Source organism: Microcaecilia unicolor, chromosome 1, assembly GCF_901765095.1.
Source record: "Microcaecilia unicolor chromosome 1, aMicUni1.1, whole genome shotgun sequence".
NCBI lineage: Eukaryota > Metazoa > Chordata > Amphibia > Gymnophiona > Siphonopidae > Microcaecilia > Microcaecilia unicolor.
Genome location: NC_044031.1, coordinates 694,316,923 through 694,389,011, shown reverse-complemented (window position 1 = coordinate 694,389,011; position 72,089 = coordinate 694,316,923). Strand labels below are relative to the sequence as shown.

The 72,089-nt window shown below is 44.0% G+C and overlaps 1 protein-coding gene across 3 annotated transcripts; it reads right to left on the bottom strand.

The window, feature by feature from the left end:
- Positions 1–26,173: 26,173 nt before the first annotated feature.
- On the bottom strand, positions 26,174–61,584 carry GTF2A2 (general transcription factor IIA subunit 2). 3 transcript variants are annotated; one of them, XM_030188460.1, is made up of 5 exons: positions 61,289–61,584; positions 47,840–47,985; positions 44,657–44,761; positions 30,745–30,871; positions 26,174–26,679 (listed from the first exon to the last, which is right to left on the bottom strand). In XM_030188460.1, exons 2-5 carry the CDS (start codon positions 47,909–47,911, stop codon positions 26,654–26,656), a joined length of 330 nt encoding a protein of 109 aa, XP_030044320.1. In that variant the 5' UTR covers positions 47,912–47,985; positions 61,289–61,584; the 3' UTR covers positions 26,174–26,653. The 3 variants fall into 3 exon arrangements, with proteins under 3 accessions (XP_030044320.1, XP_030044317.1, XP_030044323.1); XM_030188457.1 differs by having other exon boundaries at positions 47,840–48,009; positions 61,289–61,583; XM_030188463.1 differs by lacking the exon at positions 61,289–61,584 and adding an exon at positions 61,048–61,153.
- Between the last annotated feature and the right edge of the window lie 10,505 nt (positions 61,585–72,089).

The following is a 72,089-nucleotide window of genomic DNA, read 5'->3' as shown; positions in this document are numbered from 1 at the left end:
ATCACGAAGCAGAACCTGGCATCCAACCGGAAAACCTTCCTCACCAACGAAAAAAGGAAAAGCACATCAATCTAAACAAAACAACAAAACCAAATGCATCACAACTTGAAAACTCCCCGTTCCTTGTTTGATTCTTAATACAGTGCTCATTTCTGCATATATCTGTAGGAGAGCGAGACAGAATGGAACAAGAAACACACAGTAAAGAACTACTCACTACAGAAAGCCAGGGAGAGATCCTGGATTCATCTGCTGCACCTAAAGGAAAGAAAATGATCAGATAAGACAATTTTACCTTCCTTAGCACAGGCAGCACATGAATCCAATGAATCCATGAACTGGTGGGATGTAACAAAGCAGCCCGGAAGAGAACCCGTTGCCCCCCCCCCCCCCCCCCCCCGAGCCAAAACCGCTGCCCCAAAGGAAGAATCAGATCTGGCAGCCACATCTACCATGTAATGATTAAAAATATATATATAACAAGGCCCAAGTAGCAGTCCGACATCTCATCCAGGGGCAGAATAGAAGTCTCCACCCACGAAGTTGATTTTGACCTAGTCGAATGGGCTCTCAAAACCTCTGGAGCTGCCCAACCACACAACAGGTACACTGAGGAAATGACTTCCTTGAGTCATCGAGCAATCATCGATTTAGAAGCCGCCTCACCACGGCGAGAACCCAAAAAAAGCACAGATGATCTGTTTGTTGAAAGTCATTAGACATCCACAGATAGCGAAAAAGGACCCTTATAACACATCCAAAAAATGCAGTTTCTGGAAATCAGAGGGATAATCCTCCTCCTGAAAGGAAGAAAAACGGGCCGATTAAGGTGAAAAGCCGAAATGACCTTCGGCAAAAAGGAAGGCACAGGCCATAAGGTCACTCCTGCTTCCGAAAACTGAAAGGATCACGACATGCGAGAGCTTGTATCTCTGAGACCTTCCAAGCCAATGTCATGGCCACCAAAAATACCGCTTTCAAAGTAAGGTCTTTATCCGAAGCCTTAGACTAAGGCTCAAAAGAAAGACCATGCAAGGCCCTGAGAACTAAATTAAGGTTCCAGGATGAACAGGACCGATGCAAAGGAGGATAGAGATGAAGCGCCCCTTGTAAGAACTGCACTACATCCGGGTGAGCAGCCAGAGAAGAGCCGGCTACCCTGCCCCGAAAACATGCGAGAGTCACATCCCGGACTTGCAGTGAATTGTACACCAACCCTTTCTGCAAGCCATCCTGTAAAATGACTAAAAGTTGAGCAATTGACGCCTGAGAGGGAGACCATGCGTGAACTTCACACACAAAGATGCTCCAAACCCGAGCATAGGCCGTCGAAGTAGACCGCTTGGGAACCTGCAATAAGGTAGTAATGACTACCTTTGAATAGCCCTTCTTCCTCATATGTGCCCTCTCAAGAGCCAGGTGTAAGACCAAAGGGATCCTCTATCTGCAACGGTCCCTGAAGAAGGCTGGGAAGATTCAGGGGTCGAAAGGCCAGAAGTCGTACCAGGTCTACATAACACAGGCACCAGGGCCAATCTGGAGCCACCAGAGTGACCCACCCTGGGTGTTGGCCGATGCAGAGCAGTACCCGTCCAAACAAGGGCCCATGGAGAAGACACACAGAGAAAAGCGTCCATTGGCCAAGGCTGAAAAGCATCTAGACCTGCGGACGCAGGCTCCTTTGGTCTGAAGAATACGGGCACCTTGGCATTCGTCAGTGTTGCCACAAAGTTCATCGATGGAGTGCCCCATTTTTGACAAGTCAGCCGAAACACCTGCACAGACAATTTTCATTCTGTTGGCTCTAGGGAATGACGACTGAGGAAATCTGCCTGCACATTGGATCGTCCTGAAGTGTGTGCTGTTGAAAGGCAAACAAGATGAGCCTCCACCCACCGAAGTAGGCGATCTGCTTTGATCACCAGAGCCGGAATGAGTGCCGCCCTGCCGATTGATATACGCTACTGCCATCATGTTGTTCGAAAACACATGAACCTCTCTGCACAATAACAGGGTCTGAAATGCCTGCAGGGTGTTCAGAACTGCCTGATGTTCCAGGTGATTGATTGGCCAAGCTGCTTCCTTCGTCGATCTAAGTCCTTGAGCGTGTAACGGTGAAGGCAATGAGCTCCCCAACCGGAGAGATTGGCATCAGGCACTATGACATGCCCTTCCACAAGTGGGGACCGTGAAGCCACCAGGTCATACTGCAACACACCTGGGGAAGCCACGGCAGCCTCGGTCGATAATCCTGAGAGACAGGGGACCATCTTTGGAGAAGAGAAGATTGAAGCAGCCGAATGTGAGCCTTGGCCCATGGAACTACTTCCAGGGTCACTGCCATGGATCCCAAAACCAGAACGTTGTCCTAGACCCGGGGACTCAACGACTGGAGCAGACTGGAAATCTGAGATCGGAGTTTGAGAATCTGCTCTTCTGGAAGAAAGACCCGTCCAAGCTTCATATTGAAGAGTGCTCCCAGTTAATCCAACTGTTGAAAGAGAACCAGATCAATTAGATCCAAGATGGCTTCTGAAGCAGACGTGCGCTGCAGTAGCTCCTGAACTCTATAGGTATCCCAAAGTCTGGAGCTTCCTATGAACCAGTAATGGGAAAAAGGAAGGGAAAATCTATCGTGCTCACCTCCTCGAGTCAAACAGAATCTTTCACCATGTGGCAGGCTACCTTGGATGCGATGGTGATACGAGTGCCAGGACCCCTAGAGAGTGCCTCGATGAAACCTGTTGACGACCTGGAACATAGTATAGAGGGAGTAACGCTGAGTCATCCCTTGACTGCAGCTCCCCCGAGACCTGGAAGTGAAATAGTGGTGCCGGACGCGCAGCAACCAGGAGCACCCGGAGGTGGACAAGCCCTGGTAACTGCAGTAGGAGGCCCCGTAGCCACTTCCTCTCCTGTCAGAACATCTGACATGGGAAGACAGGGTTTGTGCTCCCTGCCCTCACCATCGTTAAAGCAGGATTTTCCCTCCAGAGCCTTCGATGGACATTTAAGACCAGCTGTAGTTACCCTAGAAAGTTTGTGGGACGCGATTCAGGGCTTGAATTCTATCCTGTAACAGATTTCAACCTCTACCCGAGGAGAAATGGCGGAGATTAAACTATGTGAAGATCCCCACAAAGGCTCACACTTCCTGTGTAAAATCTCGTGGCGCTCCTACCTGGACAGTAGTGCCTCGATATCACTAATATGTCAAATGTATCTAAGTATACAGATATATAATATAATGTGGAGAAAAAGTCTCAGAGTCGCCGCCCCGCCAGTCCACTTCCGCGGGCTATAAGGCAAGAACTCGGCATGCCATCATGTGGCTTCAAAAAACTCCACATATAAGCAATATCTATCTTAAATGCATATTCTTCTACTATCTACTTAGTGTGCCACCATCCATTCTACCTATGTACTGTATTTCCTAGATTCAATATCTCTCAATTGTTTCTTTACTTGGCAGAATTAGTATCTTCAAAAATGAATGCAATTATCTCAAAAAACAAACAGAGGGGGGCCGCCCCCAAAGCACTTAGCTTAATATGATCGCCAAAGTGTCCATCTACTCACAGCCCCTCTCTCTGGTTACCCTACAGGGAGCCCCCATTTCGCGGTTGCTGTGTCAGGGGTATTTTCCAAAAAGTTCTTGTTCCAAACTAGCATTCACTGCCATCCATCGGATACTTCCAAAAACATTAATCTGATAAGGCTCCCCTAATCACAGACGCCATTTAAATGTTCTTTAAGCTCCTCCCATCCACTTCCTTTACTTCGAATTGCATCTCTTCCTCCCCGCATGTGTAGATTCCATCATTTCCTTTTGTCATCCTGTAATGCCAATGCACAGCTCCAAACTTCAAAAGAACGCCGACCATTCCACTCGCACATTTAATCCATCTGGTTCAACAGTCCTGAAAAAGAAGATTCATTTCTGTTCTCTCTGACGTAATGTTCTACTTAAATCACCACGTCTCATTGAGGGTTGGATCTGCTCTAACACCATACACAACAGGTCCTGAAATTGATGTTGACATCTTTCATTGTGGATCACCATCGGGGCCTCATGTTTACCCAATTTCATGCAGGACCGATGTTCAATAAGTCTGACTTTCAGACTTCTAGTTGTTTGCCCTATATATAGTAATCCACAAGGGCATTGGATCACATTTATTACTGCAGTAGATTCGCAAGTAGTAGTTGCTTTCAAAATGCATTTCCACCCTGTTTTGGGTTGGATAAACACACTTCCTTCTATCATGATCTGACATACCGAACAATGTCCACATTTCGAATGTTTACCCAGTTCTGTCCAGGGGTTTTTGGGGTCCACACATCGTTAACACTTAACTGGTCCCCCAGATTACACCACCTTTGATATGAAAATAAGATGTTAGATTGCCTAAACACGGGGTGCCTTCTGAGACTTTTTCTCCACATTATATTATACTAGCCGTTAAGCCCATTAAAATGGGCAAGATTTCCAGCTACCCTCCTCGCCGCCGCTCCCTCCCCCCTCCATGCCGGGCCCCCTGCACTGACCTGACAGTGCCTGTCACCTCCGTGTGAAAGGGCTGCTGCTGCCTGCAGCACTTCCACATGAAGGTGAGAGGTGCTGTCAGGTCACTGCAGGGGGCCCAATGCGGAAGGGGGCGGGAGCGGCGGCGTGGATGGGGGGAGGGTGGAGGTTGGTGCACGCGATGTTCGTTTCCAGGCTCCAGCGGCAGCGTCCGACTCCGACCGTTTCCCTCTCTGTTCTGCCCTCTCACGTCATCACGTCTTGACGCGAGGGCGGGACAGAGAGGGAAGTCTCTACTGCGCATTTGCAGGTGAGGCGGTCACTTGCCATTTATATGTTTGATATCTGTATACTTAGATACATTTGACATATTAGTGATATCGAGGCACTACTGTCCAGGTGGGAGCGCCACGAGATTTTACACAGGAAGTGTGAGCCTGTGTGGGGATCTTCACAAAATTGTAGATTTATTGAGCCAGAGTGTACTAACTTTCATTAGGAGATTAAACTATCCCAGGAACAGTTTGCCGGTAGGCTCGGGACTCATGATACCAAATTCGAGGTACTTGAAAACGAAGTACAATCTTTTAAGAACTTCTCATTCATAGTCTCAAAAGACAAAACTTTTCAGACTAGGAAAATGGAGTATTTAGAAAATCAAATTAGAAGAAATAACTTAAGAATACTAAACTTTCCTAAGTCACCATTAATCCATCTAATAGAAATGTTTAAGTATCTAACGGATGTTTTACTTATTCCTTCTGAGAATTTTCCGCCTATAACAAAGATATAATATATATCAGGTATTACAGATTTGAGAACTTCTTTGCAACATGACTTGAACCTAACTGAATTCCTGGAGAATTCAGTGGAAATAATAACAAAGAACCACTATGCTGGTAACATTTGCTCTTGAGCTTGACCGTAATAACATATTGTAAAGTGGATCCTCTTTTCTCCTGGGGTTGCAGCTCTTCTCAAACAAAAACCAGAAAAACAAACACACTCTTGTATGGTCTCTCCCGTCCCCTGGGGAGAGTAGCAGTAAGAAGAAAAAAAAACACAGCTCAGTCCAGCTTGGCTTTCAAAACACAGTTCAATTTTAGCCAAGCTTCAAAACACAGCTCAGTCCAGCTAGGCTTTCAAGAACATAGTTCAGTTCTAGCCAAGCTTTCAAAAAAACACAGCTTAGTTTAGCCAGGCTTTCAAAACATAGTTCAGTTCTAGCCAAGCTTTCAAAACACAGTTCAGTTCTAGCCAAGCTTTCAAAAAAACACAGCTTAGTTTAGCCAGGCTTTCAAAACATAGTTCAGTTCTAGCCAAGCTTTCAAAAAAACACAGCTTAGTTTAGCCAAGCTTTCAAAACATAGTTCAGTTCTAGCCAAGCTTTCAAAAACACAGCTCAGTTTAGCCAGGCTTTCAAAACACAGTTCAGTTCTAGCCAAGCTTTCAAAAAAACACAGCTTAGTTTAGCCAGGCTTTCAAAACATAGTTCAGTTCTAGCCAAGCTTTCAAAAAAACACAGCTTAGTTTAGCCAGGCTTTCAAAACATAGTTCAGTTCTAGCCAAGCTTTCAAAAACACAGCTCAGTTTAGCCAGGCTTTCAAAACACCGTTCAGTTCTAGCCAAGCTTTCAAAAACACAGCTCAGTTTAGCCAGGCTTTCAAAAACACAGTTCAGTTCTAGCCAGGCTTTCAAAACACACAATAATGGCTTTGCGCGGGCTCAAAGCCTAGGGTCCCACCCTCTTGGTCAGTCATACTCCTACCTGACCTCCTCCCGCTTGACCCGGCTTGGCCCCGCTACTTCCTTGGCTTTCGCTGAGCCAGAGCTGAAAAGTCCATCGGCTCTTCCAGGGTGTTCTCCGGTTCAGTCAACTCCATAGGGCAAGGCTCACTCTCTGCCTCTCTCTCCTCAGGAGCCCAATCCATATTCTCTTCACCCCGCCCTTCTCCCAACTGCTCACCCTTTCTTTCATTAAAGCTCTTTGGTGGCTCTTCTTTCTCCACCCACCTGTTCCACCACCTCTTCCACCAGGTTGGAGAATCAGCCTTATTCCTTCCCCTGCGGCCCTCCTCTGGAGACTCCTGGGAATGCACATAGTTTCTCTTATCCCCGGTCTCCCTTGGGGCATGCTGGGAGTTGTAGTTCTTTATTTCTAGTTTTTTCCTGGGGAATGCCTGCCTATACCGGGGGTATTCTGGCCTAACCCAGGGTTCCTTTGGGGCCTTTCCTACATACTCTTTACATACCCCCCCCCTTAAACTTCCACCCCCGCATTCTTTTTCCTCCTCCTCCTCCACCCGGGACAGGTCATCAACATTTCCTAAACATCGCCCGGGACGATGCTCCACCGCATATTGGAAAGGCTGCAATGCTAAGTACCATCGCATTAGTCTCCCATTATTATTCTTCATTACATTCAACCATTTCAGGGGAGCATGGTCCGTTACCAACTTAAATTTTCTCCCTTCTAAATAGACACTACACTCCTGCACTGCCCATCGTATGGCTAAACACTCCTTTTCTATGGTGGAGTAATGTTCCTCATGAGGCAGGAGCTTCCGGCTTAAATAAAGCACCGGGTGTTCCTCCCCTTCATGCTCTTGGGACAGCACTGCGCCTAATGTGCGGTTTCACTACTTATGTTTCCCCTTTTACTAGGATCCCTTTATTTCCCCCAATCTAGGCCCCGCTTACCGGAACCTCAGACGGGTCTGCGCCTTTCTCAGCGTTGGCCCCTCCGTCGGGCTTTTCTGTCTGGCTCGTCTTGGCCTCCTCGAGCGACAGGTCCGCGAAGTGATCCCACTTCTGACACCAATTGTAAAGTGGATCCTCTTTTCTCTTGGGGTTGCAGCTCTTCTCAAACAAAAACCAGAAAAACAAACACACTCTTGTATGGTCTCTCCCGGTCCCCTGGGGAGAGTAGCAGTAAGAAGAAAAAAAAAACACAGCTCAGTCCAGCTTGGCTTTCAAAACACAGTTCAATTTTAGCCAAGCTTCAAAACACAGCTCAGTCCAGCTAGGCTTTCAAGAACATAGTTCAGTTCTAGCCAAGCTTTCAAAAACACAGCTCAGTTTAGCCAGGCTTTCAAAACACAGTTCAGTTCTAGCCAAGCTTTCAAAAAAAACACAGCTTAGTTTAGCCAGGCTTTCAAAACATAGTTCAGTTCTAGCCAAGCTTTCAAAAACACAGCTCAGTTTAGCCAGGCTTTCAAAACATAGTTCAGTTCTAGCCAAGCTTTCAAAAACACAGCTCAGTTTAGCCAGGCTTTCAAAACACAGTTCAGTTCTAGCCAAGCTTTCAAAAAAAACACAGCTTAGTTTAGCCAGGCTTTCAAAACACCGTTCAGTTCTAGCCAAGCTTTCAAAGACACAGCTCAGTTTAGCCAGGCTTTCAAAAACACAGTTCAGTTCTAGCCAGGCTTTCAAAACACACAATAATGGCTTTGCGCGGGCTCAAAGCCTAGGGTCCCACCCTCTTGGTCAGTCATACTCCTACCTGACCTCCTCCCTAGGGTTACCATATGGCTCCAGAAAAAGGAGGACGGATTGAGCCAGCCGGGTTTTACTTCCATTGCTTTCAATGGAAGTAATTGAGCCAGCCGGGTTTTACTTCCATTGCTTTCAATGGAAAGCAATAGAAGTAAAACCCGGCTGGCTCAATCCGTCCTCCTTTTTCTGGAGCCATATGGTAACCCTACTCCTCCCGCTTGACCCGGCTTGGCCCCGCTACTTCCTTGGCTTTCGCTGAGCCAGAGCTGAAAAGTCCATCGGCTCTTCCAGGGTGTTCTCTGGTTCAGTCAACTCCATAGGGCAAGGCTCACTCTCTGCCTCTCTCTCCTCAGGAGCCCAATCCATATTCTCTTCACCCCGCCCTTCTCCCAGCTGCTCACCCTTTCTTTCATTAAAGCTCTTTGGTGGCTCTTCTTTCTCCACCCACCTGTTCCACCACCTCTTCCACCAGGTTGGAGAATCAGCCTTATTCCTTCCCCTGCGGCCCTTCTCTGGAGACTCCTGGGAATGCACATAGTTTCTCTTATCCCCGGTCTCCCTTGGGGCATGCTGGGAGTTGTAGTTCTTTATTTCTAGTTTTTTCCTGGGGAATGCCTGCCTATACCGGGGGTATTCTGGCCTAACCCAGGGTTCCTTTGGGGCCTTTCCTACATACTCTTTACAATATTTAAATTGTATTTCCGCCATATAAATGACAATTTCTTAGTATCAAAGATTCAAGTGTTTCCTGACCTAGCTAGGGATACGCAGAAAAGAAGAAAGGAATTTCTGCAGTTGAAACCAAGAATGCTTAGATTAGGTGGTTCTTTTTTGCTTAAGTATCCCTGTAGGTGTGTGATATCATTTAATTCTTCAAATTATATATTCTTCGATCCTGGGAAACTACTTGAATTTATTTTTAGTAAAGAGTAGAATTGAAAACCCTGAGTATAATACTATGCATCAGCTGCACTCATAATGGAAGCCTTCTGCTTCTTTTTTTTTTTCCTTCCTCTTTGGATAAATACTTTCTTTGTTCTTGGATCATTTTGTGGACTTAATATTGAAATAGTTTTCTTTAGTGACATTGTAAAATATTATTATACCTCAGAATTTCTATATGTTTATGTTTAACCATGAATGTAAAATGAAAAATGCATAAATAAACAATCTAAAAAAAGAAAGAGAACCAGATGACATTTGGGCAGGTTGAGAACCCAACCCAGAGACTGCAGCAGAACAATGGAATGGTCGGTAGCCCTGTGACACTCTTGTGCCGAGTCCGCCCAAATTAGCCAGTCGTCCAGATAGGGATGGACTCAGATTCCTCCCTTCCACAGAAACACTGTGATTACTACAATTACCTTGGCAGTAGCCAGGCCAAAGGGCATTGTCCAAAACTGTAAATGATGACCCAGAATGGCAAAACGCAGAAAATTCTGATGAGGACAAATGGGGATGTGGAGATATGCCTCCTTGAGAGATCCAACGCCATGAGGAATTCTCCTGGTTGCACCACTGCCACAACAGACCATAATGTTTCCATGCGAAAACGGTGGACTCTCAAAAATTAAGTGACCTTGAAGAGATGGAGAATGGGCTGAAAGGAACCTTATTTGCAAGGCACAATGAAATAAATGGAATAACGTCCCGTCCACTCCTCGAGAGGTGGCATAGGAACCACCGCCCAGACATCCAACAGGGAGCAGAGTGTGATGTTGACAGCCACCTGCTTGGAGGAGGAGCAGTAGCTGGACTCCAAAAACACATCTCCTATGGGCAAGGCACATTCATAACTTGTAATGATTCCCATGAATGGGATGTGGCTATACTGGGCTGTAACCCTTTTAGGAAGGATAGAGAGGGCCGAAGAGGTGGAAGAGTGGCGCTGTATGTGAGAGACAATATCAGAGCGGCTGAAATGCGGGGAACCTGGGTAAAGGAAGAAGCTTTATTGATCGTCCTGGAAACAGAAAATGGAACCTGTATCCACACGGGGGTTATCTACAGACCTCCGGCACAAACAGAGAAGCTAGACAAGGATCTGATAGAAGATATTCAAAAGATTGGTATGAAAGGGAAGGTGCTACTGTTGGGGGATTTCAACTTGTCTGATGTGGATTGTAACGTCCCGTCTGCAGAATCGGAAAGAAGTAGGGGAGATTGTGGATGCCTATCAAAGTGCCTTGCTCAGACAAATGGTGACGGAACCCACAAGGGAAAGGTCGATGCTGGATCTATGAATGAAGTGTTTCCAATATCTGGGTGGGTGCCCACCTATGTAATAGTGATCATCACAACATATGGTTTGATATAAGGGCAAAGGTGGAGTGCAGATGCACAAAACTCAATGTACTGGATTTCAGACGTACTGATTTTGATAAAATGGGGGAATACCTGGAGGAGCTGTTGGCATGAGAACGTGTAGGAGAAGTGGAAAATCAGTGGTCAAAGCTAAAGGCTGCTATAAAAATGGCAAGTGGAGGAGTGGCCTAGTGGTTAGGGTGGTGGACTTTGGTCCTGGGGAACTGAGGAACTGAGTTCGATTCCCGGCACAGGCAGCTCCTTGTGACTCTGGGCAAGTCACTTAACCCTCCATTGCCTGCCGCATTGAGCCTGCCATGAGTGGGAAAGTGTGGGGTAAAAATGTAACAAAAAAAAAACAAAAAAACTGATCTTTACGCAAGAAAGTAAACAAAAAACAAGAGAAACAGGAAGCCTATATGGTTCTCCAAACAAGTAGCTGGAAAAATAAGAGCAAAAAAAGGCTTTGTTCAAGAAATACAAAAGAACGCAACGAGAGGATCACGGAAAAGATTATCGGATTAAACTCAAAGAAACGAAGAGGGAAATATGGCTAGTGGAAGAAAAAATGGCCAAAGATGTAAAGAGAGGTGACAAGACCTTTTCAAATATATTGGAGAAAGGAGAAAAGATAGGAATGGAATTGCAAGACTGAAAGATAATGAGAATGTATGTGGAGAGTGAGGAGGATAAAGCGAACGTGCTATACAATTACTTTTCTTCGGTGTTCACAGAGGAAAATCCTGGTGAAGGACCACGGTTGGCTGCTGAGGGACTGTCTGGGAATGGAATGGATACTGCGCCGTTTATGGAAGAAAGAGTTTATAAACAGCTGGAGAATCTGAAGGTGGATAAAGCTATGGGGCTGGATGGGATACATCCCAGGATACTGAGGGAGCTCAAAGAGGCCCTGGCAGAACCTCTTAAAGATTTAATAGATCTTTAGAGACGGGAGAGGTTCTGTGAGATTGGAGAAGAGCAGATGTGGTCCCTCTTCACAAAAGTGGAGACAGGGAAGAAGTGGGGAAACTACAAACTGGTAAGTCTCACGTTGGTGGTAGGCAAAAAAAATGTAGTTGCTGCTGAAATAAAGGTTAGCTTTCTAGAAGCCAACGGGTTACAGGACTCGAAGCAACATGGCTTTACCAAAGGAAAATCCTGCCAAATGAATCTTGTTGACTTCTTTGACTGGGTGATCAAAAAACTGAAGGACGTGTGCTAGATGTAATCTACTTGGATTTCAGCAAAGCCTTCGATAACGTCCCCTAAAGAAGACTTGTGAATAAACTGAAAGGGTGAACTGAATAGGAAATGGGTTAACCAACAAGTGGCCGAGGGTGGTGGTAAATGGAATCCGCTTGAAGGAAAGGAAGCTGAGCAGTGGAATTCCTCAGGGGTCGGTGCTGGGGCCTATGCTGTTTAATATATATGTGAGAGATATTGCTGAAAGGTTGGAAGGAAAGATTTGCCTTTTTGCGGATGACACGAAGCTAGCCAATAGAGTGGATACCCTGGAGGGAGTAGAAGCAATGAGAAGGGATCTCCAAAAGTTAGAAGATTGGTCGAGGGTCTGGCAGTTAAAATTTAATGCTACACTTTAAGGATCTCCTAAAAATATGGGGGAATTTTTATCAATCTTCAGACAAGTACGCCCTTGGCCGGCAATGGAAGGCGGACATAGTAGCTGCCAAAATTGCATATATTGCCCTCATGCTATTCAAGCTAGATTTGTCAATAATCCGGCCATGGGCAGACCATTTGAATTGAGGTCTAGAACGGATTGTAACACCGAGTCAAGATATGTATACACTTCAGCTTATTATACCAAAGTCACGCTATGGCGGAGATTCATTGATGACATCCTGTTGATTTGGAATGGTAGTTTTACTGAATTGAAGACATTTATAGACGAATTAAATAACAGTGATCCTAATATAAAATTTACATCTAATATTGGTAACCAACAGGTGGATTTCCTGGATGTACATATCTCTATACAGGAAGATACAATTTCTACATCTTTATTTGTGAAGCCTACAGATAGAAACACCCTTTTACATTATTCAAGCTGTCACCCTTTGCCACTTAAAAATGGTATCCCCATAGGGCAATTTTTACGCATCAAAAGATTGTGTAGTGAACAGCGATCATACAAACAGCAAGCCCATCAGATGTCTAAAAAATTTAAACATCGGGGATATCCATCGAGAGTTATTAATCAAGCTCGCAAGAGAGCAATATATGCTCAAAGAGAATGGCTTCTGCAAACAAAATCTAATACTCAGAATGCACACAAACATCTACAGTGTGTTCTACCTTTCTCATCTACAGACACTCAAATTACTAGAATTATATACATCAGCACTGGCCGATTTTGCAATTACATCCACAATTTAAAGATAGACCTCAAATAGCATACAACAGGTCTAAAAATATGGGGGAATTTTTATCAATCTTCAGACAAGTACGCCCTTGGCCGGCAATGGAAGGCGGACATAGTAGCTGCCAAAATTGCATATATTGCCCTCATGCTATTCAAGCTAGATTTGTCAATAATCTGGCTACGGGCAGACCATTTGAATTGAGGTCTAGAACAGATTGTAACACTGCTCAAGTGGTATATGCCATCTGCTGCCCTTGTGCAATGTGGTACATAGGGCAGACCAAACGTAAAATTAAACAACGGATTGGGGAGCACCTTAGTAACATCCGGTTAGGTAAAATCGATACCCCATTAGTGGCCCATTGGAAGGCAAAAGGTCATAAAGAATCTGATTTAAAATATGTAGTTCTTATTCATATTCAGTTACAGTGGAGGGGGGGGGGGGTGACTTAACAGATAAATTATTGTAGCAGGAACAAAAGCTTATCTACATTAGGGATACAGTACAACCTAGGGGACTAAACAAAGAAGTAGAGTGGTTAACAATATAGTTTAGATAATTACTACGTCATGGCTCATTAAGTAGTGATTAGCTCGGGTTTATGTATAAATAGAGCGTCTCAAACCGGCGCAGGGTTTATGCAAGTAGGAAGGAGTTTGACCCGAGATTGCTCCCGGTAAGCCTTTACAATGTTTGAAAATTTATTGTTTTATTGAATGCTTTAAGAAGATACAACAGTACGGTGGATATTTAGAATGTCAATAATTATATTACCATATGTTTTCAGCTTTTTACATACAGTTGCTGACAATACATTCCCTTGAGAACGCCAATACAGTGAAACGTGGCCGTCGGGAATAACGATGAATTGAGAATTTTAATTTCACTTTAGCACAACGATGAAGGCCTTGACAGCAACAAACAATGATCCTACCCCTAACACCAGGAGACCTACAGATAAGTGGTCTTTTTTACTACTTGATAGTAGTTACATTTGAAACAGACTATGGTCATTTTACAAATAGGAGGATGGTAGGAACAGTGCAATGATGGTTGGATGCTGTGGGCCGTTTGCACAACATATGGCATAAGGCACATGAGCAATTTCTGAGCCCTGCATATATAAAAATATTGAAATTTGTTTTAATTACATGTCATAGAAACAAATACTGGTGAAATTGTTATTTATAGTTAAAGTTTAATGCCAAGAAGTGGTGAGTAATGCACTTGGGGTGCAGAAACCCAAAAAAGAGATACCGAATAGGGGGGGAGAAATTAGTACGCTTGACTCAGGAGAGAGACCTTGGGGTGTTGGTGTCATAGAATATGAAGGTGAAGAAACAACAAGGCGACGGCTGTGGCCAGAAGGATGCTAGGCTGCATAGAGAGGGGTATACCAGCAGAAGAAAGGAGGTGTTGATGCCCCTGTACAAGTCGTTGGTGAGGCCCCACTTGGAGTACTGTGTTCAGTTTTGGAGGCCGCATCTTGCTAAAGATGTAAAAAGACTGTAAGCAGTGCAAAGAAAAGCTACAAAAATGGTTTGGGATTTGTGCTGCAAACCATACAAGGAGAGCTTGCCGACCTGAACATGGATACCTTGGAGGAAAGGAGAAACAGGGGTGACATGATACAGACGTTCAAATATTTGAAAGGTATTAATCCGCAAACAACCCTTTTCCGGAGACAGGAAGGTGGTAGAACTAGAGGATATGAATTCAGGTTGAAGGGGGGCAGACTCAGGAGTAAAGCCAGGAAGTATTTTTTCACAGAAATTGTGGTGGATACCTGGAATGCCCTCTCGCAGGAAGTGGTGGAGATGAAAACGGTAATGGAATTCAAACATGCGTGGGATAAACACATAGGAATCCTGTTTAGAGGGAATGGCTCTACAGAATCTTTGTGGAGATTGAGTGGCAACGCCGGTAACTGAGCAAAACCAGTGCTGGGCAGACTTCTATGGTATACGCCCTGCTCGTAACTGAATAGATATGGATGGGCTGGAGTGTAAATTTTAAGGGGCTTCGATGTTAGCTTCAGAACTTTTAGTATAAGAACAGTGCTGGGCAGACTTCTACGGTCTGTGCCCCGAGAATGGCAAGGACAAATCAAACTTGGATGTACATATAAAATATAACATACCATGTAAAATGAGTTTATCTTGTTGAGCAGACTGGATGAACTGTTCAGGTCTTTATCTGTCATCATTTACTATGTTAATATGTTAACCATCTCTGATAATATCCAAGACCCAGAGGTCTGACATAATTTTGGCCCACTTTTCGAAGAAGAGAGTCAGCCGATCCCCAATCCTGGAAACCAAAGAGTTGACCGGCACCCCATCATTGAGCTGAGCGACCTGTAGTTGCCAGCTGTGAAGAGGAGCCCCCCCCCCCAACCGCTTATCTCCACGAAATAACGAATGCTGCTGAAAACAGCCCCTAAGAAAGTTAGTCGCAGAACGACAGGGACGATAATGGGGAACCTCTCTTAAACGAGGTCACAAAGATCCAGCCCAGGGAGCTAATCTAGCCTTGTCCTCTGGGAGACGCTGACCCATGGAGTCACCCAAATTTTAACAATCTTTTCCAAGTCCTCTCCAAAGAGTTTACCTCTAAAAGGCAATCGTATAAGCTGCTGCTTAGAGGCCAATTCGCTGCCCAATGGCGAAACCACAACAACCGGCGGGAAGAAACAGCCAGTGCCATCTGCTTGACTGACGTCTGGACCAGTTCGTAGAGGAAATCATCTAGATAAGCTAAACCTGACTCTATGTGGGAGGCAACAGCCTCAAACGCAAACCCTCATCTGGGTTTTGTTCCCGAGCCTGTTATAGCAAACTGAGGAATGCTCTGGCCGCATAAGAGCTACAAATCGAGGCCTGAAGGGCCAATGCAGACACCTCAAAAGAATGTTTGAGAGGCTTCCAGACAACGGTCCTCCATGTCCTTGAGAGCCACACCTCCCTCCACTGGGACAGTAGTCTTCTTAGTGACCGTCGTTGCAAAGGCATCCACTGAAGGGAGGACAAATTTGTCCGCCTGGTCAGCCACCACTGGATAAAAGGCAGGACATAGCGCGGGACACCTTGAGAGACCCCTCAGGATCGAACACTGAACTGAAATCAGCTCATGAATGGCCTCATGAACTGGGAACACCTTAGAAGGCTTCCACGTGCTGGCCATTTTAAGATTCAACGAGGCAGTAGCCTGTGACTCCGAATCCATAATATTTAAAGCTGCCAAGGCATTAGAAATAAGCGTTAACAGCTCCTCTTTATGGAAAACTCTGACAGCAGAAGGATCATCTGATTAGTCCTGAAGCAGTTCACCCTCCTCCAACTCCTCTATCCTTGAGGGTCAGAAGGAATCCCCTGAAAAAGCCTCAATAGAGGGCAAAGAAGAACTGGGGCACAAAGATGCCCCATCTGAAGCAGAGGAAACCCTCGTCCTCTTTGGAGCCGGCTCCTGAGGGGCTGAAATCAGTACCTGTTCCAAACCCGCCCCTGAGCCTCCCATGGCCATCGAGGTACCTTAGAGGAGTGGATGAAGGAGGGTTATTTCAATCTCCACCTGCTGGTAGATGGATACAGCCCACCAGTTCATGGATTCATCTGCTGCCTGCACTTAGGAAAACCCTATTAGTAGATCAGACTAAATTTGTAACCCAAACTCATTATTTTAAAGGAAATTTACCACTAAACATAGCTGAGGCTAAATATAAATATTTCATGTGTCTGTCCATCTCACTATTGAATTTTGAAGCAAAGTGGTTTGCTAAGATTCTTCCATCCTTGATAGCAGAACCACAAGCAGATTTTGTGAGGGGTCATACTGTATTCAGAAATGCAAGGGCTATTTTGACTTCCTTGGAAGAGGTACAACACTGGGGTGTGTCTTCTCTGCTAGTCAGTTTTGATGCAGAGAAGGCATTTGATTGAGTAGTTTGGGACATTAGAGAAATACAGCAGAACTTATATTTGAATCCAAAGGCAATTATCTGAGTAAATAGAACTCGAATCACAACCAATTCCTATTCAGAGAGGCACTCAACAGGGTTGCCCTTTGTTATTCATTTTAACTTTGGATCCTCTGATAAGGGTAATTTTGGCCAATACAGATATTGGTGCATCTCAGATCAGGAATTCAAAATCTCACCATTTGTTGATGATTTGCTAGTGCATTTAATAATGCTCAGACGTCATTATCAGGAGACTTCTTAGGGTTCAGGTTAAACTTGACTAAATCATTGCCTTCAGGTTCTATGGAATCGACTAGAAGGGATAGGGCTGTCAGGCTATCTTTACTATGGGCGGATATATCATTTCAGCATTTAGGAATACAATTGACTATTGACCTAATTTTTATAAGGTAGATATGGCTGAATTGTTGGCAGATACAACTAATTGCTTGGCTGATTGGTTGAGTCTTCCTCGTATCATTATATGGAAGAATTAGTCTTTTCTGAATGACCATATTTCTGAGATAGCTTTACTTATTACAAATATTGTGTTAAAGAGAATAAGGCTAAATCAGGCAGCCCAGCCCTACTTATTAAGGTTGCCTGGAGCTGCAGGAGCCCAGGAGGTATTCCTGAAAGGGTATAGGAAGGCAGAAGGTGGGATGGGGTCCCACAATCCCTGACAGCAAAAGCCCTGTGGGGAACGAAACAAGAGCCACATCAAGTTAACACATAGCTGATGACTTGGGCCTGTGAAACCAATCTGAAGTTTTCTCGAGGACACTAGCCCTTATACTGGTGACACCACTGGAAGAAATGTTTCTCTTACCTCCATCAGCTAGACGAAAGAGGGTACTACCCACTAGTGCAGACTGGTGCAGCTGGATGCTAAGGAAGAAAAGCTTAACTGGTTTGCAATTTTCAACTTGGAAGAGATGACAGATGATATAATAAAGTTTAGAAGATCTAGTGGTGTAGAAGAGGTAAATAGGGAAAGGATATCTACTCTCTCAAACAACTCTAGGAGTAGAGAATGCTTGAAAACAAATTTAAGTGTTTTCAATCTGTACCCAATTAAGCTGTAGAACTTGGTGCTCGAGGATGTTGTGGTGAGGGTAATATAGCTGGTTAAAATTGGTTTCATCAAGTTACTGGAGAACTGATCCATTAAGGTAAAATTATGTATCATACCTGATAATTTTCTTTCCATTAATCATAGCTGATCAATCCATAGACTGGTGGGTTGTGTCCATCTACCAGCAGGTGGAGATAGAGAGCAATCCTTTTGCCTCCCTATATGTGGTCATGTGCTGCCGGAAACTCCTCAGTATGTCGATATCCAAGCTCCATCCGCAGGACTCAGCACTTAGAGAATTACACCCACAAAGGGACACTCTGCCCAGCTCACCACCACCGAAACGGGGGAGGGGAATTAACCCAGCTCATCCCCACACAAGTGGGGGAGGGGAATCCGTCCAGCTCATCCCCGCGGAGCGGGGGAGGGACACCACACCCGCCGATGCGGGGGGATCTGGCTTATCCTGCAACCGCAAGAGGAGCTGACTGACCCTAACACCGCCGAAGCGGGAGGGGTACAAAGCTGCCCTACTGCCGCACGAAGCGGGAGGGAGCGCCGGCAGAATTTAAGTCTCAATCCAGCCCCGTAAAACGGAGGGGAGAGGAATGCAGCAGCTCACTGTAACACAAATTCGTCTCAACTCTTGAAGAATCCATTGAAAAACTTGAACACGAAGTCCTCCTGAACAGGAACTGAAGACTAAACTTGAACCTGAAATGCAACCAGAATATAAACAATACAGATATCTGGGAGGGGCTATGGATTGATCAGCTATGATTAATGGAAAGAAAATTATCAGGTATGATACATAATTTTACCTTCCTTATCATCATGCTGATCAATCTATAGACTGGTGGGATGTACCGAAGCAGTACTCACCCAGGGCGGGACATAGAAATCCCTGACCGCAACACTGAAGCTCCAAACCGGGCCTCCGCCCGAGCAGCCACAGCCAAGCGGTAATGCCTGGAGAAGGTATGGGCCGATGCCCAAGTTGCCGCCTTGCAAATCTCTTCCAAGGAGACGGACCCGGCCTCTGCCATCGAGGCCGCCTGAGCTCTAGTGGAGTGAGCCTTCAGCTGGATAGGCGGCACCTTCCCCGCGGCCACATAAGCCGCTGCAATGGCTTCCTTGACCCATCTTGCCACTGTAGGCTTAGCAGCCTGCAGACCCTTACGAGGACCTGCAAACAGGACAAACAGATGATCCGACTTCCGGAAATCATTGGTCACTTCCAAGTATCTGATGATGACTCGTCTCACATCCAGATATTTGAGAGCAGAGTATTCCTCTGGGTAGTCCTCCCTACGAAAGGAAGGGAGACAGAGCTGCTGATTCACATGGAAGCGAGAAACAATCTTGGGCAGGAAGGAAGGCACTGTGCGAATAGACACTCCTGCCTCAGTGAACTGCAGAAAGGGCTCTCGACATGAGAGTGCCTGGAGCTCGGAAACTCTTCTGGCTGAAGTGATAGCCACCAAAAAGACTGCTTTCAACGTCAGGTCTTTCAGAGATGCCCTCGACAAGGGTTCAAAAGGCGGCTTCTGCAAGGCTCTTAGCACCAGGTTGAGATTCCACGCAGGCACCACTGAGTGCAGAGGAGGGCGCAGGTGATTAACTCCCTTGAGAAAGCGCACCACATCTGGCTGTGAAGCCAGGGAAGCACCCTGCAGGCGGCCCCTGAAGCAAGCCAGAGCCACTACCTGGACTTTAAGGGAACTGAGCGACAGGCCTTTCTCCAGACCTTCTTGCAGGAACGCCAACACTGAAGAAATTGGAGCAGTGAAGGGAGAAAGGGAGCCTGCTTCACACCACGCTGCAAAGGTACGCCAAACCCTGGCGTAAGCAGTAGAAGTAGAGCGCTTCCTCGCTCTCAGCATAGTGGCGATGACCTTGTCTGAGAAGCCCTTCTTTCTCAGACGCTGCCGCTCAACAGCCAGGCCGTAAGACCAAAGGGGGAGGGATCCTCCATCACCACAGGACCCTGATGCAACAGGCCCTGCTCCACTGGCAGCCGCAGAGGATCGTCCACTGAGAGCCTGATCAAGTCCGCATACCAGGGACGTCTGGGCCAGTCCGGACCCACCAGGATTATCCGGCCCGGATGCTTTGCCACCCAGTCTAGCACCCTGCCCAACATGGGCCAGGGCGGGAACACATAGAGAAGCTCCTGTGTCGGCCACTGTTGGAGAAGAGCATCTACTCCCAGGGATCGAGGGTCCCGTCCTCTGCTGAAAAAGCGCGGCACTTGGCAATTGGCCGATGACGCCATCAGATCTAGGCTCGGCTGGCCCCAGCGCTTCGTGATGTCCAAGAATGCCTGAGCCGATAACTGCCACTCTCCGGGATCCAAGGTATGGCGACTGAGAAAGTCCGCCTTGACATTCATGACTCCGGCAATGTGGGCCGCTGACAGCTGTTCCAGGTTCGCTTCCGCCCACTGGCATAGATTCATGGCCTCCTTGGCTAGAGGGGCGCTCTTGGTAACTCCCTGGCGGTTGACATAGGCCACAGCCGTGGCATTGTCCGACAGGACCCGTACTGGCTTCAACGCCAGTACCGGGATGAACTCCAGAAGCGCCAACCGAATGGCTCTGAGTTCCAGGAGGTAGATAGACCACTTGCCTCTGCAGGAGACCAGAGCCCCTGCGCTGTCCTTCCCAAGCAGTGGGCTCCCCAGCCCGACAAAGAGGCGTCTGTCGTGACGACAATCCACTCCGGGGTCACCAGAGGCATTCCTGCAGACAACTTGTCTGTCTGCAGCCACCAGCTCAGCGCCTTGCGCACTGCTGGGTCCAAGGGAAGGCGCACAGCATAATCCTCCGACACCGGAGTCCAGCGCTGCAGCAGAGAGTGTTGTAGTGGTCTCATTTGAGCCCTGGCCCAGGGCACTACTTCCATCGTGGCCGTCATAGAGCCCAACAGCTGCACATAGTCCCAAGCCCGAAGAGGAGAGGCTACTAGGAACTGGTCCACCTGAGCCTGAAGTTTGACAATCCGATTGTCTGGCAGGAACACTCTGCCCACTTGGGTGTCGAATCGAACTCCCAGATACTCCAGGGACTGAGTCGGGCGCAGCTGGCTCTTCTCCCAGTTGATGATCCACCCCAGGGAGCTCAAAAGAGCAATCACCCGGTCCACAGCTTTGCCGCACTCTGCATAAGAGGGGGCTCGGATCAACCAGTCGTCCAGATAAGGATGGACTTGTACTCCTTCCTTTCGCAGGAAGGCCGCGATGACCACCATTACTTTGGAGAAGGTCCGCGGAGCAGTAGCCAACCCGAAAGGGAGGGCTCTGAACTGGAAGTGTCGGCCCAGGACTGCAAAACGCAGAAAGCGTTGATGAGGAGGCCAGATGGGAATATGCAGGTACGCTTCCTTGATGTCCAAGGAAGCCAAGAACTCCCCTGCCTTCACTGCCGCTATAACAGAGCGGAGAGTCTCCATGCGAAAGTGCCGCACTTTCAAGGCTCGATTGACCCCTTTGAGGTCGAGGATAGGCCGGACAGAACCTCCTTTCTTTGGGACCACAAAGTAAATGGAGTAACGTCCCTTGTCAATCTGATTTTCTGGCACCGGAACGACCGCACCCAGGCGTATCAGGTTGTCCAAGGTCTGCTGCACTGCCACAGCTTTGACCGGAGACTTGCAGGGAGAGAGTACAAACCCGTCTCTTAAGGGTCGGCAGAACTCTAGCTTGTAGCCGTCTCTGATGACTTCCAGAACCCAAGCGTCTGAAGTTACCCTGGTCCACTCACCCAGAAACGAGGACAGGCGTCCTCCAATCTGCACTGGGCCATGGACCCTGGGGGAGGACCGGAGGGCGCACCTCCGGGACGGCGGTCTCTGCGAAAGGAATGCTGCTTGGGGGAGAAGTTCCTTTTGAAGGAAGAGGGGGCAGAGGAGCCCGACTTGCCCAGGCGGTACCGACGGGCTTCCTGAAACCGTCCTCTGGAGTTACCAGGGCGAGCACCACTGGCCCGAGCCCTGACCTCTGGTAACCTCTTGCCCTTAGACGTGCCGAGATCGGTCACAATTTTGTCCAGCTCGACCCCAAAGAGCAGCTTGCCTTTAAAAGGCAACTTAGCCAGGCGGGACTTAGATGTGTGGTCAGCAGACCAATGCTTCAGTCAAAGCCACCGCCGCGCAGAGACTGTCTGAGCCATACCTTTAGCCGAGGCTCTCAAGACATCATACAGTAAGTCTGCCAAATAAGCCAGGCCCGATTCCAGGGCCGGCCAGTCAGCCCTCAAGGAAGGATCCGAGGGGGAAGCCCGCTGCACAATCGTCAGGCACGCCCTGTCCACATAGGAGCCACAAACTGAGGCCTGCAAACTTAAAGCAGCCGCCTCGAAGGACGACCTTAAGGCCGCCTCCAATCTTCTGTCTTGGGCATCCTTTAGGGCCGTGCCACCTTCCACCGGCAACGCCATTTTCTTAGTCACCGCAGTGATTAAAGAATCCACGGTAGGCCAAAGAAAGGTCTCCCGTTCACTTTCAGGCAAAGGATAGAGGCGGGACATAGCCCTAGCCACTTTGAGGCTCGCTTCCGGGACATCCCATTGAGCCGAAATCAAGGTGCGCATGGCATCATGTACGTGGAAGGTTCTAGGCGGGCGCTTCGTCCCCAGCATAATGGCGGAGCCAACAGGGGCTGAGGGAGAGACGTCCTCTGGAGAGGAAATCTTCAAAATGCTCATGGCCTGCATTAACAGGTTGGGAAAGTCCTCTGAGCGAAAGATCCGCGCTGCAGAGGGGTCATCCGCTCCATCCGAGCGGGAATCCGTCTCCTCCAAGGAATCCCCAAAGGACCGTTGGGAGAACTCAGATACGCTGCCCTCATCTACATCAGAGGAGACAGAGTCCTCTAAGGCCTGGAAATCCACCCGAGGGCGTTTACTTCCGGGGGCCTCAATCCCTTTATTGGCCAAGGGAGCAGGGGCAGCGTTTTGCATAAGGAAGGCCTTATGCAGCAGCAAAATAAACTCGGGGGAGAAACCCCCCAGACTGTGCACTTCAGCAGCCTGGGCCACAGCCCTAGACACACCCTCAACCGGCGCTCGCAAGAGCGGGGGAGAAACATGCTGTGCATCTAAGATGGCGTCCGGCGCGACACTCCGCGAAGGAGCCGCACGGGAAGAACGGCGCTTAACTTTAGTCGCTTTTTTGCCGTCGCCCAAATGAAGGGCGGCCATGGCATTAACGTCTCCCACCTCAAGGGCGGCCCAAGAAGAAGCCGTCCGAGCAGCGTGGCCGGCCAAGATGGCGGAGGTGAGCAGCGGGGGATGGGCGTTTATGGCGGGAAAAACCGCCGCACCGGAGGAAGAACCGGGACACTGACCGGCCTCCAAACTGACACCCAACAAGGGCGAATCAGACTTTAAAACCCCCGCATCCCCGCTAGACACGCACACGCGGTCCGGGGAGCGATTCTTTGCGCCCTCGCCCTCCGACGCCATCAGCCACGTGGAGATCAATCGGGGAACCCCCTGCCCGCTACAAAAAGGTAAAATTACCTGCTTTCCGCTCCGAGCTGTAACGACCTGGTGTCCCAGTGAGTAGCTGCAATAAACGTTTAAATAAACGTCGAAATAAACGCCCTTAAGGACGTCCAAAATTTGTTTTGTTTTTTTTTAAACGGAGCCAGCGGGAGGGGGGAGAAAAGGAGGGACCTGGCACCACCAGGTTTGCACTTGCTCAAGAAGAGCCCTCAACCCCAGGCACTCAACAAAACCTAAAAATTAGGCTTGGAGGCCTAGCCAGAGCTGCTGCTGTGTGTGACCACCACCTGCTGAGATAGAGAACATACTGAGGAGTTTCCGGCAGCACATGACCACATATAGGGAGGCAAAAGGATTGCTCTCTATCTCCACCTGCTGGTAGATGGACACAACCCACCAGTCTATGGATTGATCAGCATGATGATATGGAACAATTATTAGCCACATAAACATTAAAAAAAAAAAATCACCATCTTATACTTTTTGGAGAGAGCAAAAGAGAATGAATCTCCTGATTAGTATCTACTGGTACTTCCAAGTGATTTGAACTGGCCACTGTCGGAGATAGCTTGTCTCAGTTAGCATAGTAATTATGTACCAATTTGTGTAAGAGAAGCTAGTAGGCAGGTGGAAAAAAAAATGAGACTATCCATGTTCAAGATTTTCTAAAATGCAAAATTATAAACAGGGAAATACATTGAGTAATGCATACACTGATCCTTGATACTTATATTCTGCTGGTTCCACAAACTAATCCCTCCACTTGGTTAGGAACTCCATCCTCATATTCTATACTATGTAAGCTTAATGGAGAATCAACATTTCCAAAACTTATGAAATATAATTTTCATATTACTTTGAAAACATTCATTTTGCTAACTTGCCTTTTTTTTTTTTAAGGGAACTGCATGAAAAGAATTAGATTAAAAATAACATATATGTTTAAGCACAAACTCCTAGTGAGCTTTTAAATTTTATACTACCATCAGATGTCTACTACCAATATCCTCGTATCATTCATGTAAATCTTGGGTTACACATTAACCAGGATGCCTGAGGGTTGCTGAGAAAATGTGTAATCAGTCCAGGCAATCTTTTTTTTATTACATTCTATTTTTTTGAAGTTACACTGTGTGCCAACCATAAAGCAGCACTATTTGCTGGCTGCCACTTTTGGCAGGTAAACCAGCCCCACACATGGATATCAAGCTAGCAACGTCACCTTACCGGAAGATCAAAGTGCAGAAGGATATGAAAGAAGTAGGAGCAATAAATATTAATACTATGCACACTTAATGATGTTTGTTAAACACCGGGAGGTACTACATCCTCCAGTTAAAGGTTTGAAATGGGACTCCCCTCCCCCTCCCAGAGACAAAGCATTAAACACAGGCACAACTGAAGAGATGAATTTCAAACTCCCTTTAAGTACATTTTTTTTCAAAAATGGGCTCATACTGAAAACAGACTGCCTGTATAGATAGCCACAGGATGTGTGAAACTGCACAAAAAGGATTTATTCATCAGGTATATAATATTCAGTGACCACCCCCCCCCCCCCAAAATAAACAAACAAACAAAACAACCTTCTTATGCTGGTTAGAATTCATACAAATAACTTGCATTTAGCCAGAGAACAGTTTATTGTAATTAAGAGGTTTTGAAACTCACTTCTTTGGTTAGTCTACATTCATTCAAATTCCATTATTTCCTGAGATTATAGATCAATTCAATAGCAAAAGTCATCAAGATTTCCAAGCATGCACTTAAGAGGATAAATACCAGCCTGCACAACTCAAGGCAGTGAGAAAAATGGTTGATTTGGTGTACTAGCAGATCTACAGTCCAGAATTCTTAAATGTGGAGGAGTGGCCTAGTGGTTAGGGTGGTGGACTTTGGTCCTGGGGAACTGAGTTCGATTCCCACTTCAAGCACAGGCAGCTCCTTGTGACTCTGGGCAAGTCACGTAACCCTCCATTGTCCCATGTAAGCCGCATTGAGCCTGCCATGAGTGGGAAAGCGCAAGGTACAAATGTAACAAAAATAAATATAGGCTCTTGGGCTACCCTGTCCTCCACATGGCAACTTAGACCCCATTTATCCGTTTGCTTTTCTCCATACTTACTTGAATTTTCCAATTACTTTCACCATTTGCTGGAGATTTCAGTTTCAAGAGTGATGATATCTTCTTTCTGGTTTCCAATACATATCTCTCTATATAAAATGCACCTCCAACATCCTAATGAAGCCTCAAGTCTCCAAACGTTCTAAATTTGTAGTTGTATAGATCGCTGTTCCTCCATGAGTGTCTGCCACGCCCTCGCATCACAACGTCATGATGTCGAGGGCGGAGCACTGACACTCAACGATTCGCATCGCTCATCCAAAACACGCTTCCTGGCTACTGTAAAAGAAGGGCTCCTTCTCCCTCCCCGCCTGAGTCTTTCTCTTCTCACCCTCATGGACAGACCAGTGTGAGCTTTTGCAAAAAGCAGCAGACCACAAACAAAGGCAGGCAGGCAGCCTGAACATCGGAGGGTGGGAGGGAGGGAGCCAGCCAGCCAGCCTGAATGTGGGAGTGGGAGGGAGGGACCCTGAACGTGGGAGGGAGGGGGGCCACGACCCTGAAGCTGGGAGGGGGAAGGAGAGCGGGAGACGGAGGGGGGGGGGGGCCCCTGCCGCACACTCTCATTCTCTCTCACACACACTCTCACACAGACAACCTCACTCTATGTCACACACACATACACTCGCACATTCACTCTGTCTCTCTCTCTATCACACAGTCACTCTCACATACACTCTCTCAAACATACACACTCCAAGGAAAACCTTGCTAGCGCCCGTTTCATTTGTCTCAGAAACGGGCCTTTTTTACTAGTATGCTAATAACATGTAACACAGTGGTTCCACAAAGTGACTCAACACTTGTTAATAAAACAATCACTTTTTAATTATAACTGACAATCCTTAAATAAAAGTTTATTAAAGATACTGTACTTTGATAAACAAAAAAGGCTATTTCTTTCCATCAGTCATTCAAAAATAAAAAAGCAGTATGGACCAGAAATACTAAGCACTTTTCTCATAGCTACAAAATGGGAAAAACACTTTAGTGTTTCTAGCCCACAGGGTCTAATGTGCTAAGCTTTCCCCCCCTACCTCACTGATACATAATGGGAAAACAGCCTTAGTAAATCAGGCCTATACTCAACAGCATACAGTAAGGTGACTTGATGACACACTATAGACAGATTTACGTCTTCTCAAGGGTTAACAGTTGGATGTGCCCTGGCAACGTGAGCTCCTGCCTGTGTCAGTAGAATAAATATAAACAGTCCTATCCTTGATTTGGTTTCAAAGTGCCCAACATCAGCAGAAACTGGTGCAAATCAACCACTCTTGGACTCACTCTGCAGTATTGGAGCCTGTATCTGGGAAAAGAAACAAAAGTACATCAAGATGAAAATGTCAGCGGCGCTGCTATTTCTTTTTACTCCAAGGTGACAGTGCTACGGCATTTCCCAAATCAGAACATATCAGTACATTGGGGGATAATTATTTTCTAAAAAAGTGGCTCTCAAAACTGTCCTGGGGGACCACCAGCCAGTCAGGTTTTTAGGATATCCCTAATGAATATATACGAGAGAGATTTCCATACAGTGCAGATGACAGGCAAGTAAATATTCATTAGGTGTACCCTGAAAACCCGACTGGCTAGTGGCTGCCCAGGAGAAGTTTGAGAATCACTGTTCTAGAGGCCAATTTATCTTTCCACTTCTACTCCTTGATGTTGATATCTAAACAAAGAGGCAACCTCTCTGGTATTTCTGCTTATATCCTATGCTATTAAGATGTTTTAAGTAGAATACTACGCCATAGTGAACTGACACTGGAATATTTTTACTGTTGTAATTATTCCCTATGTCTGTCTTATTCTTGCTGTACACTGTCATGAATGAATTTCTCCAAAAAGATAGTAAATATATCCAACTAAATCAGGGGTGGGCAACCCAGTTAGGTTGTCAGGATTTCCCCAATGAATAAGCATGAGATCTACTTGCATGCAAGAGAGGCAGTGCATGCAAAAAATCTTGAAAACCCAACTGGGTTGTGACCTTTGAAGACCAAGGTTGCCCGCCCCTGAATTAAATAAAGTATGCAAACCTTGAACACATGCTTTTGCAATGTTGCATGTCATAAAATCATCCTTTCAGGTTTTCCCCATTCACATGTTCTTTTTATAAAGATATCTATTTCAATAACAATCTGCATAAATTTAGCCCAGATTTGTATACTGTGAACCCATTTAAAAGACTCACTGCCTTCAGTTCTCTCTGCAAGGCAAGAGAAAACAGAGCCAAAAAGATTCTTTTAAGCTCAGAAAAGCAGTTTCCTGCTGAAGGAACAGGTCAGTTCCTCCTGAAATCCAGATACAGGCGTGTGAAGTCAGCTCTGTAAAGAGGTATCACATCTACAATGTTTGGTGACTTATTTCTGCTAAAAAGTAAAGTTTTCTATTTGCTGATCTGGTCACATCTCACTGTCTTGAGATCTGTACTGCTACACACTGGCAGTTCTCCTTCCATGCCTACAATTAACCGTACAGATCAGTAGTTCTTATCACTTTTATGAACCATCCACTACTTCAAGGACAAAGTGTGATGATAAAAATTTGTAATTTAAGGAAATCCCTGTATTGTCCTGTACTAAAATCACCATTCTTGTACTTGTCAGAAATCGGCATTTCAGCTTGTTATGCTTACTACTACTCCTGGGGGAATTCTGCACGCACACACACACACACAAAACCCCCTAAAAATTCTTCATTTTTTGTGTAGAATTCTCTCATCAAAAAAGGTATGATCCTCCCTGCCCCAGGTTTGACACCTCTTCCAACTTTCTTCTTGCTCATGCTAAGATCCCCACCCCCCACACCATAGCCTCTCTCTCTCTCTCCCCAGCTTAACTAGGAATTCACCTTAGGCTTGATTTCTCTCTGCCCCCCGCTTTTTTTTTTTTTAAATGAAACCCCTCAGCACACTCTGCCAAAGCTCTCTCAATCCCCCCCCCCCCTTCCATACGCTCAACCATTGCTCTTGGTCACACTCCTCCAGCACAGACCCCCATAATGCATAACGCGCTCTCTCTTTCTCTAAATCCTCCCTCCCCCCTCTGCTACACCTGCCCCTATAGCACTCTCAAATCCTGGTCCTTGCAAACATGTCGACTGCACTTTCTCAAAATCAAGAAAGGAACACACAGACAGGAAACAGCGAAGGCAACACAAAGGAGAAGGACTGGACAATGCTCTTGAATGTAATTGGTCAATCAACAGACTCTGTTAATCGACCAATAAACTCTATATTCAAGAGCATTGTCCAGTCCTCCTCCTCTGAGTCACCTTCGCAGTTTCCAGTGTGATTGCAAGTATTTTGTTCTTCTGTGCGTACAGGTACACACAGAACCACAGCTCTCATAACCCCTTAGGCACTCACTCCATCCTCCCCCCCAGCAGTCACTCCAACATACACTCTCTCTCAACCACCCTCAAAGCTTGTTCTCCTGAATCCTGTTGTGGCGCTCTCTCAGTTCTCTCTTGCTCCCAAGCATATACTCAGATCTTGGCCTTACCCAAAAGGCATATCCACTCCCAAGGCACATACCTCCAACTCTCCCCCTCTTTATCAATTTGGCCTCTTCCTTTCCCCCCCAAGGAACACATTCATCCCCCCTCTTCACCCACCCTAAGACACACATCCATTCTCCTTTTCCACGCTATACTCCTCCATAACACAGTCCAACTTCCTCCCAGATATACACACCCATTCTGCTCTTGCCCCTTCCCCCGCCCTCCAGCATAGCCCATGTCCCCTGAGGCACACACTCATCCAATCCCATTCTTCCCCCTCACCCATGGCACACCTTCCCCCTCAAGGTACATAATTCAAGCTCTCCCACAGCCCCATAACTTGGCCCCAAGTTCAGTGTTTTTCAACCAGTGTGCCACAGAAATCAAGGAAGCCCTCCAGTTTATAGACATTGATATGGGGTGGCAAGTGTCGCCCTAAACAGAATAAGTGTGATTTGCCTCACTTTATTCCTCCTTCCACCCCTTGGGTCTCTATTCTACAAACTTTGTGGTAGCTGGCAACTATTAGAACATGCCTTCCTCTGGCCAGCACCAGGGTCCTTCTTTCTGATGAGACTTCCTTTTGCCGCACAGGAGAGATGCAACAGAGGAAAATATCTGGGTTGGCCAGAGGAAAGTATGTTCTAATAGCTGCCAGCAACTGCAAAGTTTGTAGAATCAGGGCGTTGAGGAGAGAGAGAGGCCCAAGGGGTGGAAAAAGGAAGGCAAGAAAAGATGTTTGACTTTATGCTGTGCATAAAGGAAAGGGAAGACAAGAGGGGCGACACAGTACACAGGAAAGGAAGGGAAGAGAGGGAAAATAAGGTAGATATGATGAGGAGGCAGAGAAATTGAAAAAAAGCTGAACGTGAAAGATCAGTGCCAGACAGACATAGGACAAGAGGTGAGAAGAGAAATAGCAAATGGAAAGGAGGTCCTGGAAACAGAGGATAGAAGAAAGCAGAACCAAAAGTTTGGGAACAAGATTGATGATTGGAATAATAAAGTCATCAGTCCAAAGATAGTTTTATTTTCAGTTTAGTGATTGAATTACGTCAGTGTTGAGAATTTACACCTGTAGGACATGCATTTCTTTCTATTTCTATGTGTTGCTTTAGCGGTTCCCCATTTTGTATCGGGTGAGAGTCATGTTCTGCATCTGCAACCAAGGTGAAGGATTCTGCTGGCATGTGGTGTCTGTGTAGGAATCTGCAACAGTCCACCTTGGTTCAGTTTCCCAGTAGCAGGTATATGGGTGCTCATTTCAGTAGCATAATTACATGAAATTACTTCTGAAGGATACAGGTACAAGTGGGGATAAAGGAGATTACACTCCCTCTCTCATAGGATAAACTGATTTAAAAGTATTTTTTATCTTGGAGCTGAAATCTGTTAGCAGCTGAGGAAGTGCAAAGCAGCTGCATGTCATGCCATATCTTCCTCCTGCACTTGAGTTTGACTGAAATATTTGTATTATACAAGACCAGGTAGAAACCTACAGTTCAAGAACTTCAGTCAGCCTTGAGTAGGACACAGCCCAGCATGCAGTCCTCTTGCTCTGCTGTTAACAGATTAAGCTTCGAGATAAAGGTAAAATATTTGAAACAGTTTATGCCATCATTGGGGGTCCTGCAAGGGTAGGGAAATATTGGCTAAGTTTTGGAGATGTGCCGAGGGAGGGAGGGGAGAACTTGAAGGGAATTTAGTATAGAAAGAGAATTCCACATTGCACAGCAGTGTGGAATTTTCTCAGGAGTTATAATACTTGGGAAACTCAATGAACTGAATATTCTGTAGCAGCCCTAAACAAGTTGTCTTGAACATAACACAAGTTTATTCTTATTTGTAAAGATGCTTCTAGACTTACTTTTTCCATCACAGGCTACAATTTTCACTTTATCTACTTTCACAAGATCTGTAACTTCTCGGAACTCAACGTCATTCAGCACAAACGTCCAGACATTGTCACAAAACCTGTATGTGTTTAATGAGCCCTTAAATAAAAAAAAACATATCAGTTACGTTACATGGTACACTGTTTCTCTAACCCTTTTTCCAGCCCATGTGTCACACCAATATGCAGTCGGGAATTCTAGGGGAAAAAGTGATCTTTGATGACAACCAAAAACAAAAATGTGCTGTTTCTCCTGGGGTGATGCTCTGTAGGGGTGGAAATATTAGGTGCCAGGTTACCCAGGTACTTAAAATTCAGTGTCTGATACAAACCATAGATACCACGGGCACAGCCAGAGAGCTACCAGTGCTGCCACAGCTTTTTGATCACAACAGACAGCAACCAAGGAAGGGAGCTAGTTTAGACTTAAAACAAACAGTAGTTTCAGCAACTTTCCCTATCAAAATTTTCATTCTTATTTAACACTAAAATAATTGAGACAATTTTTTGCCTTTGAAAAAATTAAAGACAGAGCAGCATGTTTACTAAAAATGGAAACAGTTTATGGATATGACCCGACATGGCCATGTTTCAGCATGTGCCTGCATCAAGGATCTTAAAACGGAAAACATTTTAAAACATTTAATTGCACATATCCTATATAATAATTCTCACCTCCAACGTTCGGTCTCTGCCTAGGACCGTGGCTCCATGGTCTGATTCCGGCAGTAGATCAGCGACGTCATCCGCATCACACAGCCTCTTCTATCACTTCTGTTTCTGCTGTTCGTGTGGTCACGCCCTTGAGGGCGGGACCACACGAATAGCTGAAACAAAAGAGAAAGAAGAGGCTGTGTGAAGCAGCGTCCTTACAGTTGTTGTGAATTGAGGGGTCCAGAGCCCCCCCAAGAAGGCTGGAGTGACCTTAAATCTGACTCCATCTCTAAATAGCACTAGTACTGGGGTAATCAAGGAGTTGTGAAGTTTTAAAAGGAATTGCCACTAAGAGAGATGTTAGGTCTAAGGAAAAGATACCAGCCTTATGACAAACTGGATTTAGATTACAAGTTATAGAATACAGTGAAAGACAGCCTGATACAGCAAAAGCATTTATACTTACAGCCTTTCATCATTAAGTGAAGCCCACAAATCATCATTTGGGATGAGGAGTTTATTTACCAAGATACAAGTCAAATCAGTGATTGACAACAGGCACGTACAATCAATTAATTATAGGAATATAATAATCCAGCTGCAAACAGGTGTTAATTCCTAATCTTTTATAATTTCTTTTACCAATTAGAGGTTTTACAAGGGAAAGCAATTAGGTAATTTGTCAATTCTGCTGGACACATTGGTTTCCCTTGGAGACAGAGAGTGGCAACCCTTTTCTCTCTCTAACTTAAACCAGGAAATACCCTGATTTTTATAGGTGCCCTCAGGATATGGATAATATGACAGTAGATATACCTGATTGGATCTATGCTAATGTCATGGTTGTCACTGATTGGCTCATGCTAATGAGTAGCTTCTATCATGTTAACATGGTTTTGTCTTTAGCTCGCTTGACCACAAATCTTAAGCAAGACCCTGCATCCAGCTACACCTTTCCTTTCTCACACCATGGCTGACCACAATCCTGCTCACAGGAAAGTCTCATTTCTCAACTTGTTTTTCTAACTTACATTAGAGAAAATTCCACTTTGTAACAGATACGGCTTCCATTTTGTGCTGAAATCCTCCATTTTGTTTCCATATCTATTGACCTAACTTTTCCTAATTTAGCTTATTTAGGCCTCAATCCGGGCTACAAACTAGGCCATACTTTTCCAGTAAGCTCCCAGTTATGTCAGCCATCAGATTTCTGACTCAGCCAAGGTCTGTAATGGCCTGAGCTCTATGACTGGGCCCGCCACCATTCCAGTGGGGGGTCTCTGGCTGTACCATAATTATACACAGTGCAGGAGGTAAAAACGTGCAGGAGGTGGGGAGGGGGGTCCTTCTTTTGCTTCTGTTTCAGCTGTTCGTTTGGAACAGCTGAAACAGAAGCGAAAGAAGAGGCTGTGTGAAGCGTGCAGGAGGTGGGGAGGGGGGTCCTGAAACGACACGGGGGGAGGGGAGTCCTGGAAATCAACTGGAAGGGTAGGGGCAGGTCCTGGAACTGGAAGGGGAGGGGGGTCCTGGAACTCGGAGAGGGGGGGAGAGGCGGAATGGGAAGGGGAGAGGGGGATGGGAAGAAGCGAAGGCGGGGGGGGGGGGGGGGGTCCTGGAACTCACATGTGAAGAAGTGGGAGATGTTTCAGGAACTCAGATAGGGGTGGAAGGGGGTTCAGCAAACTCTCGGTCTTACTGTGTCTCATATATGCACTCGCACACACCGTCATTCTGACACACACACACTCTCTCACAGACACACTCGCACCCACTCTCTCTCTGACACACACACACACTCGCACAGTCACACTCTCTCTCTCACACAGTCACTCTCACACACACACACTCTCAAACATACATACTACGAGGAAAACCTTGCTAGCGCCCGTTTCCTTAAAAACTGAAATGGGCCTTTTTTTTACTAGTATAAACATAATTAAAGAAGATACTCTCTATATAATAACACACAGCTATGTCAGGTCATATCAATAAACTGGTTCAATTTGTGGCTCCTAATACATCCTTATCTCCTTTTGGCCATCTCTACCTTTTTTTCTCCAAATTGGAAAATCAAAACATAATTGCCTTTTGGTTGTCTTAGCTTTGATATAGGCTACCAAGGACCTGAAAGCAGCAGCAGCAGCCGCCCCCCCCCCCCCTGCTAGCTACTCATGGACTGCTCTGATGTACAGTGGAGTTACAGTATTCTTCTGTATTTTGTTTAATTTGCAATTCACCACCACAATCAACTTAATGCAGTCAAAAACTTTCACTCCATGATCACTAAATCAGGAATGAGATAATACTGTACATCAAGGGGGTGATTAAATAAACTACCTTCAGAGTGGGCAATATATTTGCTGATAGTTTTTCAAAATTAAGAAGATTGAGAGCTCTTAGTCACCATGGCTTCCCTGGATGACAGATAAACGAGTAAACTGTACCCAAGTTCCACCCAGACTAAGTGGGAAGAAGCCATGATAGTTCTCAGGACTACAACATTTAAGATGTAATCATGCTCATGCTTACAGCAGAGGTGCCATGGAGACAAGGGCACTGTCCTGCCAGTACCATCTGGAAAGACAGATTCTAATCTGCCTTAGCAGATTCCTATATGCTCGATGGCCCTCTAGTACACTTGTATACTCTAGCAGGTGTGGTCCAAAGTGATCAACTCCTTCACTGCTCCTGAACTGCCTTAGAAACCACCAAGCTTTATTGGGACCCAACAGGCTAATGACCTATCAAATTCAGAAGGAACTGCAAACATCTGAAAGGTGTCCTATGACCAACTTGAGAATGGCTTCCCTTGCCTTGGCTGCACTGCCTGATTTCTTTACCATTGGAAGTGAGAATGCCCAAATCCAATACAGATGGGAGAAAACGCTGGGCACAAAGATAAGCTTTCTTTCAAAATTACCAAAAACCACAAAGGAGACTGACCACTACCACTAGGCTTAAGAGAAGCCAAGTTATGAGGCTTAAGATGAAGGAAGGACAAAGTGCTCTGGACTGAATTCAGGTTCCAAGTCAAGATCTTGCATGTTTGACTCACCAAAGGAAAATATCCCAACTGGGAGACTAGCAAGGGAGCTCCGATGATGGTGTCCCTTGTAGCAAGTCAGATCCATTCTCTGTCCTCCGTGAGAGCTATGGGTTTACCATCACTCCAATCTCCTTTAGTGGAAGGACAAGATTAAAGCAATTGATCTCTCAAAGGGAAATGTATCTCCTCCATAAGCTGAGCTCACAGCAGCTTCAGACTAACGCAGGGCCACTATTTGTTCCTCTTTCACTTGTACAACTTTCAGGGTCATAAGACAATGGAAGGGATCTTCTAAGGAAGGAATCTTCTGACCAGTGGAAAAAGTAAGACCCACATCTGAGTACCCCCTTCAGTAACTGGTCCAGAGAAAGTCTACGCTCTCGGTGGGAACATGTGCAGGAGTCTGGATGCCAATCCTGATTATACCAGGATATTCATGCCCTTGGCTCCTGCTTTCCTTTTTCATCTCAAAAATTTCCTTTTCTTAGAGTGAGCAAGTCAACATGAGGTCCATTTATGGAGAAGCCCCACTTGACCCCTAGTAAGGCAACTGCATTTTCTGCCAGTCCTTATACTTCAGGTCTCCAAAAGGCTCAGTTCTAAAAAAAAAAAAAAAAAATTACCTGTATGTTGGCCATGTGAATTTCTATTAGGTCCTGCAGGGGGACTCCATTCCAGATCAATGCTGATAGGACAAGAGCTAATGGTGCTGCTTTGTCTGCTGCCCACTTGGTCTTCTCCAGAGCTAGAGGCCAGACGGCTGACTCTGGCCCACGACCTGGACCCATTGGTTCTCTGCTGGAACCACTGTCTCTGCTTCAGCTGCTCCAGACCAAACTCCTCTCTCAGCCTAAATACTCATATCCACATGTCTGTTTATTTCATTTACTTAACTGTCTTTCAATGTTACATCAAAGCACTATACAATCGTGAAGAGGTTAAAAAAAAAAGTAGGTAAAGAAGTTTAAGTAAGATAGCTGCTGCATACTCTTCTCAGCCCAATGGACCACTAAAGGCCTACTCAAAGGAAGAGGATATCTACCTCCCTTCTTTACTCTTTCAACTGAGCTTCCGCTTTTAATAGCTAGGCAGAGCATTCCAAATAGCTAGTGCTAGGTAGAAGAATGCACATTGATTAGTAAATTCACATAAAGCTGGAACAGTATGCAAATTATTTGGGAAGTGTAAAGCTAGAGACAGAACACCAGGTATAAGGTGGTCAGAGAGATATTCTAGAACTCTAATAATGCTCCAGAAAGTTAAAAATGTTGTTGCTCACATAATCTGTAAGATACTGGGAAGTCAATGATTTGCCATTGGCAGTGGAGTTATGTAGTCAAATTTAATTTTTCTGTAGAGCAACCAATAGCTGTATTTTGGAGTGAAGCATTTTTATTGACGAAGATTTAAGACCTTTGTAAAGCAAGTTATAGTAGTCTACACAACATAATACTAGAACATAAGTACATAAGTAGTGCCATACTGGGAAAGACCAAAGGTCCATCTAGCCCAGCATCCTGTCACCGACAGTGGCCAATCCAGGTCAAGGGCACCTGGCACGCTCCCCAAACGTAAAAACATTCCAGACAAGTTATACCTAAAAATGCGGAATTTTTCCAAGTCCATTTAATAGCGGTCTATGGACTTGTCCTTTAGGAATCTATCTAACCCCTTTTTAAACTCCGTCAAGCTAACCGCCCGTACCACGTTCTCCGGCAACGAATTCCAGAGTCTAATTACACGTTGGGTGAAGAAAAATTTTCTCCGATTCGTTTTAAATTTACCACACTGTAGCTTCAACTCATGCCCTCTAGTCCTAGTATTTTTGGATAGCGTGAACAGTCGCTTCACATCCACCCGATCCATTCCACTCATTATTTTATACACTTCTATCATATCTCCCCTCAGCCGTCTCTTCTCCAAGCTGAAAAGCCCTAGCCTTCTCAGCCTCTCTTCATAGGAAAGTCGTCCCATCCCCACTATCATTTTCGTCGCCCTTCGCTGTACCTTTTCCAATTCTACTATATCTTTTTTGAGATACGGAGACCAGTACTGAACACAATACTCCAGGTGCGGTCGCACCATGGAGCGATACAACGGCATTATAACATCCGCACACCTGGACTCCATACCCTTCCTAATAACACCCAACATTCTATTCGCTTTCCTAGCCGCAGCAGCACACTGAGCAGAAGGTTTCAGCGTATCATCGACGACGACACCCAGATCCCTTTCTTGATCCGTAACTCCTAACGCGGAACCTTGCAAGACGTAGCTATAATTCGGGTTCCTCTTACCCACATGCATCACTTTGCACTTGTCAACATTGAACTTCATCTGCCACTTGCACGCCCATTCTCCCAGTCTCGCAAGGTCCTCCTGTAATCGTTCACATTCCTCCTGCGACTTGACGACCCTGAATAATTTTGTGTCATCGGCGAATTTAATTACCTCACTAGTTATTCCCATCTCTAGGTCATTTATAAATACATTAAAAAGCAACGGACCCAGCACAGACCCCTGCGGGACCCCACTAACTACCCTCCTCCACTGAGAATACTGGCCACGCAATCCTACTCTCTGCTTCCTATCTTTCAAAAAGTTCTTAATCCATAATAATACCCTACCTCCGATTCCATGGCTCTGCAATTTCTTCAGGAGTCTTTCGTGCGGCACTTTGTCAAACGCCTTCTGAAAATCCAGATATACAATATCAACCGGCTCCCCATTGTCCACATGTTTGCTTACCCCCTCAAAAAAATGCATTAGATTGGTGAGGCAAGACTTCCCTTCACTAAATCCGTGCTGACTTTGTCTCATCAGTCCATGTGTCTGCAAATCCTTGGTGTCCAGATTGAATACTATGATCTGTCACAGGACATAATAGCAAGCATGCACATTTGTAATTTAAGACTCAAAATTCAACATGGGATCAAAAAGACATCCCAGGATAGTCAAAAGATTTCTGTAGCGACATCATATGGCCTAATACTTTGTGAGCTAAATCTGGATATTCTGAATTGCCAATAATTTATACAGTCTGGGATGGTGCAGAGCAATCACACAGGAAATTCCACATCCATTTCCTGTTGGGAGTCAGTTATTGAAAGTCACCTGGTTCAAACTTATTCTGGTCTCTCTAGAAAGGAGAGGAGAGTAGGGTCTGAATGGGAGATGCAAGTGATTCTAAGCCTAAGGCACTGCTTTCAAATCCACTGCTATGGGGCTTAGGACTTGAAGAAAGAGAAACAAGGTCCTTACCTGCTATTAGCTTAGTGGTCAGAGCACCGAGCTTAACATCCAGGGGTGCCTGGTTCAAATCCCATTGCTGCTCCCTGTGATCTTGGGCAAGTTACTTAACTTTCCAGTGCTTCAGGTACAAACTTAGATTAAAGCCCTCAAAGGACAAAGAAATACCTAGTGTAGCTGAATGTAACTAACATTACTGAAAAAGCTGTATACAGAATCTAAAATAATAATTTCCTTTAATCACACCAGACCAGTCCAGGAATTTGTGGGTAGTGTGCCCATTGACCAGCAGGTGGAGCTTGAGAGTACAGAATTGTGCTGTGTCTTAATAGCAACCTGCACAGTTCAAACAATTCAGTATCTAAATATCAAAGCAGTGAAAAGATAAGAAAATGTAAAGTTCCTTCTTCTGTCAAAAACAAGAATAATAAACAAACATTTGCTGAAATTGAGAACTTAGAACCTTGGGTGAAGAGAGTCAAGAGGGTTGGATATCTGGATTGGTATGGTGTGCTAAAGGAAAGCAAATGAGCAGTTAAGGACCTAATTTTTCTTTCCTTAGCATTGACACCAGATCAGTCCAGGAACTTGTGGAATGCAACAAAGCGATCATTAAGATGGGAGGGAATCCTTGGTGTCTGCCAAAATTATTGAGTTTCCAAAAACCATGTCTCGTCTGGCAGCAAACATCTGAACGATAATGTTTGGCAAAGAAATGACGAGAGGACCAAGCTGCTGCCTTACAAATATCTAGAGTGGGAAACTGCATTACACTCTGCCCAGGAAGGGGACATACTTCTGATAGAGAGTGCCTGCAGCAACAAAGGGGGATGTTACACGCTTCTAAAGATAAGTTGAAGAAATAATTTCTTTTAACCAGCAAGAAACAGTGGCCTTAGAAGCCGCTTTGCCCTTCTTAACTAAACAGAAAAGCGAAGAACCTCTCTGGCTATCTGGGTTCTTTTCTTCATACAAAGGCAAAGAACATAGCTGGAAGGGGTATGTTCAGGCCCCAAACACAGCAAAAATGAGTGTCTTTCCTAGGGATGGTCCTATTGCACAGACTACACTGCTCAAAGCCAGTGGAACCTTCAATGACATGGAAGGGAAAACAGCTGTGACCAAATCAAATGGCTCGATGGTGACTAAAAAAGGGGAAAGCACAAAAAAAACAAACAGAATGAAGCTCAGGCCTAAGAGGGCCTACCAAGTGCTCTAAAAATAAAGGAATCCTAAAAGTGAGGAAAAATAAACTAAAAGGGAAGGGAGAGGGACCTTTCCAAAGAAAGAACAAAAAAGTCAACCAAAAAACAAAAAAAACAAAGGAAAGGCACAAAAACTGAAAACACGTTTGCTCACACACTTTTCTCCTCACTGTGGATGAGAGGAGACTGATAGTCCCACACTCTCGTGGCAGGCAGGAAGGCACTCGTGCATGAAAAGTGGGGATGCTGCAAGTGCTCTTAAAGCCCTAGTTGCTTGTTTAAGCTCTACACCGGATGACGTGGATGACATTGCTCCATGCCAGAACATGGCATGCTTGCCCTCAGAGAAAAACAATTTATCTGATTTTACAAAAATCATTAATAACCACTTTTGACATCTAGCAAATGCAAGGAAGAAAACTCAGAACCGCAATCCTCCCTACAGGAGGAAAGAAGATCTACAGATTGTTTCTTCCTTTCATTTGAATTGACCTTCGAAAGGAAGTAACTGGACAAAGAGATACAGCAGTTTCAGTAAACTTAAAAAATGGATCTTCATGAGAAACCCTGAAGTTCTGACACATGCTTAGCTGAAGAAAGTGCTACCAGAAAAACAATCTTTAGGACAGGATCCTTTAAAATGGCTTTCTTCAATGGTTCATCTTAAGTAGAGGAGTGTGGTAGCCGTGTTAGTCCACTTAAGGTTATCAATAGAAATCAAACAAAATAAAACATGGAAAAGAAAATAAGATGATACCTTTTTTATTGGACATAACTTAATACATTTCTTGATTAGCTTTCGAAGGTTGCCCTTCTTCGTCAGATCGGAAATAAGCAAATGTGCTAGCTGACAGTGTATATAAGTGAAAAACATTCAAGCATTGCTATGACAGTCTGACAGGGTGGGAGGATGGGGGTGGGTAGGAAGTATGCATGGGGACATCAAAGTATATCATTGGTATTCTAACAGGGTGGGTGTGGACAGGTGAGGGGAGGGTGATCAACAGAGACATACAGCTTTATGGTTTATAATGGGCTAGGAACCCCAGGTCCTTGTTAAGTCCTTTCTGTTGGGTGTTAAAATATTCAATCATTCTGACCTCAAAGGTCTTACGTTCTTGTATGGTTTTAAAGTTACCTTTGAGGATTCTCACTGTGAAGTCACTGGTGCAGTGTCCTGGTCCTGTGAAATGTTGCCCAACAGGCGTGGGAACCCTGCTGGCATCAGCATTGTTTATATGATGTCTATGTAAATTGAATCTTGTCTTAAGCATCTGGCCTGTTTCTCCAATATAGCATCCTTCATTACATTTTTTACACTGAATGATATATACCACATTGGAAGATGAGCAAGTGAAAGATCCCTTTATGTTGAATGTCTTTCCTTTGTGGATGACTTTGGGGTCCTGTGAAATATTTTGGCATAGTTTGCAACTGGATAAATTACAGGGAAGTGTGCCCTTCTGTTCCTTTTCAGTCTGTGAAGGAAGTTTACTTCTGATTAGCTTGTGTTTTAAATTGGGTGGCTGTCGGAAGGCCAGTACTGGTGGGGATGGGAATATCTCTTTCAGTAATTCATCCTCCTGGAGTATAGGTTGTAGATCTCTTATGATTTTCCTCAGTTTTTCCAGCTCTGGATTGTATGTCACTACAAGCGGGATTCTGTCTGTGGATTTTTTCTTTTTGTACTGTAGCAGATTCTCCCTGGGTGTTTTGAGGGAGGAGGCAATATTCTTGGAGATTATTTTGGGGTTGTAGCCCTTCTGTTTGAAGGATTCAGTCAGGGTTTTAAGGTGTCTGTCTCTGTCCCCTGGGTCAGAGCAGATACGGTGGTATCTTGTGGCTTGGCTGTAAATGATGGATCTTTTTGTATGTGAAGGATGGAAGCTGGAGTTGTGGAGATAGCTACATCTGTCTGTGGGTTTCTTGTATACAGATGTTTGTATACAGCCATCACTGATTGAGACCGTGGTGTCCAAAAAATTGACTTTTTCTGGGGAGTAGTCAATTTTGAATCTGATTGTAGGATGGTATGTATTGAATGCAGAATAAAATTGTTTCAGAGTTTCTTCACCCTCCGTCCAAATCATAAAAATGTCATCGATGTACCGGTAGTATTTTAGAGGTTTGGTCTGGTGTGTATTCAGAAATGTCTCTTCCAGCTCAGCCATAAAAAGGTTGGCATATTGGGGTGCTGTCCTGGTGTATGTCTCTGTTGATCACCCTCCCCTCACCTGTCCACACCCACCCTGTTAGAATACCAATGATATACTTTGATGTCCCCATGCATACTTCCTACAAACCCCCATCCTCCCACCCTGTCAGACTGTCATAGCAATGCTTGAATGTTTTTCACTTATATACACTGTCAGCTAGCACATTTGCTTATTTCCGATCTGACGAAGAAGGGCAACCTTCGAAAGCTAATCAAGAAATGTATTAAGTTATGTCCAATAAAAAAGGTATCATCTTATTTTCTTTTCCATGTTTTATTTTGTTTGATTTCTATTCAATGGTTCAAAAAGGTCACGCTAAATGATCTTAAAACCAGATTCAGATTCCAGTCTGGACAAATCTTACGAAGAGGAGGATACAGCTATCCAATTCCTTTAAGCAGAGAGGTGTGGTAGCCGTGTTAGTCCACTTTTAAAGGTAATCAATAGAAATAAAATAAAACATGGAAAATAAAATAAGATGATACTTTTTTTTATTGGACATAACTTAATACATTCTTGATTAGCTTTCGAAGGTTGCCCTTCTTCGTCAGATCGGAAATAAGCAAATGTTGGTAGATGACAGTATATTTAAGTGACAACCTTCGAAAGCTAATCAAGAAATGTATTAAGTTATGTCCAATAAAAAAAGGTATCATCTTATTTTCTTTTCCATGTTTTATTTCTATCAATTCCTTTAAGAAACAAGCTACATGTGGAAATTCAGACTTCAATTGAAATTGGTCCAAGAGGGAATCAACCCCATGGGATGACTGACTATATCATCCTCCAGACACAGTCTACACTCCACTGCGAATGGCCTACTCCTATCTCCTGACTCAGGCATTATGTTTACACCACCAGCTAAAGAAAGAGAAATAGCCAGGAGCAGAAGGGCAGAACCAGCCCCCTTTAAAAGGAGTGACATTAGCTCTGAGGGCCCTGTTTACTAAGATGCGCTAGCGTTTTTAACGCGCGCTAATGACAGAGACACCCATATTGGTATCTCTAGCGTTAGCACAAGCTAATTTTTAGCAAGTGCTAAAAACACTAGCACGCCTACAGCATGGCTTAGTAAACAGGGCCCCGAGTTTTTTTTTTTTTTTGGCCTTCATCTCCTGAGATGGGGACATATGCCCATCTGGTATGACATGGATGATAAGAAATATCACATTTTATATTACTTATAATCTCAAACCTATGCTATTTTAAATAAACAGAAAACTTCATCCGAGACTTGTTACCCCCTCCACAACCTAGTTTCAAAATAAAAACGTTATATATGTAAGTGTTGTAATTTCAAACTATGATCAACAAACTGTTAACCAAAAATTATCCTACAGAAAACAGATGACCTCTAGTAGATTCAAAATCTGAAGCCTGATGCACAGATTTGTTTGCTGCCAGTGCCCCCCTGTGGAAGATTTTAAGGTTGCAGAGGACATTTAAACAGTACAATCCCATTGACTTTTCAGACAGAAACATTATGTGAAAAGTGCTACCAAAACCTAGCTTTTTCCTTCTTGAATGATTTATATTTAGCCACAAAGCTAGTGTACTGAGGGCAGTGACCTTAGCTGGTCAGAAGGCTATGGTCCATTAATCCCTGCTTGGTAACTAGGGCTGCCAAACAGATACCAGTTCTTGCACCTGTGATGAAACTATGGATATGCAGTTATTTGAATGATACTTCCGGTTTCAAGTGCATTTCTAACAGAGATGACGGTAAAGAACCAAAATTGTGTTACATTTCCTGGCAACTGATACTCTTCGAAATATGAAAAGTGGGATGCCACTGTATTGTTTTAGTTATTGTTCTTGCATTTACTTTATGTTGATTATTTATGTACTAGTAAAAAAGGCCCGTTTCTGACACAAATGAAACGGGCGCTAACAAGGTTTTCCTTGGAGTGTGTATGTTTGAGACAGTGTGTGTGAGAGTGACTGTGTGAGAGAGAGAGAGAGTGAATGTGCGAGTGTGTGTGTGTGACAGAGAGAGAGTGAGACTGGGTGCGAGTGTGTCTGTGAGAGAGAGAGTGTGTGTGTGTGTGTGAGAATGACAGTGTGTGCCAGGCCCCCTCCCTCCCTCCCAGTTCCGTCCCCTCCCTCCGAGTCTACAGTGCCCCAAATTATCCTCCAGTCTTGCACACGCGGACACAGAGCAGGGCCAGGACCCCCTCCCCCACACCACATACACAGACGGAGATACCAAGCCACACTTACTGGACTGCTCTACTCTCACGCGCACTCTCCCCTCCCCCGGGGGTCTAGCGCCTGTCTCGCGCTCTTCTCCGTCCGCTCTGCACTATCTCCCTCATTCTGAAGCTCCCCGCCCCGCCTCCTACCTGCCACCTTAAGCTGCAGGTTGCCCATCACCGGACCTGCAATGCTCCCTCTCCGGCATCCCGCCCACTCTGACGCAACGTCCTCCTTCCCTTGGCCACGTCCCGCCCCTTCTGATGCGCTTCCTATTTCCGGCAAGGCGAGAACAGGAAACGGCATGACGTTTAAAAGGTTGAAGCCACTTAGCTTAATCTGTTTCCCCTTTCCCGCGTACAAAAAGCAAACAAACCTATGAGCTGCTGCTTCCACGTTGTCCTTTGAGTAATCTCGCAGTATACGGATGTACACAGAGAAAGTATAATAACTTTTCCCAGGTCAGCCCCACCCCCAGGGGTGTGGCCAAATTGGCAACGGTGACATCAGCCAGGGCTTCGGAGCCTAGCAGACCAACTCTGAAGAAAGCGATGGACACAGGCAGCCAGACGCATAGAACGTTGGAGGTGAGAATTACTATATAGGATGTTTATTCTGCAATCCCCCTAGAATTTCAGAGTGGAATAGAAATTATTTAAATTAAAAAAAACAAAAAAAAACAAAAACTAATTTCATCTGTTGTTAACAGTGAATGCATTATTAAAAAACAGTGTGCACTTTTCACAAAAAAGGTGCACTATTAATGATATAATCTTTTGAAACAATCTTTAAAAACCAAAATGCTGCAAACCCCTAATCAATGCATCTGTTTACTGGGAGCTTTTATGAGATCACCAAATAACTCCGGTACCTCATAGTACTGAAGGACACTCACTACTGAACTGGGCTGACTTCAAGTCGTGGAAATGAGAAGGAAATCACCATGGACCCATGTGCAAAACCAATTCACATCCAGTCACTTATGTCCTTAATTTTAGGGAACATTATAATTATCAATAAAATACAAAAAACATCCAAAGACAAGTGGTGACTGTCTTATATGCAGTTATGGAACCAGGACAATGTCACAAACTATATGAAGCTGTTGAGTATTTTTTTTTTCATTCTGCAACTTTACATGATTGTAAGCTCCTTTGAGCAGGGTCTGTGTTAAACTGTACAGCGCTGCATAACCCTAGTAGCGCTTTAGAAATGTTAAGTAGTAGTAGTAAATCAAATGTTTAAGAGCACATAAGACTGTCAGATAGAAAATGTGGATGATAGGCGATTGGGTAATTCAGTGCTCAGTCTGATAGTCTTACCTTGAAGTTGATTCTGTTCCTGACCCGGTGAGCCAACGCTGCATTTATTGCCTTGTCAAACTGAAGAAGTACTTGAAGAGCGAGCTGAGGCGTAATCTGTTGGGACTAAGCATTGAAAAGCAGGTGAAACAGTATATTTTATATTTAGCAGTGCAACCAATAAACCACAGCAACTATTAAGTAGGGATTGCCAAAAACAATACACACCAATTTTTAATCCCTAACTCCTGGGATATAAGAAACATTTTCAGCTGATTTTCTAATTATAAATAAAATTATTCCCCGTTTATTTTTCCTAAAATCAGGTAATAAAATGTCTGCAGAGTACAGCAGTGAAGAATAAAAGTTCCAGCATAGCCTGAGATATCTAGACCTCTACAAACACATGATGATCCGAATGGACAAACTCAGAAGAGAGAATGTGTACAAGTCTTGTCAGCAGCACTCTTCTCTCAACCCTAACAACCACTCTTTTATTATTAGAAATCTCACTAAGAAATATTTTAAAAAACCAGTGTGACAAGGTGGTGGCCGTAGCCAGAAGAATGCTAGGCTGTATACAGAGAGGTGTAACTAGCAGAAGAAAGGAGGTGTTGATGCCCTTGTACAAGTCATTGGTGAGGCCCCACCTGGAATACTATGTTCAGTTTTGGAGGTCTATCTTGCTAAATATGTAAGAAGACTGAAGTGGTCCAGAGGAAGGCGACAAAAATGATATGGGGCTTGTGTCATAAGACATGAGAAGAGACTGGAAGATGTGAATATGTATACCTTAAAGGAAAGGCAAGACAGGGAAGAAATAATACATGCGTTTAAAATACTTGAAAGGTATTAATAAAGAAACAAATATTTTCCAAAGAAGGGAAAATGGCAAAACTAGAAGACATGAATTGAGGTTGTGAGGTGGTAGACTTAGGAGTAATGTCAGAAAATTCTTTTTCACGGAGAGTGTGGTTGATGCCCGGAATACTACTACTACTTATCATTTCTATAGCGCTACTAGACGTACGCAGCGCTCGATAGAGCTTACAATCTAATTAGGACAAACAGGACAAACAAGAGATAAGGGAATATTAAAGTGAGGATGATAAAATAAGGGTTCTGAACAAGTGAGTAAGGGTTAGGAGTTAAAAGCAGCATCAAAAAGGTGGGCTTTTAGCTTAGATTTGAAGACGGCAAGAGATGGAGCTTGACGTACTGGCTCAGGAAGTCTATTCCAGGAATATGGTGCAGCAAGATAAAAGGAACGGAGTCTGGAGTTAGCAGTGGAGGAGAAGGGTGCAGATAAGAGAGATTTACCCAGTGAACGGAGTTCCAGGGGAGGAATGTAGGGAGAGATGAGAGTGGAGAGGTACTGAGGAGCTGCAGAGTGAATGCACTTATAGGTCAATAAGAGGAGTTTGAACTGTATGCGGAAACGGATAGGAAGCCAGTGAAGTGACTTGAGGAGAGGGCTAATATGAGCATAACGACACTGGCGGAATATTAGACGTGCAGCAGAATTTTGAACAGAAGAGAGATGGCTAAATGGGAGACCTGTGAGAAGCAAGTTGCAATAGTCTAAGCGAGAGGTGATAACAGTGTGAATGAGGGTTCTGGTAGTGTGCTCAGAAAGGAAAGGGCGAATTTTGGTGATATTATAGAGAAAGAAACAACAGGTTTTAGCAGTCTGCTGAATATGTGCAGAGAAGGAGAGGGAGGAGTCGAAGATGACCTCAAGGTTACGAGCTGATGAGACAGGAAGGATGAGTGTGTTATCCACAGAAATAGAGAATGGGGGAGAAGGAGAGAATACCCTCCCCAGGGAGAGGGTGGAGAAAAAAAAAAGCTGTAGCAGAACTCAAAAAGGCATGGGATGAAGACAGAGGATCTCTAACTAGAAAAGGAATGGTATATAAGCCAAAACTTAAAGGGCTGCATATGTATTTGAATGTCCAGTGGTGCTTAGATGGCAACTCTAGTTATATCAACTAAGGCTGGTGCTGGGTTGGCTTGTACGGTCCCTCATATAGCAATCCGGTTTAGGATGGGCCGACGAGAACTTCGACAGAAACTCCAGTAATTTGGAACGTGAGGACACTGCCGGGCAGACATTTACAGTCTGTCCCCTGCAAATGAGAAGACGGAATCGGATAGGCTGGAGTGGGCTTTGATGGCAACTCTAATAGTTGGAACATAAGGACAGAGCCAGGCTGACTTCTATGGTCTATGTTCCAGAAACACCAAAGAAAGACCATGATCAAGTATTACATTCACTGTTGACTTAATCTCGAATTGATAATAAAAGTGTTGAGTAAACTGTATGGACCTTTCAGGTCTTTATCTGCTGTCACTATGTTACTATGCTACAATATCGACGCATAGATTCCCTTCTAGCAAGCTAACCATTCTAAATGAGGATGTGTTTCTAGAGACCCTTGCCTTCTCTGCCACTGGACGTGATAGATCAAGCTGTACGAGATAATCCTCAAGGGCTGAACTGGTAGCTTAATGATAGTGCTACACTGATGTAAAGCCCACTCAGAATACCAGGGTTCAATTACTGGGCCAGACTAATTCTCGAGAGAGAAGAAAGGAGTAGGATTATCAATGGTTCTTCCAATAAATAAAAGCAGCCACCAGACTGATTCTCCCCAGAGCTGGGGATGTTATGGAGGTAATGTTTACAGCCCTTGGGAAAGGAGGGAATTTTAGAAATCTCTCTAGCAGTCATGCTTTGAGTTTGCCTTAATTGGGTTGGGTTTACCTTAGTTGGGTTCTGTATGGAAATGTAGTCTGTGGTTCTTGGCTGAATATCATTACTGTGATTTCTGAGTTGAGGAGGAGAATGTAAAATAAAGGGATGGGGGAAACCTGCTGCACTGGGTTGTTACAAATGAAAACTAATAAAAGCACAGTCCAGTACAGGTTGGTTTCTCCAATCTCTTTGCAGGTCATTATATTTCAGTGTTTGAGACTGTAAAGCTATTTTAATGCAAATGCTGAGAAGCAATTAATATAATCCAGATCCATTGAGAAAAACTAAGTAATATTTAAATATTTCTCTCTCTCTTATGCATCTTGGTGGGGGGATCATGCAACCTTCCGCACAGCCCACAGGAACAAAATAGGCACCATAGCTGATAGTGTGTACCGTCCATCACTAAATCCCCCACCCCGCATCCTGTATCTGTAGGTTGGTACCTGTATGAGTTCATCCAGGCTCTCCTGCAGGCTGTTCCCCAGCGTGGTGTTTCTGTACAGCTGGTATGCCATGGTTTAAAAGGGTAAAAAACTGAAGATCATCCACAGTTCTGACCCTCTCTCCCAAGCTCTTCGTCTTGTTCGTTCTAGGAAACAGGTTTCTTCTAAATCTGTGTAATGAGAAAAATATGAATACCCTCTGCACAGCTCCAGTAATGAACTTCATAAATTCTTCCTAAACCTTCACAAGTCAGGTTTTCAGGTATCCACAATGAATTATTCATGAGTGAGATTTGCATGCACTGCCTCCACTGTATGCAAATCCCTCTCATGAATATTCATTGTGGATATCCTGAAAACCTAACTGGTTTGGGTGCCTCCAGGATCAGGTTTGGGAACCACTGTTCTATGGCAAGGTGAATGAATTAAAAAAAAAATATAATCAGTTCACATTAAATATAAGCAAATGGACCAGTAAGGATGACCTTTGCTCATGTCAGACTGGAATTTAGTGCTTCTGCTTTTCCTATTATATAAAAAAAAAAAAAAAAAAAGAATTCTCTCTATCTTATGACATACAAGTTTGACCCCTTAATTGGTTTACTCATCCAAATAATCCTAGAATCACTACAGTGCATCTTTATGAAACTCTCTATAAGTGTGGAAAAATGTCCCAGATTACAAATGATTGGGTGAAAAACCAACGAGAACAGACGATCACGTCTAATCATCTTCTAATTGCCACTATAGGAAAATAGTTTGTCTAGTCTTTATGTCATTCAGATGACAATTCCCCCCCCCCCCCCCCCCAAAAAAAAAAAAAAAAAAAAAAACCCAAACAAACAAACAAACAAACAAAAAAACCCCACTAGATTTTAGTAGCCAGCTCTGGAAGTCAGAAAAAAAAAAAAAAAAAAACCTTTCCCTACCTCAGGGAATTGGGTGGCTTAAAACTGTTCATGTGCAATTATGTTCTCCCTCAAAGAAAAACTGAAGTTTTGACCATATTTTACTTTTAATTTTCCAGTTCATGCTTTTTGTCAAACAAACTTGTTTTTGTCACTGTAACCAGTGACAGTTTTAAAAGTCAAGTACCATCCTTAGAAGACACCCTTATGGCCACAAACTACAGGTGACCCGAGTTGGATTCATGATCCCAGCTGAGTGAAGCACAGCGCTAAAAATGCTAAAATACAGGGGCCCTTTTACTAAACTACGTTAGGCACTAATGCACGCCTAACACATCAAAACACGGAGTGCCATGGGGTGTGCTCAGGTGTCCTGTGGAAATTCTAAATCTGCGTGCACAAATCATATGCTAAAAAGTGTTTCTAATTTTTTTCAGGGGGTGTGTTAGGGGCAGAGTGTGGGTGTTCCTGAGCTAATCAGTCAAAGCACCTACATTACCATGCACTAACTGGTTAGTGCACAGATACTGCATGACCCCTTACCAGCTACAAATGGGTTGCGGTAAGTGCTCACCTGATAATTTAAAAAAATGGCCACGTGCTAATGTAATATTAGTGTATGGCCATTAGTGCAAAAACTATGTAAAAAAGGCATTTTTATAGCTGTGATATAAATAGTCTTAGTGCACGGGAAAGACCTGTGTGAGGGAATGCTAATGCCAATTTTACCACAGCTCAGTAAAAGGATCTTTTAGTGTAGTATAACGCGAACTGTGAAGTCCTTTAAATGCACAATACAGAGTTGATAGACCTATTTATGAACATCTCTCTGACCTCATGTGCAACTCTCTTTAAATTAGTCACCTTACTTTCTAACTCATAAGTACATAAGTATTGCCACACTGGGACAGAACAAAGGTCCATCGAGTCCAGCATCCTGTTTCCAACAGAGGCCAATCCAGGTCACAAATCCCTGCAACAGCCCAAAAAAGTTCAATACATTTTATGCTGCTTATCCCAGAAATAAGCACTGGATTTTCCCCAAGTCAATTTAAAGATGGTCTATGGACTTTTCCTTTAGGAAGCCATCCAGACTTTTTTTTAAAACCCTGCTAAGCTAACTGCCTTTACCATGTTCTCTGGCAGAGTTTACACATTAATTACTCCTCTTACTCTTTTATCTATATGTTCCATTTTTGCTTATACCCTACACTGTCAATTAAAATGTTCTATTATATATTGTGTTGATATCGTAAATAGTATACTATCCAGCTTATTTTCGAAAGAGAAAGATGCCCATATTTCGACCCAAATCGGGAGATGGGCGTCTTTCTCCTGTGGGCGCCCAAATCGGTATAATCGAAAGCCGATTTTGGGCGTCTTTCCCCGTGGGCACCCAAATCGGTATAATCGAAAGCCAGTTTTGGGCATCTTCAACTGCACTCCATCGTGGAAACGGCCAAAGTTGACGGGGGTGTGTTGGAGGCGTGGTTATCGGCCAAACAGAAATGGGCGGCTTTTGCCGATAATGGAAAAAAAATAGCTGTTTTTAGCGAGAATTTAGGTCACTTTTTTTGGACCCTTTTTTTTCACTAACAAGTCCCAAAAAGTGCCCTAAATGACCAGATGACCACCGGAGGGAATCGGGGATGACCTCCCCTGACTCCCCCAGTGGTTACTAACCCCCTCCCACCAAAAAAAAAAAGAAAAGAACTTTAAAAACTTTTTTTCCCAGCCTGTATGCCAGCCTCAAATATCATATCCAGCTCCATCACAGCAGTATGCAGGTCCCTGGAGCAGTTGTTAGTGGGTGCAGTGGACTTCAGGCAGGTGGACCCAGGCCCATCCTCCCCCCCACCACCTGTTCCACTTGTGCTGGTTAATGCTGAGCCCTCCAAACCCCCCCCCCTTAACCCACTGTACCCACATGTAGGTGCCCCCTTTACCCCTTAGTGCTATGGTAATGGTGTAGACTTGTGGGCAGTGGGTTTTGGGGGGATTTGGGGGGCTCAGCACACAAGGGAAGGGTGCTATGCACCTGGGAGCTCTTTTACTGTTTTTTGTTAATTTGTAAAAGTGCCCCCTAGGGTGGCCGGCTGGTGTCCTGGCATGTGAGGGGGACCAGTGCACTACGAATCCTGGCCCCTCCCACGACCCAATGCCTTGGAGTTGTTCGTTTTTGAGCTGGGCGCCTTCATTTTCCATTATCGCTGAAAAACGAAACGGCCCAGCTCAAATCCGCACAAATCCGATGCATTTGGCTGGCACAAACCGTATTATTGGAAAAAAGATGGGCGGCCATTTTTTTCAAAAATAATTTGTCCCGCCCCTTCACATACCCGTTCTCGCAGATAAGATGCCCATGGAGTTCGATTATGCCCCTCTATGCCATACTTTGAGCCTACAAATAGGTGGGAAAATGTGAGATACAAATGTAACAAATAAATACTTTGCATTGTTATTTGAATATTGCTTATGTTTGACTTGCTCTTATTGTACATTGCCTTGAGTGGCAAACAGAAGCTAGTCATAAATGTATTAAAATGAAAATGTGTCACCTACAACAAACAAGCAAACATACCAGGACACAATGCATTAAAACATTTCTTATAGACTGGTCTGTAGACTGCTGCTCTTGCAACTTATTTTCTACCTAGATTTTTTTTTGTTTCATTAAATATTCTTCATTAGATCAATTAGATGCTTTTTATGAAAAATAAATTTTAAGCATGCCAAGGACTCGGGCTTTAAAAGTATTTATCTTCAGCCTAGCAGTGATCTTATATAAATCACTAGGTAAAAAGGCCCGTTTCTGACAGAAATGAAACGGGCGCTAGCAAGGTTTTCCTCGGAGTGTGTGTGTTTTACAGTGTGAGTGTGAGAGTGAGTGTGTGATACAGAAAGAGTGAATGTGTGAGTGTGTGTGACAGAGCGAGTGTGTGATACAGAAAGAGTGAATGTGTGAGTGTGTGTGACAGAGCGAGTGTGTGATACAGAAAGAGTGAATGTGTGAGTGTGTGTGACAGAGCGAGTGTGTGATACAGAAAGAGTGAATGTGTGAGTGTGTGTGACAGAGCGAGAGTGAATGTGTGTGACAGAGAGTGAGACTGTGCGAGTGTGTGTGTGAATGAGAGCGTGTGCCAGGGGCCCCCTCCCTCCCAGTTTCAGGGTCGGCCCCACCAGCAAGGTCCAGTGTCTGCTCTCCCTCCCTCCCACCCAGTTCCAGGGTTGTTTCCCCCGCTCTCTCCCCCAGTTTCAGGGTCCCCCCTCCCTCCCTCCCTCCCAGTTTCTGGGTCCGCCTGGCCCCCCTCCAAGTTCCAGGGTCCGCTGTCCCCCCCTCCAACCCACCCTGTTCCAGGGTCGTTTCCCCCCCCTCCCCCTGTTTCCCAGTTTCTGGGTCCCCCCTCCCTCCCAGTTTCTGGGTCCGTCTGGCCCCCCTCAAAGTTAGTTCCAGCGTCGTTGCCCCCACTCTCTCCCTCCCTGTTCCAGGGTCGTTGCCCCCTCTCTTTCCCTCCCCTCCAACCACCCACCCACCTGCAACGTGGTGAAGCTGACTCCGTGGCTGACGTGAAGGGTTTTTTTTTCCTTCATGTTCGTCGCTCTGTAACCATCTCTGTTGGCCCCGCCCTTGTGCCTCTGATAGGTCCGCTGCCCTCGACGTCAAAACGTGATGACATCGAGGGCAGCGGACCTATCAGAGGCGCGAGGGCGGGGCTGAGAGAGATGGTGACAGAGCTACGAACCTAACGAACCCTTCACTTGCAGACACGGAGTCAGCTTCAGAATGTTGAAGGTGCCTTTTATTATAGTAGAGATAACCAGTTCTACTTAAATAGAGATGACATGACAAAATTCATTTTTTCCAAAGATCATTAGTGACCCTCATTCCTTCTGGCTAAGTACTCCACTTCTCATATCCACATTTACATTTCTCAGAAATGATAGAAAAGCACTCTCAAAAATGAACTTTGGAAGACATATTAATTACACGTGCCTCGGCATATCTTCTATTTTTGCTCCCATCTACATCCAAAACTCATTTCTGCCTTAATAAATGCCACAGCTTGACTGGAAGTGATATATAAAGATACTGATGGCCATAGTAAGCAGGCTGAAGGGAGAAGCTGGTAGGGGGCATGCCTTGAGGAGGAAGAGTACTTGAATGCAAGAGAAGGGGCACCATTAAGAGGAAGGAGAGAAAAAGGAATAGAAACAAAGAAAAAGACTAAAATATTCAAAACAAGCAAAAATTAAGAGCAAATAGAGAAAAAAAAAATCCCTCATGCTCTTTGGAATACTAATTTTGTTCCATTATTACCTATCTTATTTCCATTAAAATTCAAGGTGGATTAATATACAAAGCCTTCTGTAGGGGAGAACCAAGAAGGCGTTGGAGTAAGATGCTAGTACTGGGTGCTCCCGTTTTGGCGATTTCTTTTTACCTTTTGTTGCAATTCCGCAATGCCTAAGCACAGGGGGAAGCTGCAGGGAGTTCCTCCCTCTCCACTGGCTCTCAGCCCTATGCGACAAGCTGTTCAGTGAATCCAGACTGCCCCAATTTGACTGCCCCTATCGGACCGACCGTTCACTTGTCTATTAGATTGTAAGCTCTTTGAGCAGGGACTGTCTCTCTTTGTTAGATTGTACAGCGCTGCGTAACCCTAGTAGCGCTCTAGAAATGTTAAGTAGTAGTATTACATCTTATGTCTGGTGCTTCTGCTACTGGGGCAGGGAAGAGCCCCAGCTTGAACAGCAAAACTTTGCTGAGCCCAAGAGGACCTACTAACCCTCCACACCCCCATTCCCAGAAGCACCACTCAACCTCTCTTACTGCAAGGTGTGGACGCCAGTAATTCTGGCATCGTGGAAACGGTTCAGCAGGTGAGCTTTCGTGCCATTATCGGGGGGGGGGGGGGGGGGGGGGGGGGGGGGGGGGGGGGGGGGGGGTGGGGGGGGAGTCAACAACAGAGTCCAGTGGAACAGGATGAAATCATTCTGGGAGCTGTGTCATCAAAGGCAGGTGATCTGCCTGAAGTTTAATCTGTTTCTCCTCAAATGAGGCCACTGGTAAAGCCAGATATAGTGACCTTGGACATGCTGTAGTCTGCCATCCAGAGTTTGCACCAGGTTTGCTCCTCAATTGTTAAACTGCAGAACCTAGAGACTAAAGTTAACTCCTGCATCGCCAGTCTTGATGTGCTGGATAGAACTACTGCTGAGAATAAATCTTCTCAATCACTTCTAATACAAGACAAATCACTAATGTTGAGGAAAATTGAAAACTTTAGGGCCCTGCTTACTACGCTGCGCTGCAGGCAAGCAAACATTTTAGAAAACGCTAACAATAGAGACATCCATAGGAATATAGTGAGTGTCTATCGTTAGTGTGCGCTAAAAAGTCTGCGTGTCTACAGCATGGCTGAGTAAACAGGGCCCTTGGAGAACTCTCAAAGAGATCTGAATTTAAGATTTTTAAACTTTCCACATTCAAGACCGACCCCGGTGAGAGATCTCTCATAATTTTTTGCAAACTGTGTTAGTGGCTTTTCCACCTCTGTAAAAAATATTTTAATGTGACCTCAAGAACAACAACAAAAAAAATACCTGATGGCCCTAGCAGTAGATGTAACGGTTAGAGCTACTTTATTAGTTCTCTTTGTTTTCCATCAGGATAGAGACTCAATATTGAGAATATATTACAAGACAAAAGATATCTCATATACAGATAAGAAGGTGCAGGTGTTTCCTGATGTCTCTAAGTGGACGCAATCTAGACTGAAGAAGTTTTTGAATTTACGTTCTGTTGCTACCCCTTTAGGAGCTTCCTTAGATTTTCTTGTAACTGTTTGGTGATATATCAAAACGTTCAGTATATTTTCTATGATTCAGTTCAGCTAAGATTTTTTCTTGAAGGGAAAGGTGTTACTCTTTCTTGAAAAAAAAAAAACCCCACAGAACACAAAGGTCCCACGAAGTAGACAAATAGGCTTATTTTCAAGAGAGAGAAAAACGTCCAAAAAGTGACATAACTCTGCATTTGGACGTTTTTCTCACAAAAACATCAAACTCAGCATTTCCAAAATCTATTTTTAGACATTTTTCTCTGAAGTCCACCAGAAGTGCGTCCAAATCTCAAGGTGGAGTGTCAGGGGCGTGTTCAGGGCAGAACTTGGGCGTTCCTAAGACTTAGATGTTTTTCAGCCATAATGGAACAAAACAAAACCATCCAGTACTAAAACTTAGACACTTTGAGCTAGACCTGTTTTTATTATGAATAAGACACAAAAAGGTGCCCTAAATAACCAGATGACCACTGCAGGGAATCAGGAATGACCTCCCCTTATTCCTCCAGAGGTCACTAACCCCCTCCCACACCCCCAAAAATGTGATGAAAAACATTACTTGCCAGCCTCTGTGCCACCCTCAGATGTTATACTCTGGTCCATCAGAATAGCATGCAGGTCCCTGGAGTAGTCTAGTGGTGGATGCAAGTGCACTGCAAACAGGTGGACCCAGGCTCCTACCTCTTCCTACCTGTTACACTTGCGGAGGAAATTGTGAACCCTTCAAAACTCACCAGAAACCCACTGTACCCACATATAGGTGCCCCCTTCACCCGTAAAGGCTATGGTATTGGCGTATAGTTGGGGGTAGTGGGTTTTGGGGGGCTTAGCAGATAAGGTAAGGGAGCAATAGTGAGATGTGTACCTGGGAGCATTTTACAAAGTCCACTGCAGTGCCCCCTAGGGTGCCCTACTGCTGTCCTGGGATGTCACTTTTCCATTATTCTACCTGATGAAAGCTTTCTATTTTTTTTTTTTATAACATCTGAGCCTTCTGTCTATTGTTTATCAGTAGATTTGGGTTTTGAATTCAGATCTATAGATAAAAAGGAAGTCTCACTACATATATCCATACTTCATAGTAAGAGTGTACATTCCCTAATTACCTGTCCCAATGCAACAGAAGCTTTTACCTCCTCAGCGCATGTAAATGGTTTCACCCCTGAATGCTGTGCAAGGTTTTCTTGCCAACCAAAGCTTTTACCACACTCAGAACATGTAAATAGTTTTACTCCTGTGTGTATTCTCTGGTGCATTGTGAGGTTTCCCTTCCAGCAGAAATTTCTACCACACTCTGCACATAAATATGGTTTCACTCCTGTGTGGATTCTCTGGTGCAGTGCAAGCAATGCCTTCTTTCTGAAGCTTTTACCACGCTCAAAACATATAAATGGTTTAACTCCTGCGTGGATTCTCTAGTGAGCTATGAGGGATGTCTTGCCTGTAAATCTTTTACCACACTGAGAACATGTAAATAATTTTACTCCTGTGTGGATTCTCTGGTGCAATGTGAGGTTTACCTTCTGACCAAAGCTTTTATCACACTCTACACATGCAAATGGTTTCTCTCCCATGTGGACTCTCTGATGCACTTTGAGATTTACATTACAACCAAAGCTTTTACCACACTTAGAACATGTGAATGGTTTCACTCCATTGCGGATTTTCTTGTGTATTGCGAGGTCTGCCTTCCGCCTAAAGCCTTTACCACTCAGGGAATGTATATTGTTTCACTGCAACATGGATTCTCTGGTGGACTGTGAAGCTGTCCTCAATGAAGCTTTTACCACACTTTCTATATGCAACTGTTAACTTCTGAATGGATTCTATGGTTCATTGCTAGATTTCCCTTCTGATTGACACTAGCACCACAGTCAGAACAAGCACTAGTCTCTCATTTTTCTGAATATTTTGAAATATTACTCTTCCTACAAAATATTTTTTCAGATGTAATAGAATTGACTGATTCTACAGCAGTAAACTTTGCTCTATGAATGCTTTCCTGTGACCAAAACTTTTCTTATGGTCTGTATCCTAATGGCTTGATTTTGTGCGTTTTGCATTTGGACGTTTTTGTTTGAAAATGGACCACGAAACAAAACGTCCAAATCACAAAATCTTTTTCAAAACAGTATTTTCAAAAGGAGACAATAGACCTTTTTTTGGTTGAAAATGACCTTCTTTCCTGTTCAGAATTTGGACGTTTTGAGTAAAACGTCCAAATTCAGATTTAGACGTCATATCGAAAATGCCCCTCAAAGTCAAACAATAAGGAGTAGGAACTGGATCAGGCTGTTTTCGAAGAGCCTGATCCAGTTCCCACTCCTTGTTTGACTCTTCCTTGACACCAGGGACAATTTTGGTCTGTTAAAGTTATATGAGAGGGGTTTCTTACTTTTTTCTCTCCTTTCAATTATTTTCTTCTAAATTATATCCATCTTCCAAGTTAAAGATATGTTTCCTATATGTTCTTTTATAGAACGATTGTATTGTATATTCTGGATTTATTTATTTGTATTTTGCTCACACCTTTTTCAGTAGTAGCTCAAGGTGAGTTACATTTCAGGTACACTGGGTATTTCTCTGTCCTAGGAGGGGCTCACAATCTAATTTTGTACCTGAGGCAATGGAGGGTTAAGTGACTTGCCCAAGATCACAAGGAGTAACAGCTGGATTTGAACCGGCCACCTCTAGATATCAAGAGCAGTGCTCTAACCACTAGGCTGCTTAAGTCGATATTTAGCACTTAAGCAGCCATGGGGTAGCACATACAAATAAGACAGACATTTGTGTGGTCCTATTTATGAGCTAAACTTCTCTGCCCCTGGAATATAGCTAGCATTAAGTTAGGCACCAACTTCTAATTTCAGATGTGCTTAGCCAGTTAAGTGCTGCTGAAAATTAGTGGCTAGCTCCGACTGAGCAATTTGCTCAGCTGCTGGATAAATTGCTTCCAATATTGGCCTAATTAAGTTTTGTTATATCAGTAGATTATGTAGCAAGAGTGCTATCCAAGTTCTCTAAGAAGCATTGCGGTCTTGATATATGTACTGGTCATCTGTTAAAATCTGCTCCAGAATGCTTCATCATTGATTTTACCTCTTATCTAAACTTCATGCTCAAACAGGGTCTTTTTCCTTATGAGCATGGAAGCATTCTTCTCACTCCAATTCCCAAGAACCCAAAAATAAATGTTAATGTAATTTCAAATTATCGGCCAGTAGCATCCATCCCGTTACTTATTAAAACAATGAAAAGTTTGGTCAACATTCAGCTGACTACGTGAAGAATTTCGACATTCAACATTGTTCACAATCAGGGTTCCGTCAGAAGTACAGTACCGAAACAGTACTGGTTACCCTTCTGTCTAATTTCAAAAGAGAAATATCAACTGGGAATAAAATCTTATTACTCCAATTTGACATGTCCAGCGCGTTCGACATGGTGGATCATGAGCTTCTAATCTACCTGCTGGACACATTCGGTATAAGTGGGAACATGCTAAACTGGATCAAGGGTTTCCTATCCTCCCGTACCTACCAAGTCAAAGCTAATTCCATCATTTCTGCACCTTGGAAAGCCTATTGTGGGGTACCTCAAGGCTCACCCCTTTCTCCGACCCTTTTCAATGTTATGCTGATTCCGCTAGCAAAAGCATTATCTAAGTTTAGCCTTAACCTATTCATTTATGCAGACGATGTGACCATCTACATCCTTTCAAGTCTACACTAGCCGAAATCTCCGATAAAATAGACGCCAGTTTTTCCATCATGGATTCATGGGCAAAGGCGTTTCTGTTTAAACTCAATCAAGACAGAACACAATGTCTTATCCTTTCGTCCCAGTACAATAAAGTAGTTCAAAGTATGTTATGGTATAAGCCAATTGTCAGAATTATCAGAGTTATTGATTTTACCAATATAAAAATGCAGCTTTTAAAAGATGTATTGAAACTGCATTTCAATATCTTCTTTCCCCTTGTCCCTGGGAATTTCTGGTAGCAGGGCTAGTCAATTACAAACACTTAAAGACAAAAGAGAGATATATAGCTTCCTCTGCCCTCCCACCTAACAAAAGCTTGACTCCATCCAAACATCTCCGAAAACCAAAGACCCAAGAGACAGAAAGTCTGGAGACCCCATTGACAACAAAGAACTCAGAGGAAAACCATAAACAAAACATTTGCCTGTCATCAGAGGTATACCTGCCCCTCCCATCAACTATCAGACAAATGGACGCCAGGACATCTGCAGATCATGTGAACAGACTACAATAACCATAATGCCTTGCAAGTTATCCAGTGCAAACCAGGAAGCAGGTGCTGGGACTCTGTGATCATATCCTCCTGCAGCTTGCAAGATATAAAAGCAAAAGCTGTTTCCCCAAGTTTCAGATTCTCTCTTCAGCTGCAAGCAACTCAGATCCACTCACTGCAGAAGCCCTGCTCCTGTCCTGACCATGTGCTCATCAATCAGCTGGACCACAGCATGCTTGTAACAAGGACTGTAAGCTAACCTACCTGTTACTTTGTTCTATTTTATGCACACATTCTCTGTTCTAAGATCCTTTTAAAAACCTACCTCTCGTGTGAAATTGTATTTTAAAATAAACCTTTCCTGAAGCTAAAAGTATAGTCTCTTTGTGCTCTTGAGTACATGCTTTCAAATCTTGCAGTACAGAATACTGCATTTCAGAGATATATACTTAATTTATTTAATTTATTGCAATTATCACCTTTGGTGATTGGTGGAGAAATTGATATCCTAAAACTTATAAATACAGCGCCTGCTCTTAAATTATAAACAGTAGCGAGTGCTCTAGAGCTCTTTCCCCCAAAATAAATAATTTCTTGTAACAAGTACACTCATCATTAAGGACCACAAACTTTTGATCTCCAGAAGCCTGAGAATCCTTGGAGTAGTGTTGGATAACCACTTACACCTGGACAATCAAGTGCAAATCATCACAAAAAGAATGTTCCACGCAATGTGGAGGCTGAAGCATATCAGGCATTTCTTAACAAGGGAGCTTTTCCGTACCCTTATTCACTGGCTAGTCCTATCTCATATAGACTACTGTAGCGGGATATATGCTGGTTGCCAGGATATTCTGAAAAAGCTTCGGAAAGCTCAAAACACGGCTGCAAGGTTAATACTGGGGAAATCGCACTTTGTTCCCACTCAACCACTATGCTTTCAACTCCACTGGCTCCCTGTAAGAGAACGTATTACTTTTAAAATCTGCTCACTTACACATAAGATTATTTATGGAGAAGCCCCTGAATATATGCTCAATCTAATCGATCTACCATCTAGAAACGCCCTGAGAACTGCTAGGACCTACCTCAATCTACATTATCCCACCTGCAGGAATGTTAAATACATCAGTCCAAAATCATGGAATGTTCTTCCAAAACAACTTAAAGAGCTCGTCGATCACCAACTGTTCAAGAAATCCTTAAAACGTTATCATTCGACAAGGCTTATTCCACTGGCAACTCCAATGTTTAACCTCTCTCTTGTTGGCGATTCGCCCCTGACATTTACCCCGTGCCATCCCATGTTCCTTCCCCTCCTGACTCATTCCGAATCTGTGCCATGTATTGTATCCTCTTGATTTAATGTAAGCCACATTGCGCCTGATCATGTGGGAAAATGTAGGGTAAAAATGCACCAAAATAAATAAAATAAATATCCAATCATTATATTTTAAAAAATCACTGTCTTCAATATGGGTGCTTACATATGTTATGTTAATTTGTTGATTATTGGTTTTCAAGAATATTTAACACAATACTAAACAAAGCTTTGAATCTCAACGAAAAGGAGATTAGATTAATTCTTCAATCAAAAAGAACTGAATAATGCTTCTCAACCTAATCCTCAGGACATACCTTGCCAGTCAAACTTTCAGAATATCCACAATGAATATGCATGAGATAGATTCATACATCAAGCAGGCAGTTCATGCCTATCCCTCTCATGCATATTCATTGGGGATACCGAAAAAACTTAACTGGCTGGGTATGACCGGAGAACTATTGGCATGGAAGACCTTTATTTATGAGTCTGTACCAGTTTGAATACATAAGATGTAGTCTATGATTTTCTTCTGTAAATGTGGTTTTGAATAAATTCAAAATTTCACACAAAAATATATAAAAACAACGTAAAACCAATGTGTTCCAAATCTGATTTTACCTTTTTGCCATGTAGATCTAATCATTTTCTCTTTCTAATGTGGTCACACCACCTAGTAACGAACACCTTGCATCTAACTGTAACACACTTTTAGAATCAAGAAGAGAGCTTAAAGACAGTAACACCTTGTTGTAACAAGTTGCATTTCACAGGTTTTGTGGATTGCCTTTTCCAAGAAAGAAGCGACTGCTGGTACTTAACCTAGGAAACAACTTCAGGAAAGAGGTTTAAAAGTGATAAAATGCTGCAAATCTTACGTATGTGCTGAAGTAATATTTTGGTGCATTTTGCCATCTTAGATATGTACACACTAGTGAGAGATCCAAGTCACACGCATTTGGCTGCCCTCACACGCCGAGCACCCCTCTTCCACGCACTCCGAGACCGGTGCACCTCCTTCCCCACCCCCCTCTCCCTCTCTTTCACTCTCCCCGGTTCAACACGTCTCCTGCTCTCCTCAATCTAGCCCCTCCTCCCATCTCATCGTCAAATTCATACCTTAAATCGCCCACAACCAATCCAGCAGCTTTCCTTCTCCGGTACTCCGTCCCTTCTGACACAACTTCTCTGATGCGACCCGACGGAGCGACTCCCGAGTCCCGCCTTGAAAAAAGGAAGTTGCGTCAGTCATCAGAGGACAGCAGAAGTGAGGACGCAGGAGAAATGACAAAAAGAAGGAGGTTTAATTGAAATAGTTGCGTCAGAGGAGAGGGCGGAGAAGGAAAGCCTTGGGAGCCTGTGGCCGGCGATCAGCTGGAAGAAGCTGCACGGGATAGGGGTTTGCGGGGATGAAAGTAGTTCCTATAGGGTACACGTGCGAGTGAACCAGCCTCAGTGACTACCAAGACATATGATCGAAGTACCGCCTCTTCCAGTCCACGCCCTTCAATAATTCAGCGCAGCCGCACTTTCACTCTGCCCAGGGGGGCTGCTATATCAAAGCTGACACTAAGCAAGTTGGAAAAAAGAACAGAACATATTGAAGCAAATTAAGTTAATCTTTGTTTCCACTCCCCCGCCGCGCAGCTATCATCTCTAGTACACTCAAAACAAACCTGTGAGCTGTTGCACCCATGTTGTCGTTTTTGGGTTTTTTTTTTTAAATTGTTGATACCATTTTATTTAATTTTTAAACATGCCGGCTTGTGCAGCATATGGATGTACACAGAGGAAGTATAATAACGTAATAACATTTCATAGTGTGGTGATTTGTTATAAATTGTAATCAGTAGAAATAAAACATGAAAAAGAAAATAAGATGATACCTTTTTTATTGGACATAACTTAGTACATTTCTTGATTAGCCAAAAAGCTAATCAAGAAATGTACTAAGTTATGTCCAATAAAAAGGTATCATCTAATTTTCTTTTTCATGTTTTATTTCTACTGATTACCTTTAAAAGTGGACTAACATGGCTACCACACCTCTTTACTCAAGATGGATTATAAATTGTAATAAGTGTGTCACTTGGAAGGGCTAATTGTAGGGACACCCTACCGTGTGTTATACTCATGCAGAGATTTTGTTTTTGTAGTAAAAGGTCACTAAAAAAGACACTCAGATGCTCCACATTCAGAGTTGCTATCTATTTAGTTATGACATTTATATCCCACATTTAACATGAATTAGGTTGAAACCTGGGAGCATTTAAAATCCCTTTTTTCCCCCTGTGCCTAGATCAAAAGAGAAAGATGGTTTGTGGGAACTTGCTTCTTTTCTTTTGTGGAATGCAGTGGTATATTATAAAAATGCACTTGATATTTTTTATTACTATTATTTACTACTGGTTGATATACAGCAGAAGTTAACCAAGTCAACTTCATGCATTGTAATATATTTATTTATTGGGATTTATTAACCACCTTTATGAAGAGATTCATCCAAGGTGGTGTACAGCTGGTACAGTTTAACATAAAAACTTACAGTTGTATTAACAGCATAATGATAGTAAAATAACCCAGAATAAAGATAAATACAATAAATGAGGTAAGCTTGAAAACAATAAACTGAAACCTGATAGTATCTAAGGATCTGAAGGTGACAAAACAGTGTGACAAGGCGGTGGCCGTAGCTAGAAGGTTGTTAGGCTGTATAGAGAGAGGTGTGACAAGCAGAAGAAAGGGGGTGTTGATGCCCCAGTATAAGTCGTTGGTGAGGCCCCACCTGGAGTATTGTGTTCAGTTTTGGAGGCCGTACCTTGCGAAGGATGTAAAAAGAATTGAAGCAGTGCAAAGAAAAGCTACGAGAATGGTATGGGATTTGTGTTACAAGACGTATGAGGAGAGACTTGCTGAACTAAACATGTATACTCTGGAGGAAAGGAGAAACAGGGGTGATATGATACAGACGTTCAAATATTTGAAAGGTATTAATCCGCAAACGAACCATTTCCGGAGATGCGAAGGAGGTAGAACGAGAGGACATGAAATGAGATTGAAGGGGGGCAGACTCAAGAAAAATGTCAGGAAGTATTTTTTCACGGAGAGAGTGGTGGATGCTTGGAATGCCCTCCCGCGGGAGGTAGTGGAAATGAAAACGGTAACGGAATTCAAGCACGCGTGGGATAAACATAAAGGAATCCTGTTCAGAAGGAATAGATCCTAAGGAGCTTAGCTGAGATTGGGTGGCACAGCCAGTGGCGGGAGGCGGGGATAGTGCTGGGCAGACTTATACGGTCAGTGTCAGAGCCGGTGGCGGGAGGCGGGGCTGGTGGTTGGGAGGTGGGGATAGTGCTGGGCAGACTTACACGGTCTGTGCCCTGAAAAGGACAGGTACAAATCAAGGTAAGGTATACACAAAAAGTAGCACATATGAGTTTATCTTGTTGGGCAGACTGGATGGACCATGCAGGTCTTTTTCTGCCATCATCTACTATGTTACTATGTTACGGTCTTTCACTCAGGTAACCCCACCAGCTCATTACCTTCCTTTTGGCGCTAGGGCTCCTTTCTGTTTATACTGCATCCTTTCCCCATATATTTTTGATGATATTACACAGCTTACTCTCTTAGAGCCTTGCATCATGATCCCTAGTTCTGAAAGGTTTACTTCTTATTCGTTATTAATATATTTATTTATTTAAATGCTAATCATATACTGCTGCGCTTACCTTTCCTCCACAGTATATACAGTCATAGTCATAAGTATTATCTGATGTAGCTTTTGGTGCAGACCAGTCCACTCTGGGTGACTACCTTTGGATGTCCTCTAGACTATGTGAATGTGCGAGTGTGTGTGTGTGTGAGAGAGATTGGGTGCGAGTGTCCGTGAGAGTGTGTGTGAGAATGTGTGCCTGGGGTCCCCCCCTCCATCCCTCCGAGTTCCAGGGTCATCCCCCTCCCTCCGAGTTCCAGGGTCCCTTCCAGTTTTAGGGTCCCCACCCTCCCAGTTCCAGGGTCACCTTCCCTCCCTCCCTCCCAGTTCCATAGTCTCCCTCCCAGTTCCAGGGTTCCCCTCCCAGTTCAAGGGTCCTCTCCCCTCCCTGCTTGGTGGGGGGGGGGGGGTTGTTATTTGCTGTCAACCAGAGCCGGTGGTGGGAGGCGGGACTGGTGGTTGGGAGGCGGGGATAGTGCTGGGCAGACTTATACGGTCTGTGCCAGAACCGGTGGTGGGAGGCGGGGCTAGTGGTTGGGAGGTGGGGATAGTGCTGGGCAGACTTATACAGTCTGTGCCCTGAAAAGGACAGGTACAAATCAAGGTAAGGTATACACAAAAAGTAGCACATATGAGTTTATCTTGTTGGGCAGACTGGATGGACCATGCAGGTCTTTTTCTGCCGTCATCTACTATGTTACTATCCCCCTAATTCTATAGAGTTGTGACTAAATTTACATTTAATGCACACATAAAAGTTATAGAATAAGGTCAGTTGTGTGCATAAATTAATAACAAGCTAATCGGTGTTAAGGTCATTTTTACCCTATTATTGCTCATTAATTGGCACCAATTAGCAGTGATATGTGCAACTGCCATAGTATTCTATAACTTGTATGTGCAAAATCTATTGTATGCAACGGCTAGGGGGTGGCTATGGGAGGGGCATGGGCAGGTCAGGGGTATGCCCAGGATAAGCACATTCAGGTTATAGAATGCAATCACATGAATAACTGGCATCAGTTAGGTGCGTGCACTTCCGGCAGCCTTTGAAGTGGTGTAGGCAGTGACAATCAGCTCTATATAGTGCTGTAATATAACACTACAATAAGGATTCAAGCTAATCAGATCTTTCTTGCAAAGGCCTATTGCACTATAGACTATAGCCATTGATCCAGACTGGAATGATTCTGCAAATTTTGCCAAGGTCTGTAGGAAAGCCCCTGCCAAGTTGGCTGATGCAATAGATGGGAAGTTATGATAACAGTTGGAACAATAATTCATAGCCAAGTTGACCATCCAGCATGTTGCAAATGAGACAGTATTGTGGTTCCTCAAGTCATAACAGCGAAGAAAAACAAGACTGTTGTGCTAAACTTGGTGGGGGGGGGGGGAGGGGGGTCACTGTCACACAAGAACTGGTATAAAAGCCTCTGGCTAAAAAAGAGGTTAGCTGAAAAGGTTATCTCCAGCTCTGCTGCTGCAGAAATCAGATGACAGCTGAACTCCCAGGTCCAAGCTGATGTACCCTGGCTCATTAAATCACAGCCTTGCCTGCATGTTCCCTGAGAAGGACCTGCACCTGCATGATCAAGGCCAGAGAGAAAGCAGTGTGCTACAGCTCTTCCATCAGCTTCTCACTCCAGCATCAGAGGGAGGGACCACTGCTACAGGCCAGGTTGTAACTCTTATTCTTCTGTAGCTCTGGGGACGTTAGTGATCCTAATTATCACACCTAAGTTACTAGGTGTGCATTTTCTTTAAACCATTTGATAGGTACACACCTTCCTCACTGCCCTACAGTCAGTCTAGGTGCATTGTTCTCACATTTCTATTTTACCTGCTATTAAACAAGTCATCTATTTTTTTTTTTTAATATTTGAGATGTGTCCATTACTTATTAGTAATCGGGGTATGGGCTTAGATTCATAGATAAAGGAATGTCTATTATATTTCTAAACCAGAGTGCTACCTTTTACTAAGAATTCATGTTGCTAATTACACCATACACGGTGTGATCCGTGTTACCCTTACACTGTAAAAGTTATGACTGTAAATGGACACTTATGCTAGTATTATAGAATAGTAATTACACATGTAAAGCAAAGACACTTACCTGTAGCAGGTGTTCTCTGAGGAGAGCAGGCACATATTCTCACGTATGGGTGATGTGAACCACAGAGCCCAGTGCCATAGTGTACCATCCCTTTAAACCTTTGAGGCAGTGCACACACCACAGCTACATGGGTGCCTTCCCATCCTACGTGTGAGCATGGGCTCAGCAGTATAGTACTAAAGTGACCACTGGGGGAGTAAGGGAAGGTCATCCCTGATTCCCTCCAGTGGTCATCTGGTCATTTGGGGCACCTTTTTGTGCCTTATTCATAAGAAAAACAGGTCTAGCTCTGTGGAGGACTATGAACCCTGTGTGTGTAACGTCCTTTGAGGTGAACACCCCAACCCAACTTGGAGGCAACTGTGGTGAGAACTTCTGGTTTCGGGATGGCTAAAATGGCAGTTCCTGGGTCAGATACCATGGATCCATCCACCACTGTAAAGAGTGACACACAGCTCTTGAATGGTTTGAATTCAGGTTGAAAGTGATCCTGTGCCTTGAGACTACAGTGTGGAAAGGGTCCACTGAGGTAGTCTGAAATGGAGCCGGGCCAAACATGTGACATGACATTATGTGGCTGAGGATGCGCAGCATCGAGTGAGCAGAAACTTTGTTGGAATTCGAAATGTGTGTGGAGAATCTTACGATGTTGTCCGCCTGCGGCTGAGGAAGATATGCTCAACATTGAACAGTATCGAGGAGAGATCTCATAAACTCTAAGCTCTGTACAGGGCACAGATGTGATTTTGGATAATTTATTACGAATCCCAGAAATTTTATGAGATGAATGGTATAGAGAATAGATTGTTGTGCCGATCATTGGGAGGCTGCTCTGATTAACTAGTCATCTAGGCAAGAAAAGACATGTATGTCCCACTTGGGTAACATCACTGCTACCACTACCTGGCATTTTGTGAAAACTCAAATTGCTGAGGTTAATCTGAAAGACAGAACCTTGTATTGGTAGTGTAGGGTTCCACATCAGAAGCAGAGAAACTTCCTGTGAGGTGGAAGGGTATGTGGGTGTATGCTTCCTTGAGATCTAGAGAGCAAAGCCAGTTGTTGTGTTGGATTGTGAGGAGAAGCAATCCTAGGGAAATCATGCAAAAGTTTTCCTTGAGTAGGTTATCTGTTCAGATTTCAGAGATTGAGAATTGGTCAGATCCCTGTGGTTTTCTTTGGTATGATAAAGTAGCTGGAGTACAACCCTCGACCCCTCTCCTGCAGAGGAACTGGTTCTATTGCTGGAGTAGGGTAGAGAACTCTTGCCAAAGTTCTTCTATTTGGAAGGAGTTGAAATGAGTCTCCAGTACCTCAGATGGACACAGTTTGCATTCTTGGGGTTTTCCTAGACTTTGAAAACTACTTCCATCCATAAATCTCTCGGATAGTTTGCAATTGCTTCTATAAACTTTGACTAATCCATTCCATCCAATCTCTGATATTACCTTCGGCACTCAACATTCTGGTTCATTCCCTGGTCATATCCCAATTAGACTACTGCAATTCCTTATTTTATATCAGGGAATTAAGGGCAAAGAAATAAGAAGCCTCCAGATCATAAAGAGCGCTGCAATCAGATTGATAGCCAAAGTAAGGAAATTTGATCACATCACAACCCATTTTAAAGGTGCTCATCACATTACCTTTAAAATTTTGTTGCTTGTATTTAAAACTTTATCTGCTTATAAACCACCATACCTCTTCCGGCTTCTAATTCCTTATTGCCCAAACAGGTCACTGAGATCTACCCAGCAAAATCAACTCATCATTCCCAGTTACCTTATTTTAGTCCATGAACACATCAGAGATTTATCTTTTCAGTTCAAGGACCTTGTCTTTGGAATTTATCTTTTCAGTGGAATTCTCTCCCCATTCATAGAGACTCCAACCTACTGTTTCGAAATTTCAAAGCACAATTTAAAACTTACTTATTCACAGATGCCTATCAATAACTCTGTCCGATACAGCGCTTTTCAATTGTTTTATCTCACCCCCTTTACTATCATGATTGTAGTTCTGCTCTGTGTCTTTTGTTTTATTGTATTTTGCCCTTCCATTTTTAGATTATAAACTGCCCTGATGGTTCCCAAAGGGTGGAGTAGTAAATATTAAACTTAGAAACATGGATGGATGGTTGAGAAGCTGTCTTTTTCAACATAGTGCATAACCATGCTGGATAATGTGTGGTACCTAATGGTCTGATGTTATAAGTGACCATTTTATTTTATATAGGTAGAGTCTGCCTCCCACCATGGATTGTTTGGCATGGTAATTTGTACAGTGGCTATACACTGTAGAAAGGTGTCAAAAACTGGGTTGTTGTTTAGGCTGAGAGGGAACTTGAGAACACTGAGAAGTAGATTTTTGAAGAGGAGCAACTGTTGGAATATACCGATTAGAGCTATAACAAGAGTGTCAAAAACCTGAGGAAAGTCTTCTAGAAGAAGTTGCAGTGGTAGAAGGCTGTGGTCTAGATAGTGTTTTGATTATCTCTCTCTTTTTTTAATTAGGTCTGCTGTCTCCTCTCCTTTGTCCCCCCGACAAGAGACAATAGCTAAACCTTCTTAGACTACTGATTGAAATCTTTAGCAACCAACTACTTTCCTGTGGAGCTTTCAAAATTGTGAAGCTTTGCAAGGAGGAAGGTTGTCTGCAAAAGAGAGAGCAGTATGCAATAGTGACTTTAAACACATTGTGGAATACAGCTGATAATCCAATAAACGGTTAGTTAACATGGCCGCTTGAAATGTGCACCTACCACAAGAACCAAGGGTTCTAGCTTCTCTTCCTGGCGGAGTGGATGTATAAGATCTGGTACTGCGAGTGTGCTTTAGAGTGGATTCCGCAACTAAGGAGTGCTGGGGTAAAGACTTTTCAAAGCCTGTATTCCTCTGTATTTTGTACATAGCGTCCAGTTTCTTTGGAGCAACCTGTACTGTTAATGGAGACTCCCAGTTTTTGAGAAGAGTACACTTCACAATTTTATGAAGGGGAGCCGAAATAACTTCTATAGGAGGAGAGCCACCTAACTTCAAGAAACTCTGAAAGTAATTCCTCCTCAGTCTCCAATTTGAAGGGTATAGCATGAGCCATTTCATGCACAAAAACAGAAAAGATATGCTTCCTGGGGAAGACATGCCTTTCAGGTGGTGAAGGGTCACATAGAATACCACAGGAATCTTCTGTTGAAAAGTTCCGTGGGTCCTGATCTGACTCCCAGGAGAGGTCAGTCTGACTGGTCAAAATACACTTCCCAGGATGTGCATAGAAGAGGGTGTCGAGAGCGTCAGCTCTGCATGAATGTGCATCAAGGCAGATGTATCTGTGATGCAGGAGAAAATTCCTATACAGATGTCGATGCATGTGTCAGTAGGGTTTGTGGTGCCACTGAAGATTGACGTGGAGCTGATGTGCAGGACCTCTCCCGAGACTGCTCCAATGTATCCTCAGGCTGGGCTGAGGCTGGTGCAAGCACCCTGTCAGCCTGTATAAGTAGCCCCGAAAGCTCCTTCCTGAGCATAGCCCAGATTTCCTCCCATATAGCAGGCACTGACTGGGATACAGGTGTGGAGACAGCCTGCGGTGCAGTGGGAGACATTGAAGATATCAAGTCTCGCTGCATGGTGACCAGTTGTAGAGAAGGAGAACAGTCACTGTGACATCGACGCTTTCCATGCATCAAGGATGCCAATACAGTGGAGCTGTCAGTTCTGTGTCTGGAAGGAGAGCAATGGCGATGCTTCTTAGGCTTTGTATGCTGCTGATCCCTCAATGCATGCAGCATGGCCAATGATAACGTGGAGTTCTTTTGTAGGTGCGATGCTGAGTCTGATGCTCCCAATTTTGCATCAGTGCATTGGACGCCAATATAGAGCCTATACCTGATATGTATTGATTACCTAATCTCCTACCATGTTCAACGCAGATGCCATTGCACTTCCAAAAATTTTATTTTGCTGGACTCTGCAGACCTTCAGTGTCCTCTTTTGCATATGCAGACAGAGGGCGCAGTGTATATCTCAGTGTTCCGGACCCAAATACAGCACACCAGTTGTGGGGGGTCAGTGCCTGAGATAGTTCTGTTACACTGAATACACTTTTGGAAGCCACTTGGCACGCTGACATGGAAAGAAAAACAGCAGATGCAAGGTCAAAAAGTCTCTATGGTTCAGGGAGCTCAAATGAAAATATTAGTAAAAAGTTTGAGGCTCCTTACCAAACAGAAGTGAAAAAAATACCAAAAATAAATATGAAAAAATGTTTGACGCGCTGAGAGATCAGAAAACCAATCTCTCCGCTCCACGGAAAACATAACTGCTGGTCCCATACTTGTACATCAGGTGGGAAGGCACCCGTGTATGAGTGCTGCATGCACTGCCTCAAAGATTTAAAGTGACAGTACACTATGAAAGTGTCCACACCAGGCTCCATGGATCACATCACCCATATGTGAGAATATTATGCCTGCTTGTCCTTGGAGAATTGCTGTAATAGAATTGTTTAGCTCATTCCATCAGTGAGCCTAACTTTATATGCCCTTTCTTGAATTTACCTCTATTTGTTTTGTGTTTCTTTTCCACACTCATCAGCTTCATCCAGTGGCAGATGAAATTCATTTTGATCCTTCAGGATGGGGCTCCTGAATCTCTGCTTATTTGTGTTCCGCCTTGGAAGAGGCACAATCAGCTTAGAGTCTGGCCAAACCCAGAATTGTTGGTTTCTGCTGAAACCAAATCTGTGACCAAAATTGGCCACTTGGTTTTTGGTAGAAACTGAAACTGTAAATCAAAATGTCCTCTCTAAACAAAAAAAGCTCCCCCACCCCACCTTAGGAAGCCCGGGTGGTCTCTTTCCTGCTGCAATGGAAAATAGCTACTAGACCACCAGGGCTTCCTGAGGTAGGTCTGGGAGGGCCTACTAGTGTCGGGAGGGGGGAGTTTGGGTTTCAGCCGAAAAAGCATAGGCATTTTTGGCTGAAATCCAAACCCAGATTTTGGGTCTGTTTTGGTGATGAATCTGAAATCTGGGCACCCTCTAAATCAGCTATATATGTCAAGCAGAGGCCCTTCAAACCCTGAATAAGTGCCTGCATCATGTAGCACATTGGTTAACACTAATATATGTTGAAACTCAGTCTTGAAAAAGAGAGTTGCTGTATTTTAACAGAAACCAGCAGCTTTGCCTGAGGTGCAAAGAGTATCCTTGTAACCCAAACCTCCAGTTACTTTCCCATGCACTAAATCATCCAACCTCCTAAACACTGCTTTTGCTTATGACAGCTACAGTTACCTAGACCTTCTCTGGCTAACTTATATTGATTACTGTAATAGGTTGTATAAAGGCTCATCTGTATAGAAGTTAAAGGAGCTGCAAACACTGCAAAATACAGCATCAAAGCTGGAGCTGAGAAAAGACAACTTGATCATATAACCCCATTAGTAAAGAGGTTGCGCTAGGTACCAGAGGAACACTGTTAACCAAGAATTAATATCCCTGGCATATAAACATCTTTATAAAATGAAACCAAGTTACATGTCCATGCCCAATCTGCTCAAGTGCCTATAGCCCCACTCATCAGTTTCATTCTTTGACAGGTCTTTTTTTGCTGTACCATAAAATGGTCATCAAAAGTCCGCTGTTCTTGTGGCATGTCACTGCTCTGGAACTTTCTCCCAATGGAGTTTTGTAGTATGGCTCATACCTTCAGTTTCAAAGCTTGGTGGAAGTGGATATTCCAAACAGTTCTGTTTAATATTTATTACACATCTATATATTACAACAAAAACAAATGTAGTAGAAAATAAGGTAAATCTAAATAATGAAGCAAAACATATTACAATAAACTGAATTAGCTTTGACAGTCCTTGTTCTTATATGCTCCTCCTATTATAGAACCCCGAACCTTAACCAGAGGAAGAGGTTAATTAAACCTTGACTGGGTTGTTATGTATTGTGCTTTTATTGTAATCTGCCTTAGGGCTTGTAAACTACAGGCAGACTATTACATTCTGTAAATATGTACTGATATATTTTCTAATAGGATGTTACGTGGAACTCGGGTATAGCTTTCTGGTAGTTTCTGTATA

What these genes read in the sequence shown, in the direction of transcription:
- GTF2A2 (XM_030188460.1), bottom strand. Translation starts at nt 47,911, where the DNA reads ATGGCATACCAGCTGTACAGAAACACCACGCTGGGGAACAGCCTGCAG. An exon ending in GGAACAGAATCAACTTCAAG is followed by an intron (nt 30,872 to 44,656) that starts GTAAGACTATCA and finishes TTTTTATTTAAG; the next exon opens with GGCTCATTAAACACATACAG. An exon ending in TGTAGCCTGTGATGGAAAAA is followed by an intron (nt 26,680 to 30,744) that starts GTAAGTCTAGAA and finishes TTCTTTTCCCAG; the next exon opens with ATACAGGCTCCAATACTGCA.